Source organism: Pleurodeles waltl, chromosome 1_2 (assembly GCF_031143425.1).
Source record: "Pleurodeles waltl isolate 20211129_DDA chromosome 1_2, aPleWal1.hap1.20221129, whole genome shotgun sequence".
NCBI lineage: Eukaryota > Metazoa > Chordata > Amphibia > Caudata > Salamandridae > Pleurodeles > Pleurodeles waltl.
This window is the reverse complement of record NC_090437.1, coordinates 31,718,130-31,790,218: the sequence shown is the minus strand read 5'-3', so window position 1 is coordinate 31,790,218 and position 72,089 is coordinate 31,718,130.

The window sequence follows — 72,089 nt, the reverse complement described above, 5'->3', positions numbered from 1 at the left end:
GGGACCAAGTCCAAGAGTCACAATAGTGTCCAGGGGGGCAGGAGCCCAGAAAACCCCAGATGAAGGTGCAAGGAAGCTGCCTTCGGATGGATGAAGCTTTGAATTCTGCAACAACGAAGAGGATTAGGAACTTCTCCTTTGGATGGAAGATGTCCCAGGTCGCGCTGAAAGTTGCAGAAGTGTTCCCACACAGAAATACTGCAAACAAGGCTTGCTAGCTGCAAGGGTCGCGGGAAAGGTTTTTGGGTGCTGCTGGGGACCAGGAAGGACCAGGATGTCGCCCTTTGGAGGAGGAGACAGAGGGGGCGCTCAGCAACTCATAGAGCCCCACAGAAGCAGGCAGCACCCACAGAAGCACCCAAACAGGCACTTGGAAGATTTGTGAACCAGAGCTGGCTCAAAGTCACAAAGGAGGGTCCCACGATGCCGGAGGCCAACTCAGAGGGTTGACCACTGCAGGACGGAGTGCTGGGGGCCCAGGCTAGGCTGTGCATGAAGGAAATCCTGGAAGAGTGCACAGGAGCCGGAGCAGCTGCAAATGACACAGTACACAGGTTTGCAGTCTAGCGTGGGGAGGCAAGGACTTACCTCCACCAAACTTGGACTGAAGAATCACTGGACTGTGGGAGTCACTTGGATAGAGTTCCTGTGTTCTAGGGACCACGCTCGTCAGGATGAGAGGGGACCCGGAGGAACGGTGATGCAGTCTTTTGGTGCCTACAATGTTGCTGGTAGTCGTCTTGCTACTTTGTTGCTGTTATGCAGGCGTCCTGGAGCAGTCACTGGTCGATCCTTGGTAGAAGTCGAAGAGGGAGATGCAGAGGAACTCCGGTGAGCTCTTGCATTCGTTATCTGAAGAATACCCCAGAGGAGAGACCCTAAATAGCCAGAAAAGGAGGTTTGGCTACCAAGAAAGGAGGATTGGCTACCAAGAGAGGGAAGAGCCTATCAGAGGGGGTCTCTGACATCACCTGCTGGCACTGGCAACTCAGAGCAGTCCAGTGTGCCCCCAACACCTCTGTTTCCAAGATGGCAGAGGTCTGGGACACACTGGAGGAGCTCTGGGCACCTCCCTGGGAGGTACTGGTCAGGGGAGTGGTCACTCCCCTTTCCTTTGTCCAGTTTCACGCCAGAGCAGGGCTGGGGGGTCCCTGAACCAGTGTAGACTGGCTTATGCAGAGATGGGCACCATCTGTGCCCATCAAACCATTTCCAGAGGCTGGGGGAGGCAACTCCTCCCCAGCCCTTCACACCTATTTCCAAAGGGAGAGGGTATAACACCCTCTCTCAGAGGAAATCCTTTTTTCTGCCTTCCTGGGTCAGGGCTGCCTGGACCCCAGGAGGACAGAATCCTGTCTGAGGGGTTGGCAGCAGCAGCAGCTCCATTGAAAACCCCGGAAAGGCAGTTTGGCAGCACCCTGGTTCAGTGCTGGAGACCCGGGGGATCATGGAATTGTCACCCCCAATACCAGAATGGTAATGGGGTGACAATTCCATGATCTTACACATGTTACAAGGCCATGTTCGGAGTTACCATTGTGAGGCTATACATTGGTAGTGACCTATGTGTAGTACACTCATGTAATGGTGTCCCCACACTCACAAAGTCCGAGGAATTTGCCCTGAATGATGTGGGGGCACCTTGGCTAGTGCCAGGGTGCCCACACACTAAGTAACTTGGCACCCAACCTTCACCAGGTGAAGGTTAGACATATAGGTGACTTATAAGTTACTTATGTGCAGTGAAAATGGCTGTGAAATAACGTGGATGTTATTTCACTCAGGCTGCAGTGGCAGGCCTGTGTAAGAATTGTCTGAGCTCCCTATGGGTGGCAAAAGAAATGCTGCAGCCCATAGGGATCTCCTGAACCCCAAAACCCTGGGTAACTAAGTACCATATACAAGGGAATTATATGGGGGTACATGTAATGGTGTCCCCACACTCACAAAGTCCGAGGAATTTGCCCTGAATGATGTGGGGGCACCTTGGCTAGTGCCAGGGTGCCCACACACTAAGTAACTTGGCACCCAACCTTCACCAGGTGAAGGTTAGACATATAGGTGACTTATAAGTTACTTATGTGCAGTGAAAATGGCTGTGAAATAACGTGGATGTTATTTCACTCAGGCTGCAGTGGCAGGCCTGTGTAAGAATTGTCTGAGCTCCCTATGGGTGGCAATGCAGCCCATAGGGATCTCCTGGAACCCCAAAACCCTGGGTAACTAAGTACCATATACAAGGGAATTATATGGGTGTACCAGTGTGCCAATGAGAATTGGTAAATTTAGTCACTAGCCTGCAGTGACAAACTTAGAAAGCCGAGAGAGCATAAACACTGAGGTTCTGGTTAGCAGAGCCTCAGTGATACAGTTAGGCACCACACAGGGAGCACATACAGGGCACATACTATGAGCACTGAGGTCCTGCCTAGCAGGATCCCAGTAACACACGGGCTAAAACATACATACATAGAGTGAAAATGGGGGTAACATGCCAGGCAAGATGGTACTTTCCTACAGTGTGTGATGTGGAGTGTGTGAGGGGTGTATGGGTGTAAGTGGTGTGTGTGTCTAGTTGTCTTTGTGCTCGTCTTCTCAGTGTCCTGTGGCAATTGTTGTTTGTAAAGGGTTGTTAGTAATGTGGGTGTGTCTTTTACAGTGGTGTGGGTGTGTGGTGTGTGTATGAATAACAGGTGTGTGTACTTGGTATTGTCCAATGTAGTGTTGTTTTGTATGTGGGTGTCCATTCTGAGCGCAGCGGTGTGTACCGCCAATGGTTTACCGCTATTGAATGTCCACTGTGGTGATTCGTGGGTCATAATGTGATGGGCATTGTTTTGTTGGTGTAACAGTATGAGTTTTGGGACCGCCACTTTATCAGTAACCTTTGGTCTGGCGGATTTGTGTATGTGGCTGTATTCTGTCGGAATGGTGAGTGTGTGTCATAATATGGTGAACGGATATTCACCAGCGCGGCGGTAAGTTGGCAGCCGTCAGCATGGCAGTAAGCGGGATTTACCACCAATGTCATAATGAGGGCCATAATTTGAACAGGTATCAAGCACGCCCTGAATAAAGCTTCCTTTCCCCTTATTTGCCAATGTTTTGTTCCCCACACACTTTTTAAGTCTATCGACTTCAGCCAATACTCATAGCCTTCTATAGCCAACTGGGAAACAAAGGAATCTGAATAAATTAATTTTGTATCGGTCAATAATATATGTACATTTTCCATCAATGACAATTTGAAATAATATGACTCAGCATTTTTAACATTGTGCCCAGAAAAATATGCAAAGTTTTCAGAATATATTTTAGAACTCCCTTGTGGTGGAGTTAGACAATGTTCCCATTATGTGTAATTAAAAATAGTTTTTGGTTGCTTGTTCTGTGAATGAAATTATGTCCATAATAATTATAGCAAAACATGTCACCATAATTTTCTTTGGATTGACAAACATCCTTACTTTCGAATATAGTAAAATACTGCAACTCAGTCATCATGGAATCAACTATTTTCACATCCAGTCGTCAGAAACAACTCCGGGTATTATTACATTGTTCACAGAAAATTTAAACACATATGGTATTTGAATGACCTCCGCCGGGCTGTATACATCAAATGTGACTTTATCCCAAACAATCCCATCAGGAATTGATATAGCGGAAATGTTCACAAAAGACAAGTCTCTGCGGACTTTGAGAGAAGAAAAATTTGGTTTTAGGACCTCACCCATCAGTTCAACTGTTGATCTTTTAGGAAGGTAATGGCCATGTATTAATAGAAAGAAAGTAATAACAAAACCAATATAAAGGAGGAAAGCTAATACAGTCAAGGAAAGCCACAGATGGTTCAATGGGAAAATAAAGTAATTTATTTTAAGCCAATTAATCAGCTTACGTATTTTTGGAGAGTTCAGATGCAGAAGAGGCAAATTAGTCCGAAAAGGTGTCAGTGATGTCGGCAAAGTATTCAGAAGCAGTTTGTGCAAAAACTGAGCTGTATTTGAAGGAGGAGAACTGGTAGGAGTCTCCTGCGGTGGGTTACTGTAAATTACACCATCCGTTTGTGTAGTGGTCAAATCAAATCAATCAGCCATTTTTGTGTTGCTTGTTGCAAGTTAGTGGAACTAATGCAAGATCATTTTCCACCCTCCCTAAGCTCGGAGAGGTGTCAGCGTTGCTGCTCAAAACTTGTAGAGGGACGTCATGACCAGTAGTGAGTAGGATTCTGGTACTACTGGTTGTTCCTATTGGTCTGCTGTGCAGGATCGGCTATATGGTGTAACTTGACATTGTCGATGAAGACAAATCAGTTTTCTTTAGAACCAGGCAGCGGTGGTAAAATAACACTTCTGGTACCGTGTATTCCCAGGACTGGATCCGGTGCACGATAGGAAGGACCAAACTCCTTTTTCACAGCAACCTTTTCACGTACTAGATCCCCAACCTTTGGAATACAGCCAGTAGATGTTATTGGTACAGCCTTAATTCCTATGGAGGCAGCACTGGCAGAAACGTTGTCGCCATGGAACTGTTTTAATTCCTGCAAGACAGTGATACGTTCATTTATTTCAAAAGGTGTTTCTGCTGCCTCCACGCCAGAACCATCAAGATCTGGAACATACATTTGAGTTCCAAACAGGCACTCGTATGAAGTACGACCGCCAAGGGACCTTCTAAGCAGGTTATTAAGTGCCTTCTGCACTCCATACAAGTGATTAAGCCAACTACTACCAGTTCCTAATACTCTGGCTATTAGGGATTGCTTTAAATCTCAGTTTCGTTGCTCCACGACACTATTTCCCTTGGGATGAAATGGAGACGAGTAATGGAGTTGGACCCCTAACAAAGCCATGGCATCCCTGAATGCCCTTTAGTCGAAAGCAGGTCCCTGGTCCAAGTAGAAAGCCGCAACTGCATATGTGCCAATAAAGACTTGCAAATCTTTAATAACAGTCCAAGCGTCAGCCGAGCATTGTGGCCACACCCATAGAAATCTGGAGCAGGAGTCAACAGTGACTGAGATGTATTTGAATGCACTGTCAGGTGTCAGGGGACGACAATGGTCCAAGTACACACATTGTAATAGTTTGTTTGAAATTAGGAGGTGTGTCTGCGGTGGGTGTTTGACGGTGGGCCCCTTAATTTGTTGGCAGATTTCACAACAAAGGACATACTGCTTGGTCCGTTTCTCTATGCCTGGCCACCAATAATGTGCTTGCAATAATGATATAGTAGCTGCCACACCAGCATGGGCAGAAGCCACTCACTCATGCGCTGCTTTGATCAACTCTGGCCTTAGGTATTTATTGGGAATTACTCAAACTCCCACGCCTGCCATTTTTACTTCTGCGTCAAGGAAGCCGCCATTCCGGTAGGAATATTTAGCAGGAAATGCTTTTGGTAAGGGCGTGCCTTCAGCCATGGCTTTCACGGCTGCCCATATGTCATCGTCTGGTTTCATCCTAGAACAAGTTACTGAAGAAACAGAATCCGTAGCTACTGCTGATTTGGCTGCTTCATCAGCCAGCCTATTCCCAGCAACGTGCATTCCAAAGCGCTGGTGTCCAGGTGTGTGTACAACATGAACCTTTGGTAGCGTTTCCTTTCGATCCGCTACCTTCCCCCACAGAAGTCTGTGTTTGATGGTTGGAATCTCTGAACCCATTCTGGCGCCAGTAATGCAGATATTCATTGAAGGCTGGACACAATAATACAAATCACAGACAATCAGTGTTAGCTGGTGAGGATTCGTATGTTCCAGTGCCATCACCAGAGCCTTTTCCTCTGCTATTTGTGCAGTGCAATCCCCTAGGGTTTGCATAAAGGTAAGTTGTGGATAGAATTTATTACCTTCCATATAGCGGATTACCACTCCGCAAACAGCGGAGTATTGATGCTTTGTGCCTATTACAGGTTCTGCTGAGCCATCGGTGTACATGACTCTTTGATATTGATGAATAGGCAACGTATTTGCCGGAACTGGGTATTCTACTTCATACTGCAAAAAATTCCTGAGTTTGTAACTATGGATCAAAAATATAGTCTAACTCAGTGGCTGTCAAAGATGGTGCCCATTGGATCCAACATGTGTGTAATGCTGTAGTGTTTGGAACGCTAGCTTTGGTCTCAGCCTTAGGGGCTGGGATTGGAAATACGACAATAATGCATTTTGCCTGGGCTAGTGGTCTTTCTTTAATGACAGCCATCTGAACAGCAGTAAAAATGTTCTCAGTGGGTAGGGTACAGATGTTATTTGTATGCTATCGGGACTGTCTCACCCTCATTGAATTACATAAGTGAAACCAATGGTGCCAACAATTACTCTGATGACCAAATGCTTTTATTGTCCCTTTTGTATAAATGTTGTGCTGCAAACATGTCTTGTTGCAATGCTCTGAGAATGCGTGTATGTTTGACTTTCCAGAATTCACTGGAAAAGTCCAAATGTATCAAGTCATATAAGGGTTTTATGCGTGATGCGTAATCTGGAATGTATGTTCTGCCAAAATTTAGAAAACCCAATAGGGATTGGAGTTTTTAATGGTATTTGGAGGTTGTAACTGTGTGCATTTTTCTAAGAATTGTGATGCTAGGCTCTTTCCTTCACTCCATAATTCATATCCCTGAAATGGCCATTTTTGTATTTTTTAATTTGAATTTATAGCCGAATTCGGCAAATCCTAAAACAATGCCGGCTACCCGTCTTAGATGATGCTGTAATTCATTGTCCATGAGGTAGATATCCTCTACATAGGACACTGCCTCCGGGTCTATGTTGTGCAATATTGAAGTTACACAAGCCGCAAACAGTCCTGGACTGTTCTTATACCCTTGTGGTAAATGACAGATTTTTTTCTGGGAGCCTAGTGCACTGAAACTTGTTAAATCTCTACTCTCAGGCTCCATATTTTGGCAGAAGAAACTATTAGAAATATCCAGTGTTGTTTTGTAGTTTTTTGCACACTATGTTGTTCATAAGTGCTGTGCTATGAAAGTCTTGTATGGCATATTAGCATATGTACGTGTATGACTGTTTAAGTGTCTGTAGTCTAAGACTATTCTGTATGAATGGTCCGGTTTAGCTATAGGGAATAAGGGATTGTTCATTGGTGAGACACAGGGTTCGATTACGCCCTGGTACTCCAGTTTTGTGAGGATTTCCCTCATAGGTGCTTTAGCATCATGTTTTATTGGGTATTGGGGTTGAGGTTGGGGTTGATTTTTAAATGAAATTACATGACAGGAGGAATCTTTATCCCACCCTACGTGGTTGTGATATAACACGGGTGCCTGTGCCAATGCTCAATTAATGGCCTAGGACTCTGTGAGCTCATTGGGAACAAGAGGTGAGAAAGAAAGTTTGATGACCTCATCTTCATATTGGGGTAGTACGGACAAATTCAGGTGGCCAATCCCTTTTGGCCAGTAGAATATCATAAATGTTTACAACGCAGTCCCAAAAGATTGTGTTAATTGTGCGTTCAAAGTCTCCGTCTAACTGTATTGTTACTTTGTGCACCCTATCAGGCGTGGAGACTTGCATGTCTGCGGTTTCAACTTGTAAGAAGTCATCAGTTGCTTTCACCTCCAGATGTTCTTGAAGATTCCAGCAAACTATTGTGACCTATGCTGCGCTGTCTAGCAAAGCTAGCGCCCACGTCTTGTTCTTCAATAGAGCCCTCTTCTTGAGTGGCATGATGAATCACAACTACTGCCACTTTTTTTTCTTTAAATTGGGTTTTGTGTTCAAGAAGTTTCTCTTCTTTTTTAACAGAAACTTCTGTTGAGAGTTGTGATTCATGTCTCGGTTTCAAGTACTCAGTTCTTCGTTCTGACAGCCCACCTCTCTCACTGCGTTTTTCCAGTGAGTCCTGAAAGGAACAAGATTGGCGTGCATTAGTATATTGATATCTGTCAGGCGTTTTAATATTATCTCTATTTCTGAGATTATATCTATTCTGTGGTGTCTCCATATGCGGAGATTCCCCCCTTTCTTTTTTAGGTGTTTTTTGTTTTTAATCCCAGAGTTGTTTAGAATCTTCAGGTGCTTGCTTTGTAGATTCTTTAATAGATTTACCATGCAACTGTGGTTTCGTGGGTCAGGCCCTCAGACTATCTCGACCAGTACTAGAGTAGGTCTCACTGGTAATCAGTACACAATAATCATCAATAATCAATTACATTAATAGTCAATAGAGTCAGTAATTGTCACGCACCATGACCTTTCAGTCATGAATGACCCCACCTTTTAGTAAAATGTAAAATATTTATTTCCCTATATTAACAATGCTAAAGTCATGTGAATTAACCTCAAAATCAAATGATACGAATACAGAAACAACACTGGCAGTCCGAAGTGACGGAAAATGTAATATAATCAAAGCTTGAACTGTTACACATTCTAAGGTTACAGTGCAATTAATAACAAGAACAATTTCACAACAAGATCACATACAAGTAGATTCTGCAGAGAAATCAATCAAGCTTTTTTTCCCTGTTACCAGATTTTCATTAGTGAGGATCCTTATCTAACACCAGATTAGCATCAGCATGTTGGGCTTCATGCAAAATAATTTAGTAACACCAATTTGGAAAAACATCTAACTATGACTCTCGGAAAACAGTGCGGTTGGTATCTGCAAAGAAAAAGCAAATATGCATAACAGACACATGGGTACAATTAATACCGCTCCTTAATTGGATCGACAGGACAAGATAGCCTTCGTCATCAGGACAGCAGTCGATCAGCAAGGCATCAGGATTCAGCACCAAAGTTCAAAAAAGTCTCTAATCAATAAAGTTAAGCATGTCTCTTGTCAAGATGGAAAATGGCCAAGGGTGGGCTCTTCTCTCTCGGTGCAGTCTTGTTAAGTTAAATTCCCTAAAACTATTTCCCAAATCCCTATTGGTCAAGGGATCACATGTTCACACTTTGTTCAATAAAACTAAAACTCCAAGACTATGAATTCTACCATTACTCTGTTCACATTCGCTGATTGGTTTTTCCTTCAATGTCCTCATCATCTGGCTCTTCAGGTAACAATATTGTTGCAGCTTCTACTCCAATCAGTGTCTCCATTGTTCTCCTCCTGAGAAAGTCAGTCTTACACACATTACACTCATAATGTTACATTTAGCAAGAACAGCATCTTCTACCAGTCGGTTCTCATGAGAAAGCTTTCTCAGCTATGAGGACATTTACACAATACAATGGAAAATCACAGTTTAACTCTCTGTTTTAAGCCATTTATTAAACATTAAGAAATACAGCTTGACATGAGGCCAGGTAACTAGGCTAAGACCTTCGCAAAGTTAAGGCCTACAATTAATAAAGCTAATACATAATGCATAACCTTTAACATAGATATTACTACATTAGTCAAACATATGGTAAACATTTCATAGCATTAGACTATTGATAAGTACACTTCGTGAACATTGGTGGCCACTCATCGTTATCACATTTTCAAATGTGTGCATTATTTTTTCCATGTTATTATATTTTCTACACAAATCCATTACTCAGAATACATGAGTACTCATTAATAATTTTTATTAAAACATCTGTGCTAGCAATCCCTCCTCTGATGACTCAGGCCCTCTCTATGACCCTGGCGGTTGGCGGTAATATGGTGGAAAGTACTGCCAACAGGCTGGCTGTACTTTCCACCATATTATGACATTGGCGGTTTGCACTGACCGCCACGACGGTAACAGCCGCCGAGTTGGAGATATACACCTCCAGCCAGGCGGACGTCACTGTACCGTCTGTGGGAGTATGACCCTGCCTACCACCATGGTTTTCATCGCTTCCTTACCGCCACGAAAACCATGGCTGTAGGCACTATCAGTGTAAGGAAATTCCTTCCCTATCACTGATAGGGGACTCCCCCCCTTCCCTCTCAAGTTTCCCCCCCACACTCCCTTGTCTCTCCAAAGCCCCCACCCCCCTATATTCATGCCGCCTGACACACTCACACATACGCACACCCTTTTCACACAAACATCCACGCATGCATACATCCACTCACGCACACACTTAATTAAACATGCAAGCACTCGCACATTCACAACACACAACATTCATGCACTCACACCTCTATACATGCACACTCGCATCCAACACGCAACACATACCTGCATCCACGCACATACAAACATACACCCCCCCACGCACACACACAACACCCCCCACCACCCTCCCCTGTCGGAGACCCGACTTACCTGTGTGCAGGGGGTCCTCCGGCAGGAGACGGGATGGGGCACTGCTGCCACCAGCAGCATCCACCAGCAGAACAACGCCAGGCCGTATTATGGGACATAATACGGCTGGCAGCGGTCTACTGACATGGTGCTGCTGGTGGCAGCAGCGCCACCTTACCGCCATCTGCTGGCACGGCCACAGCTGGATTTCGGCCATCCTTCTGGCGGAAATCCCGCTGTGGCCATAACACGGTGGACAGCTGGTCGCCGCAGTGACAGTCTTTTGCCAGCCGTTCGCCGCAGCGGTAGTCGGTTTTTACCACCAGTATCAAAATGAGGGCCTAAATGTGTCATCACACAACCTACAACCCACACATTTTTGCATCAGCTAAAATTCTGTCAATCCGATCCCTTCATACTTTTGTTCACTTTTTGAATTCTTCCTGTACAACTTTTCCCTTTTCTTTTCTTACCTCCTCTGATTATTCTTTCACCTATTCAATTTAATTATTTTGCATAATTTACACAATCTCCATATTCCAATTAGCCAAACCACAATAATTAATGTCCCCTGCAATATTTTTTATAGAGTTCCATTCCGAATGTTGCTGAGCCAATTTCCCACTGAAGCTAAAATTTGCCAATCTTTTCCCAAACACCTGGTTCTTTAAATTATTTCAAATCAGCGCTCTCATTAGTCAGATTTGTAATTAAGTCTGTAATTTCTTTACTATTATTAGGCATATATGAGCAACAATGCCTAGAATAAATCATTCTATGAACTCTGCCATCTCTCGCTAAAAGTATGTCTAAAGCAAGATGATTCTGAAGAGTCATAGCTCTTTCAGCAGCTAATTCAGTATCTATCAGAGTATGGCTCCTGAAAAATTTGTCAGCATGTTATCCACAATAGTAGACAACTTTTGAATCTTTATCAAATTCAAAATGACTCCCACTGAAGGAATCATTGCTCCAAATATATCTCCCACTATACCAGAAGGAGACTCCCTCCTCTGTCTAATATGATGTAATTCAGTCACTTTCAGAAACTTCTTCAAATCATCAATTTGATAAATCTTTGGGAAAACTATCCCCAAATAACATGTCCCATTCCATCCTCTTGGAAGATGGTAATAAGCATTAAGACCACAGATGTAATAAATTCCTGGAATAGCTTGGTTCTGTCCATTTCTCCACAAACGTCTATTTACTCTGAAACAAAAACACATGTCTACATTCACTTGTTCCCACAAATAAAGTACCAGTGCATGACTTAGGCCTATATATACAAAGTTTCCCTACCTGTTGCACATCTAAAGCTAATCTCCCTTGCGTCTCAATTGCAATATAAGCATAATCATTCCTGTAAGTCCTTTTCCTTAAGCCGTTTTCTAACTTCTCCTTCAATGCCTTTCTCCTGTCATCTGTGTGATCTAAGAAGCCTTTCTCTAAAGGTGTAAGCAAGCATGTCAGATTATTCCTGTGAGCATAAGCTGTACCAAATGTAAATGTAGGTTCAAAGAAACATCTAACTAATACTATATCATTATCTTTAGCTACTCTACTCAAATACCTAATTTTAGGGACAAATGGAAACACCATGTCATAATTTGAGTAAAAGTACTGAGTGTACTCCTGGTTATAGAATCTTGTTAGTAGCAGACTACAACTTATTCCATTTGTTAAAGGCAGACAATCGTACATAACTCCTTCCTCAACTGATGAAGGAATCTGCGTACACACATAACAATTCCTCATATCCATCGTCTCAACATAGTCACTCAACAAGTGATAAAAGACATTCGAAGGAAGTTCTCCTTGCGCATTAATATCCTCATGCAAATACTTCTCATCTAACCTGAACCTTTCTATTGCCGTTAGTGCAGCAGTTGTCTCAAAAGCATAAGTATGGTTGGCTTCACTCTTATCAAGTACAGATATACCCATAATCAATACCACAAACAATATCCCACACATAATCGCCAAACCAATACTCATATGTTTACAGTGCCTAGTATTCCTACCCTGCTGGCTAATTTTACTCATGATCTGTAAGGAATCAGAAAGCAGAAAAACTGCAACGAAAATCAAAATAAACAACTCTTCTTTCAGCAGTTATTTACAGCTTTCAGTCTCTTTTCTCTTGTCAAAATCGGTAAGCAGCTTGTCAAAATCAGGTTTCAAAAGTCAAATCAGGCTATCAATGTCTCTTCCGGTTACTTTCAATAGTCTCCTTCTCAAAACGTTTTCTCTCAGATTGTTTCAACAGTCAGCTCATCAGCTTCCTTCAAGTGCCAAAATACTGGCCTGGAATGTCTCTATCAAAACAAAAAAGACAAACATTCTTGCTGCCATTCACTTGTAGTTGCATATGCTCATTCAGAACCTGCATATCTTCGAATTGCTATTCTCTTTCTTTTCAACTTTCAATCACCATTCAATTCTCCCTCACTTACATCTTCTCTCCTTGTTGCATTTACTTCTTCCTCAATTGTTTCAACAACCACTTCCTTTCCCTTTTCTTGTGACTCCAGCCACTTATCTCCTTTCAGTGGACCTTTTGTCAGTGTTCTCTTCAGGAGAAGTCAGATCACATTAACTTTGATCCACCTCAACTCCTTTCCCCTCTGGGTCTGACAATTGCTCTGTTTGTCTCTCAAGATTGTCTGCTTCTGGGAAAGCTTCCCCTTCATCTCTCACAGGAGCAACTGAACCGTCCTCAACAGGGTCAGATCCGGTCTCAGTTCCTCTTTGTTCTCTTTCCGGCCCTAAGACTTGTTTCACTGTTGTTGGCACTCTCAACAACTCTTCTTCCTCATGATCCAGTGGACATGTCACTTTCTTCGTGTTACTGGCATGGATCCAATTCGGAATTCCAGTGTACTTCACAACTGTGGTAGTTGTCAGAACTACCTGAAATGGTCCTTTCTAACCAGGCTCCAAACACGTTTTCCTCATGTGTTTCCGTCACCATAGAATACTCGTTTCATATCTGGTCAACCTGGCACCAGTCAAATATTGGGTTTTCGTCCTTGTAAGTAGAATCTCAATAGAGGGAGGGACCATTATAGTCAAGGGATGTCCAATCACAATGCCTTCACACTGTGTAAGGCTTTGACCAACCTCTGCAACTGCACGCAACCAACCTGGTAAGGCTGCTGCAACTGGGTCCAAAGTAGTTAAAAGATATGCTACTGGGCGGTTTACACCTCCATGGATCTCTGTCAAGACAGACAAAGAACATACATCACGCTCACAACAAAATAATGTGAAAGGTTTTGTGTAGTCAGGCATACGCAATGCTAGAACCTTGTACACACTCTCTCTCAATTCAGTGAATGCTTTCATTCCAGACTGGCCTAATGCTATAGAATCAGTGACTTCCTTATGAGTCAGCTTCTGCAATGGTCTCTAAATGACTGAAAAATTTGGAATCCATTGACAACAGTAGCCTACCATCCCTAAAAACATCCTGAAATCTCTCTGTGCGGTCGGGGGATTTATCTACAATATGGCTGTAATCCTTTCTCTGGATTTCTTTCTAGATCCTTTCAAAATCTGGTGACCCAGGTATTTCACTACTTTCTGACAGTATTTCAATTTAAGTGGAGACACTTTGTGACCATTCTTTCCTGAATGGTTCCGTAAGGCAATAGTATCATACTTGCACTCGTCTTTTGTTTTAGACACAATCAGCAAGTCATCAATTTACTGCACCAAGGTAGATTGGAAAGGCAATTCCAACAACTCCAAATTACATTTTAAGATCTGATTGAATATGGAAGGTGACTCTGAAAACCCTGGAGGAGTTCTGCACCAACAATAAACCTGATCCAGAAATTTGAAACAAAAGAGAAAATGACTTTCCTCATGAAGAGGCACAGAAAAGGCTTGCAAAAAATCAATGACAGTGAACCATTCAGCATCACATGGAATCTGAAACATTATCACAGCTGGATTTGGCAGCACGGGGCAACATTTGACCACAATCTAATTTATTGTTCTCAAGTCCTGGACAATTCGAACTTTCCCACAGGGCTTTTGCAAACCCATTATCGATGAATTACATGGGCTGCTCAATCCTTCCTTCAAAACCCCTTTCTTTACAAAATCTACAATTATCTGGGTGACCCTCATAAGGACATCTTGCGGCATATGGTACTGCAGAAGTTGAGGGAAGACTGCATTCCGCTTCACAGTAAATTTGACTGGCTCAACTCCATTTATCAGACCTACTTCTTTTCCTCTCAAATCCCACGCTTTCTCCTTTACTGTTCTCTGCAGATCAGTATGAAGCTCCTTCACTGTGAACATCGTGAAAAATTAAATCAGAGAGTACTCCTCATTTGTAGTTTCCCCTTCTATCTCCCGGGTTTGGTCATCTTCATCATCACTATTCATCTGAATCGCAATTCCATCATTTGAACAAGAAATCAAACATTTCGTTTTACACAGCAAGGGCCAAATGTAGGAAAATCCTGCATTGCGACTCGCAAATTGTGAGTCGCAATGCAGGATGCAGGATGGTGTCCCTGACACCATCTGCGAGTCTCAAGGGTGTTACAAAGGCCCACCTCATTAATATTAATGAGGTGGGTCGCAATTTGCGATCCCCTTGCGAGTCGCAGCACTCACAGGGATGGTGGCCTGCTGGAGACAGCAGACCACCATGTCTGTGACTGCTTTTAAATAAAGCAGTTTTTTTTTTTGTAAGGCAGCCCGTTTTCCTTAAAGGAAAACGAGATGCATTACAAAATGAAAAAATGGAACATGTCAGTTCTATGGACCACTGCCTGCTCTGAAAAAAGGTTTTCAAGGCCATTCACAAAGGGGAAGGGGTCCCATGGGGACCCCTTCCCTTTTGCGAATGGGTTACCACCAGTATGACACCTTCCTATTTGCGACTTGCAGTCCCATTTTGCAAGTTGGTAACCAGGTTACCGACTCGCAAAATGGGAATGGGCTTCGCGATGTGGGTTTTGTGCGTCGCAAACAGCAATTTTCGCTGTTTGCGACACTTAAAACCCTTTCTACATCTGGCCCTAAGTCTCTTCCCAGTAGGGATACCGGACTTGAATTGCAGACTACAAATTTGTGAAATCCCTGAAAGTTGCCAATTTTAACCTGAACTGGTTCCATAATCGGGTTAGTCAAATACTGATTCGCTACTCCTACAACCTGAACTGTTTTACCTGAAAGGGGCAAGTTTGGAACTTCTGTACTTCTCACTGTAGTGCATGTTGCTCCAGTGTCAACCAAGAATGAAACTCTGTGGCCCATAACCTTTCCCTTCACATAGGGACCTATCTGATCTGCTTCTAAGGAGGTTGCAAGCACACATGGCTCCTCATCCGAACTGTCACTCATTCAATCATCATTTATTCCATTCTCAATGTGTAACAGGAATTGGTGCACTGTATTATTACTTTGGTTAAGCCTCTGACCTGTGACCTGTTGAGAAAGCATCATCTGTTGCTGTTCCATTGGGGCTTGAGGGATTTGAAATTGCTGTCTAGGTACCATGGGAACCTGCTGTGGCATTGGCTGCGACTGTGTCATTTGTACATGTGGCATTTCCACCTGCTGCAAAGGTTGAAAATTCTGCACTTGATTCACATTATTTAGAAAAGTTGGATTAGGACCTCTCACTCTCGGCCCCCTTATGATCTGGAACAAATTGATGTAATTACTATCCTGAATGACACCTTCCTGCGCCATCATCGGACACTCCTGTTTCCAATGTCCAGTGGCTCCGCAAACGTGACATGTCAATAATTTCTTCATTCCCTGCACATTATTCTGAACCCCTACAGTACCCAAGTCTGGACCACGATTCACATTACCCCAACTAACTCTACCTCTCATCTGGGGCTGAAACATCATGTCTCCCTGCTGCTGCTGCGGTAACTGTTGTGGAAAATTCCCTTGCACTTCCGTTTGAGCAACTTTAATCTGCATCACCATTGCCTTCTCTTTCAACTTTCTCTGCTTCAACTCAATCTCATCACTACAGTACTTTTTGTACTGCAACACCTCATCAATCGGTTTTGCTTGCTAGCAAATCAAAAGACTCTTAATCATCTGTCTAATTTCAGGTCTCAACCCTTCCACAATTTTGAACACAAAATGAATCATGTCTTTTGCCTCAATGGTCTCTGTACCACTGTAATGCTTGAACGCCTGCAACAATCTCTCATAATTTGCATGTATCGATTCCTTTGCTTCCTGAGCTGTCCTGTCAATCCTCTGCCAATCAATATTCTTGGGTGAAATTCTCATTTTAAAAAATTCAATCACCTTCTTGTAATATTTCATTACCTCAGGAGATGGTGCACCTGTATTCTTGTCTTTCTCTGGTTCGCTTGTTGGCCAATCTGCACTCCTCTTACACTCTATCCACAGATCAGCTAGAACCATTATCTCTAGTAAGGTGTTCAACTCTTCCCACAGGCTCTTTGTGCAAGTTTCACAAACCTGTCTGTCTGCTGATATCACTCTACTGGCTTCTCTCTCAATTTTGGATAATCATTTGTAAATGATAGAATATCACTTCTGCTCCAAGGGACATGAATAAAATCCCCTCATGGAATCTCTCTCATTGTTAAAATTTTGACTGAATCTTTATCCTGCTGCACATTCACATTCAGCTCCACAGAATCCCTTTTCCTCTTGTCTCTTATCTTTATCCACCTGCCTTCCATTTGTCTAATGCTCCCCAAGTCTGGGCACTTTGAAGCAATTCTTTAAGGTGTGCCTTCATTCTGGCAGATCTCATGTTTTCAAAATCTTTAGTCTCAAAATCTAATCTGTAACTCCTTTTCAAATTTTTCATTTTCTCTATTTCTACGTTGTACTTCTCTGCTAGTTTCTGATGCACAGTGCTCAATTCCCTTGTATTCTTCGGGCAAAAGTATCTCAACTCTGCCTCTGTGTAGAATTCTAACCTGTTCACACCCATAGTTCCATCAAGGAGTTCACCCACTTCCATGCTTAGCCTAGCATAATTCAAACACTCCTCTCCCTTAGGAGCACTCTGCTGGGTACTCAGCTTGCCTAATCATTCAGGCAAGTGCTGAGCTGTCAAACCTTGTAACAAAATGTTACTGGCTTGGACTGGTGGTACCTTCTGTGCAACCACATTCAGGGTCTGCGGTGTCAACAATTTTAAACCCGGGCTAACATTTGATCCTACCATAGTATCTGGAAGTGCTACAAATGGACTAAGGTCCAAAAGCGATATTGATTCGTTAAAAGTCTCTCCCACAGGAGAGACTACCTGAGCATTTTCAGTATGTCCTCCCCTCATTACATTCTGTGTCATGACACCCTGTTCACTTACAGTAGGTTTCGTCTGTGCAAATAGGGGGGCAGCTGGACCAACAGTAATAGGTATTGATATAGCATCTGGGGCTGGTCTGGCACTTTCACTCTATGGGAGAGTAACTCCCATGTTCTGATTTATCATTGAAGACATATCTGACTGTGTCCCTGTTACTGGAGTGAATTTCGGCATGACTTGTGGCAGTACCAGGGGCAATAAAAGTGGAGCTGGTTCAGTCTGAACCAACATTGGTCGCGGGTAAACCTGTTCTGTAGGCACCATTAAATTTGAAGTTGTTTCCATAATGGGCACATCAGGGTTAATTCTCTGAACCTGTGGCGGTTCCACCTGGCTTTGTATTACAGGAGTAACAGGCACATTAAGACCATTCTGCATCGTATTCTGTGTCAGGCTAGCATTAACCTGCATCGGACTCATTGTCGCATTACCCTGTGTTGGGGCTGTCAGATCAGCACTGATGCTCGGACCACTCTCATGTACTTCATATGGCAGTGGGCGATTTCTCAATAACTGTAAAATAAAATCATCATCATCTGATTCCTCCTCCACTGTTGAAGACTTCCTAGCCTCCCTACTTTTGGATAGACTTCTTTTAGGCTTTCTAGTAGCTTTCCTTCCTTCCTTCTCATTGTCCTGCGTAATCGCTGGATACAACTTAATTCCGTGCAAAGTCTCCATCCTCCAAACTCTCTGATCACTGTCCCACCTAGCCTCTCTTAAAGTCTTTTCTGCCTTTCTCATCCTCCTCTCGAATTTCTGTTGCTGTCTGGCTACTATCTCCCAAATCGCTGATGCCTCAAACCGTGCTGGTCTCGGAAGAGGCTTCGATTCATATAGCTCCGTCTTTAAACGCTCTAGATCCCTCAAACTGAACGTCCCATTTGTAGGAATTGCTAAGTTCCCATCCTTCTCTGTCACTTCGCACCATTGCTTTAGCCAAAGACATGGCGCAACATCCTTCTCTTCCATTACAATATAAGGTGGTGTACCTTCTGGCGGTTTAGTCTCGCCTATACTCGTTGAAATATATGTATCTTCCCTCAAAGCACTCTTTAAAGCTTTGAAAAATGTTACCTTTTCAACCTTTTTGTTATTCAAAATCAAATCAGTAAGTGACTTTTAATCCCAGAATTCTCTTCACCTACTTTCTCAACCAATTGAGAATGGCGGCTGCCAATCCGTGCGCGACCCTTCTCACTAACCGACCTATCCCCACGAGGCTCCAATGACATCACACTCACACCTACTGTGGCTGACAAAGACTTGCGGCTTGTCCTCCCAAACTTTGATTCACACAAAACTAATGCAAAAATTGTGAGCACTAATCAAAAACCAAAAAACAAATCTGCTGGTTTACTACAGGAAAGGTAACACAATCACTTCTGAACTTTACGGATTTGTCACTGACGGCTCGTCTCGCACTTACAGCTACTCCTTCTTTCTCTGTCTCCAGATTCGTAAGCAAAATTAGACCCACAAAGTTTACTCTCAACTGATCAGTGGGTCTGTCCTGGTGCAAATAGAACTTGTCAGATCTCAGTCGAAATTTTCTTTCACTCACTTTGACTCATACTCTGACTTGCCGACCACACCAAGCCAACCTACTAAACCAGGCAAATTAAAACATAAAACCAAGGCCCACATTTATACTTTTTTAGCGCCGCATTTGCGCAGCTTTTTGATGCAAAAGTGGCGCAAACTTACAAAATGCAATTGTATTTTGTAAGTTTGCACCACTTTTGCGTAAAAGAATTACGTAAATGCGGCGCTAAAAAAGTGTAAATATGGGCCCAAGTGTCTCATACACTTTTCAATATACTCCAGAGTCTTAAACCACGCAGGGTCCATACATCAATAACCACGTGGACAATTTTTTAGCACAAACCGCCACACACATGTGAAGTTCGACAACTTGCCTACTCTCACACTGCAGAGTACGCACACTCCTTCTAAAACTTCATTTGGAGTACACAAACACCCTAACCCTCACAAACCTCACAATTCACCTGCGATTTGCATAAGCTGTGCAAGCGCAACCTACTTCATTCACACTGTCACTAAAACACCAAGAACATCCTCAAACAACCATTAGGAAGACCTGAGATTCTGGGAAAGTCATTTCTGGACTTAGGGAAACATTTTCCCTCCAATTAGCATCATTGAAAAATAAAATCCAAATCTCAGTAATAATGAACTCTCAAAAGGCCCAAATCATCAAGCTACCACCATCTCTGGGAACACCTATTACTCTGTACCGGACGTCTATGATGGGCTCTTCAGGAGACTAAACATCACCTCTGTTACTATTTCTGGATGTCTATGAAGGGCTCTTTAGAAGCCTAACCATTACCTCTGCTACCATCACTGTTGGTGCATCAGACCTTAATAAGTAAACTTACAAGGGGACGTAAATAGGTAGATGAACCTTTTGACTCGCAATTAGGATGATCCTATCATAATTCCAGTATGTGCAGATCAACAATCAATAATTGGTACACAATAACAATAACCATCAATAATCAATGACATTAATAATCAATAGTCAGTAATTGTCACGCACCATGACCTTTCAGTCATGAATAAACACACCTTTTAGTAAAAGTTAAAATATTTATTTCCCTATGCTAACAATGCTAAAGTCAAGTGAATTAACCTCAACATCAAATGATACGTATACAGAAACAACACTGACTGTCCAAAGCAACGGAAAAATGTAATCTAATCAAAGCTTGAACTGTTACACATTCTAAGGTTACAGTGAGGTACTGGGTTTTTCAGAACCGGTACTGATCCGGTAACCCAGCGGTGCCAGGGTACACCCAAAGACCTCGGGTACTTTCCTGATTCAGACTACAGAAACTCAGAGTCTTCTAGGTGAAGTCAAAGATCGAATTTATTGGCTGCAACCAATTGACAGGCGTCCTAGAAGTACAACAGCACGACTTGTATGTTCTCAGGAGACTGTGTGTCAATGCAAAATCAGGTTTCCTTATATACAGTTTTTTAAGCTTCAGGCAAACATTCTTGACATTTTGGTTGGTCATTCACATGTTTTCACTACAAAGGAAAAAACAGTGTCATGATGAAACCTCATATTTCATGTCATCCAACCCATAATAAATTACCCGGCAAGGCCTAGAATTTCACATCAGATAAGTGTGGACCCCCAATAAAAACGGGCACCTCCCCCTCGTAAAGTAAGAAGAAGAAAAGAGCAGGTGCAGGTGTGAGCAAGTTAGGCAGGGTGTGTGAGCGATAATAAGGGTTTTATGGCCTGGTGTGCCTTGATGCTATCTGATTCGGCCACTGGGAGAGGGACTGACCAAACAGGTTTGGCCTGAGGCAATGGTTTCAGCTTGCCCAGGTCAGAGAAAAGTCAATCAAGGTGTACGTGTCCTTGGAATCAAATCTGACTGTATTATAAGCCTATGTGAGGGCAACTTTTAAAATGGCTGTCGTGTATAAAATGGGAGCCACGAGTGCAGGACGAAAATGGCGATTTCGAGGTGAAAACGCTGCTGGAATTGAGCGAAAATGCTCATGCTTAGTGTACTAGTCATTATCGGTCTTTTGATACTAAAATCGTACTGCTGTGGCAAAGCAGATTACATGGGTCCAGAATTTTTAGAACCACAAACCCTCCTTTTGCCCTTACATAGGCAATAAACCTATTCTCATGCTAATCTGAGTCCAGGTCTATGTTTCTAAAGTCGTTGAGATGTTGCTGTAACATCATCCTAGTATTTAGCTCGTCTCTTGGTGCAGGTTTCCTTATGCATGATGTAACACAGAGGCCACACATCGCAGGAGCACACTGCACGCATAGACAGAACAGGAAAAGAATGGCCAAGATCATCCCAATGACCATCAGAATCTTCCATCCCCATGCTGATATCAGTTCCCTGAGCCATCCCATTAATGACCAATCTCCTTTATCTAAATGAATAGATTCGGAAATTCTATGCAGTTTGGAGATGGCCTGGTATACTGTTGGAGCGTTATCTGGGACAAAAACACAGCAACTCGACTGGATCAATGTACATACTCCACCCCGGTCTGCAAGTATGACATCTAATGCGACCCTGTTCTGAAGGGTCATAAGACGATCCGACTGGAGCTCAGCAGTCAAGTTACCAAGGGCACCAGCGGTTTCAGCCACAGTGGATTCAACCACTCTTATCAATTGCCTTATACTCCTGCTGTTACTTATTTGTCCCCAGAACGGCAGAAAACCCTTTACGAAGTCCCCAAATTCTTGTCCTGCAGTGTCTTCTTCACTGAAGACGCCTCTAACTATCCTTGTCTTGTGGTAATCTGCCGCTGCTGTGTAGGTAGGGGGCAACAGGAACGAAACGAAGCATGTGCCCGAAAAGTCAGGGGGCAACCATGTAAAGGCTCTATCATGGCAGATGAAATAGGTACCCTTAGCTGCCAAAAGCGGAGGGGAGGTCTGAGATGCGAAGACATATGTCTCAGTGCAGACGCTTTCCCCTAGCTGAGCTCTGGGATTCTTGCGAGTACCTTGCAGACACAGGTGACCCTGATGGGGTACAACCCAAATCAGGGAAGATATCTTAGCTTGCTGTTTCTCATTCATTGTGGCTTCATATCCGGTCATATTCCATCCTATATATGCCATTGTCTCATCTCTGGGGATAGTCTCGTAGGAGATATTGTCCTTCATCATGTCTATGATTCCTTTAACCAAAGCATTTTTCTTAGGGTTGTCTTCCGCAAAACATAGGGGGTAGTGTGCATAGATGAATATCGTTCTGAATGCCCACACGGAACCATTGTGGCTAAAAGGCAGGATCAGATAAGGGATACCTTTATCTGCTGTGTGAGGCATAAGGCCACACACCCAACAGTTAGTTGTATTTATCACTAGTTGGTGTTGGTGCAAAAGCTGGATGAAGGAGTTATTAATGAACTCTAGTCTCCTAGCAGATTCATGTTTAGGGAGGAGTTGAAAAGAATGTGGGGAAACAGTGGAAGGAGGAGGTGCAGACGAGGTAGTGGGTGCCAATATCACATTAAAACAGAATAAAATATATCCTATAAAAAACATAAGTATACTAAATAACATAAAAATGCACAGCAGCAAAAACCGTTTCCTGGTTATCGTTTCACATATTCTCTTCTTGAAACTCAGTCTTTCAACATGTTCTCCATTTTGGAAAGATTCCATCCTCTAACCGTTGCCGCTCGTGGCGGTTGGTTTACTTCACTTAGGAGTGTTCTGAATGTTCCAGGCCGCCCTAGAACAAACCAGACCTGTAGACCTTGTGTCCACAGGCTACCCCCCTAAGTCTTTTCAGCCACGATCCTACAGCTGAACCCGGATGGAGGTTCAAAAAATACACAAAGCAAAAAGTCATTCAAAAATAATTTTCCATATTGGAGAACTTTGTTAAAGAGAAGAAAAGTAAACTGTTTTATTTGTCCTTTATTCTTGGTCGTAGATTATAACGGTTAGTCCCAGGTATCGTGTGGTCCTGAAAAAGGAGTTCAGGTTCTGTAGTGTCCAATCGGACTGACGGTGATACTGCTGATTGTAAAATGTCATCACTTTCTTTCTCAGTGAGTGTTCCTTTTATTCGTGCATCGCTGAAAGGCAAAAAACGTGGCACGGTTTCAGTCTCTGAGTCGGCGATACCTTCCTGGACCCACCGGTCACATGTCAGAGGTAGGGGTACCCTTTTGCAATGGGTCCCATGGATCCAGTGTTTCTTCCCTTCTACTCGAACAGCTGATCTTGTGGAGAGAAAAACGAGGTGCGGTCCGGTCCACCTGGGCTGCTCGTTTTTGGTTCGCTGAAAGTTCTTTATTAAAACCCAGGATCCAGGCTCAATGGGATGACCTGGAGATTCAGAGACCGGAGGCAAGGTGTTGTGGACCTGTTGATGTAAGACACGCAATTTAGCCGTCAATTCATACAGATAGTCAAGCAAGACAGGATGCTCTATCTCGCTGAATTTCTTGGGCCTAGGCACTCCCCATATATTGGCCGGGCGGCCAAAGACTATTTCGTAAGGACTAAGTTTCACTCGTGAATGCACAGTCATTCTGGTTGATAGGAGTGCTAAGGGTAGAGCGTCAGGCCATTTGAGACCAGAGCTCGCTTGTATCTTGGCCAATTTTAGCTTTAGAGTGCCGTTATAGCACTCCACTAATCCAGCTGATTGGGGGTGATTTGCAGCGTGAAACTTTTGGTTGATGCCTAGCCCTTCGCATACTTTCTTCAGCACTTGACCCACAAATTCACTTCCATTGTCACTCCAGATCATTCTCGGCATTCCGAACCTAGGGAAGAACTCTTTCACAAGGGCTTTGGCTGTGGATAGCGCAGTATTGTCTTTTAGGGGATAGGCTTCCACCCATCTTGAAAAGGCACAAACAACAACGAGTACATATTTTAAGTTGTTGCACCTCTCCATGTGGATGAAATCTAGCTGCAAAACCTCAAACGGATACGTAGCAGGTGCAAAATGACCAGGTGGAGTTGGGGTTCCTCTACCAGGGTTGTGTTTCAGGCATACCATGCAATTTTTAACTACATTTTCTGCGCACTTGGGAATTCCTGCATTTTGCCATACTGGGGCCAACAACTTACAAATTCCTTTCACACTGATGTGAGCCATTCCATGAGCCATTGTAACTACTGCAAGCACATACGAATCGGGTAGCAACCATCTCTGATGTTCTGACAACTCGACCCAACAACCATTCGCATCCAATTTACCCGTACTTTCTCTCCACACACTCAATTCTCTCTCTGTGGCTTCAGCTTGAATCGATTTCACGCTTTCTATCGTGTCTTCACACATTCCAACATCACCAATCCATCTTGCAGGGCTCGCGACATACATTCGGCTCATCACATTCCTTGCCGTTTCTTTTGCGACCTCGTCAGCAAATGCATTCCCACGACCAACATCATCAGTCACCTTTTTATGTGCGCTACACTTCACAATCGCAACTTGCAACGGTAAAGTAAGTGAATCAAGGAGCTCATTTACCAACTGACCATTCTGTATTTTAGTTCCATGCGAGGTCAGGAACCCACGTTCCTTCCACAAACGCCCAAAACTATGGGCCACACCAAACGCATATTGGCTATCGGTATAGATAGTCACTTTCATTCCTTTTGATACTGTACATGCTCTTGTTAGGGCTATTAACTCAGCTGCTTGGGCTGAATTATGTGGGATACGTGCAGCTTCAACAATCGTACACAAAGTTGTCACAGCATATGCCGCAGTCGTGTCACCATTCGGGAGCTTAAAGCATGAACCATCCACCCACAAAGTACCATCACTCTTTGCAATGGGAGTGTCCAGAAGGTCTATTCTCCCTTTCATTTCCTCTTCTGTTCTACGGAGACAATCATGTTGTTCAGAAGTATCTAACTCCATCACAATTGGCAATAACGTAGCTGGGTTAAGTGTAGTGCATCTTTTTATATGTACATGGCTTGCTAACAATGTCAACTCGTAACCTGACAATCGAGCACTAGTTAAATGCTGTGTCTTGGTTCTGTTTAACAACGTGTCCACTGCATGTGGAACCATTACGACTAATGTGTTATTCATCACTAAACCAGCAGACTGTTGGATAGAAACAGCAGCTGCCGCTGCCGCTCTTAAGCAGCTCGGTAGTGCCTTAGCTACTGGGTCTAAGGTTGAAGAGAAATAGGCGCATGGACGCTCCCTGTCTCCAAACTGTTGTGTCGAAACTGCTAACGCACAACCTTCTTTCTCATGGACATACAATGTAAAAGGCTTGCTGTAGTTGGGGGTACCCAACACAGGAGCTGAACATAATGCATCACGTAATTCGACAAAACTTTTCTGACAATCTTCAGACCATGGGACGGGATTCGGTATATCTTTACAAGTTAATGCCACCAAGGGTTTGGCTATTAATGAAAAATTAGGTATCCATTGTCTGCAATATGATGTAATACCCAAGAAAGCACGCACTTCTCTTTGTGTTCTTGGCACAATCATTGCTGCAACAGCTCTGATTCTCCCTGGGGTCAGTTGCCTTCCCTCCTTCGAAAAGAGATGACCTAAATAGGTCACTTCTTTTTGACAATACTGTAACTTTGAAAGGGACACTTTGTGGTGTAAATCAGACAAATGACGCAATAATGACAATGTTGCTTCTTTGCAGATCTCCTTAGTATCTGCGGCAACTAGCAAATCATCGACATATTGAATGAGAGTGGCGCCATCAGGTAACATAAGAGTGTCAAGTTGTGCTTTCAAAGCCTGACTATAGATGGATGGACTTTCACAATAGCCTTGAGGAGCTCTCTTAACCTGTTAGGTGCGGGCGTCGGCCACTGGCCGACGCCCACACACCCTCCCTGGTGCGGGTCACGACCAGTGGCCGACACCAGGAAGGGTATCAATAAATCCTCGGGTGCGTTGCACCCGAGGATTTTTTATTTTTTTTAAACCCCCCCCGGGAGACACGGAAGCTTCCGTGTCTCCCCCCGCCCCCCCACCCGCCCCTTTGTGACGTCAGCGCGCCTCGCGGCGCGCTGACGTTGCAAAGGTGTTTTCCCCATCAAAGCAGGAAGCAGCCTTGCGGCCGCTTCCTGCTTTGATGGGGAAAACGGCCTTTCTCACGTTCGGGAAGGCCTCGTAAGAAAGGGGAGTGTCTCCCCTTTCTTACGAGGCCTTCCTGAAAGTGTTTCCTGGCCCCCCGGTCGCAGCTGTGCTGCGATCGGGGGCCAGGAAACACTTTCAGGTTTCCTGGCCCCCCGATCGCAGCACAGCTGCGATCGGGGGGCCAGGAAACACTTTGAAAAGGCCTCGTAAGAAAGGGGAGACTCTCCCCTTTCTTACGAGGCCTTCTCAAACTGTTTCTGGCCTCCGATCGCAGCTGTGCTGCGATCGGGGGCCAGAAACAGTTTGAGAAGGCCTCGTAAGAAAGGGGGAGAGTCTCCCCTTTCTTACGAGGCCTTCTCAAAGTGTTTCCTGGCCCCCGATCGCAGCACAGCTGCGATCGGGGGCCAGGAAACACCACTAGACGCCAGGGATTTCACTTTGGGGGGGCGGCCCCCTCGGAAAACGGGCCGCCCCCCCCCCCGGGGGCATAATTAATAATAAAAAAAAAAGGTAGGTGCCCCCTGGGGGGGGGGGGGGCGCGATCGCGCCCCCCCCCCCCCCCCAGGGGATTGTTTTTTTTTTTTTTTTTAAATAATACAAAAAAATAAAAAATGACAGGGGGTCGCCCGTGGGCAGGGTGACCCCCTGTGGGGGCAATTTTTTTTTTAGATGTTGTAGGGTTTCCCTGGGGGCCATTTTGGCCCCCAAGGAAACCATACAACAACTAAAAAAAATAGATCTATATATAGATCTATATTTATATATCTATGTAGATAGATATATCTATGTACATGGATATATCTATAGATATATCTATGTACATAGTTATATATATATATATAGAGGTAGATCTATATATACCAAAGAGATTTATAAAGTGTGCTACTCACCTGTGAGGGTCTCAAGGCGCTTGGGGGGGGCGGGGGGAGGGAAAGGGGCTGGGAGGTTCACTGTTCGAAAAGCCAGGTTTTGAGGCCCTTCCTGAAAAGAAGTAGGTTTTGGGTCTTGCGAAGGTGGGTTGTGAGGGCGTTCCAGGTTTTGGGTGCAAGGTAGGAGAAGGATCTGCCCCCGGTGGTGGTGTGTTTGATGCGGGGGACAGAGGCGAGAGAGAGGTCAGCTGAGCGGACGTTTCGTGTGGGGGTGTGGAAGGTGACTCTCGTTGAGGTAGGCAGGGCCTGTGTTGTGGAGTGATTTGTGTGCGAGGATGAGGATCTTGAAGGTGATCCTTTTGTCAATCGGGAGCCAGTGGAGGGATTTGAGGTGTGGAGAGATGTGTTCGTGTCGGCGGAGGTCGAGGATGAGTCGTGCTGCTGAGTTCTAGATGCGTGTAGTTTGCGCTTGAGTTTTAGAGTGGTGCCGGCGTAGAGGGCGTTTCCGTAATCAAGCCTGCTGCTGATGTGTGCGTGAGTGACAGTTTTTCTGGTCTCTGTGGGGATCCATTTGAATGTTTTTCAGTATACGGAGTGTGTTGAAGCATGAGGAGGTGAGAGCGTTGATTTGTTGGGTCATCGAGAGGGATGAGTCTAGGATGATGCTGAGGTTGCGTGCGTGGTTGGCGGGGGTGGGTGCAGGGCCTAGCGTGGTGGGCCACCATGAGGGGTCCCAGGTGTTTTTGTGTGGGTCAAAGAGGATTATTTCGGTTTTGCTTGAGTTGAGTTTCAGGTGATTGGCTGTCATATATATATCACTTTTGTCAATATGTGTGTGGTTTCCCTGGGGGGAAAAGGGTCTGACTTGTCTAGTGGCAGTTTTAGTGCCATAAAGAAGCGCAGAAGGTTTATATGCCTACTGCAAAGAGCAAATCTGTATTTTATGTAAATAGCTGAGTACATTAGCAAAGTCTATGGAGAGATGAAGGGCACTTTTGCTGGGTGGTAATGAGGGAATCCGAGGAGGAGGGAGTGGGAGCACCAATAATGATTGTTGGACTGGGCGCAGGAGCTGCTAAAGACTGTGACGAATGGTATGTGACAAGGTGTTTTTTGAGTGTCTTGAAAGTACGTGCTGATTGAGGGAAGAAGCGCAGGTAAGGTGGCCTCTACTGTTGCACGTATCTCACACACCATCGATTTTGTGACTGTCTACGTAGGCTAGTGTTTTAGAGCAACAGTTTAGCCAATAGCAGAGATGGCATCTTGATGGATGACTGCTGCCTACACTCGGGTTATAGAGGACCGCTCTGACATAGGATCAGAGACTGAGACATCAGATACTGAGACAGCATCTGAGGGATAGGACAATGGCGCAGACTCTGGGAGTGATTTTTCAGTCAGAGGAGTCCCATTCGATAACTCCTCTTCCAGTACATTATGAGGGAGGTGATGAGGACAGTCCTGCTGTCCCTTCGCAAGCTGTTTGTGCAACTGAGTAATAGTGGGTTAGGTCAACCCAGAGAGCAGGTGAATGCGGCGGCAAGCAGAGAGAGAGTGCTCTCTTGGGAGCTCCCCAATTTAGTTCAGCCCCAAATTCCACCACCCAAATCATATTGTGGAGACATCAAAATTATCCATGGCAAAACAAACTGGTTTTGTAAGGCAGGCACCTGTGTTTTTGGTCCTGGATTCGGCGGCCATATAGAGAAACACACTAAACCCAAACATTTCTGGAAACTAGACATTCGGGGGAGTCCACAGAGGTGTGACTTGTGTGGCTTCCCCAAAGTTTTCTTACCCAGAATACCCTGCAAAGCTGAAATGTTGAAAAAAAACTAAATTTTTCTCGCATTTCTGTCACACAAACTACAGGAATATGCTGGGATCCACAATATTCCTACCACCCAGTGACTCCTCACCTGTCCTGATAAAAACACTACCCCACTTGAGTGCCTACACCTAGTGTCTGTGTCAGGAATGGATCACCCCAGGGTCAACAGCTGCCTCACGTAAGGACCAACATTGACCGTTGTGTGATCTATTCCTGTCGCAGGCACCAGGCCTAACCACACAAGTGAGGTATCATTTTTATCGGGAGGCTTGGGGGAACGCTGGGTGGAAGGAAATTTGTGGCTCCTCTCAGATTCCAGAACTTTCTGTCACCGAAATGTGAGGAAAACTTGTTTTTTTAGCCACTTTTTGAGGTTTGCAAAGGATTCTGGGTAACAGAACCTGGTCCGAGCCCCGCAAGTCACCCCTCCTTGGATTCCCCTAGGTCTCTAGTTTTCAGAACTGCACAGGTTTGGTAGGTTTCCCTAGGTGCCGGCTGAGCTAGAGGCCAAAATCTACAGGTAGGCACTTTGCAAAAAACAGCTCTGTTTTCTGTGATGTGTCCACGTTGTGTTTTGGGGCATTTCCTGTCGCGGGCGCTAGGCCTACCCACATAAGTGAGGTATCATTTTTATCGGGAGACTTGGGGGGACGCTGGGTGGAAGGAAATTTGAGGCTCCTCTCCGATTCCAGAACTTTCTGTCACCGAAATGTGAGGAAAACTTGTTTTTTTAGCCACTTTTTGAGGTTTGCAAAGGATTCTGGGTAACAGAACCTGGTCCGAGCCCCGCGAGTCACCCCATCTTGGATTCCCCTAGGTCTCTAGTTTTCAGAAATGTACAGGTTTGGTAGGTTTCCCTAGGTGCCGGCTGAGCTAGAGGCCAAAATCTACAGGTAGGCACTTTGCAAAAAACAGCTCTGTTTTCTGTGATGTGTCCACGTTGTGTTTTGGGGCATTTCCTGTCGCGTGCGCTAGGCCTACCCACACAAGTGAGGTATCATTTTTATCGGGAGACTTGGGGGGACGCTGGGTGGAAGGAAATTTGAGGCTCCTCTCCGATTCCAGAACTTTCTGTCACCGAAATGTGAGGAAAACTTGTTTTTTTAGCCACTTTTTGAGGTTTGCAAAGGATTCTGGGTAACAGAACCTGGTCAGAGCCCCGCGAGTCACCCCATCTTGGATTCCCCTAGGTCTCTAGTTTTCAAAAATGTACAGGTTTGGTAGGTTTCCCTAGGTGCCGGCTGAGCTAGAGGCCAAAATCTACAGGTAGGCACTTTGCAAAAAACAGCTCTGTTTTCTGTGATGTGTCCACGTTGTGTTTTGGGGCATTTCCTGTTGCGGGCGCTAGGCCTACCCACACAAGTGAGGTATCATTTTTATCGGGAGACTTGGGGGGACGCTGGGTGGAAGGAAATTTGAGGCTCCTCTCCGATTCCAGAACTTTCTGTCACCGAAATGTGAGGAAAACTTGTTTTTTTAGCCACTTTTTGAGGTTTGCAAAGGATTCTGGGTAACAGAACCTGGTCAGAGCCCCGCGAGTCACCCCATCTTGGATTCCCCTAGGTCTCTAGTTTTCAAAAATGTACAGGTTTGGTAGGTTTCCCTAGGTGCCGGCTGAGCTAGAGGCCAAAATCTACAGGTAGGCACTTTGCAAAAAACAGCTCTGTTTTCTGTGATGTGTCCACGTTGTGTTTTGGGGCATTTCCTGTCGCGGGCGCTAGGCCTACCCACACAAGTGAGGTATCATTTTTATCGGGAGACTTGGGGGGACGCTGGGTGGAAGGAAATTTGAGGCTCCTCTCCGATTCCAGAACTTTCTGTCACCGAAATGTGAGGAAAACTTGTTTTTTTAGCCACTTTTTGAGGTTTGCAAAGCAAAGGATTCTGGGTAACAGAACCTGGTCAGAGCCCCGCGAGTCACCCCATCTTGGATTCCCCTAGGTCTCTAGTTTTCAAAAATGTACAGGTTTGGTAGGTTTCCCTAGGTGCCGGCTGAGCTAGAGGCCAAAATCTACAGGTAGGCACTTTGCAAAAAACAGCTCTGTTTTCTGTGATGTGTCCACGTTGTGTTTTGGGGCATTTCCTGTTGCGGGCGCTAGGCCTACCCACACAAGTGAGGTATCATTTTTATCGGGAGACTTGGGGGGACGCTGGGTGGCAGGAAATTTGAGGCTCCTCTCCGATTCCAGAACTTTCTGTCACCGAAATGTGAGGAAAACTTGTTTTTTGAGCCACTTTTTGAGGTTTGCAAAGGATTCTGGGTAACAGAACCTGGTCAGAGCCCCGCGAGTCACCCCATCTTGGATTACCCTAGGTCTCTAGTTTTCAAAAATGTACAGGTTTGGTAGGTTTCCCTAGGTGCCGGCTGAGCTAGAGGCCAAAATCTACAGGTAGGCACTTTGCAAAAAACAGCTCTGTTTTCTGTGATGTGTCCACGTTGTGTTTTGGGGCATTTCCTGTCGCGGGCGCTAGGCCTACCCACACAAGTGAGGTATCATTTTTATCGGGAGACTTGGGGGGATGCTGGGTGGAAGGAAATTTGAGGCTCCTCTCAGATTCCAGAACTTTCTGTCACCGAAATGTGAGGAAAACTTGTTTTTTTAGCCACTTTTTGAGGTTTGCAAAGGATTCTGGGTAACAGAACCTGGTCAGAGCCCCGCGAGTCACCCCATCTTGGATTCCCCTAGGTCTCTAGTTTTCAAAAATGTACAGGTTTGGTAGGTTTCCCTATGTGCCGGCTGAGCTAGAGGCCATAATCCACAGGTAGGCACTTTGCAAAAAAACAGCTCTGTATTTTGTGAAAAAATGGGATGTGTCCACGTTGTGTTTTGGGGCATTTCCTGTCGCGGGCGCTAGGCCTACCCACACAAGTGAGGTATCATTTTTTTCGGGAGACTTGGGGGAACATAGAATAGCAAAACAAGTGTTATTGCCCCTTATCTTTCTCTACATTTTTTCCTTCCAAATATAAGAGAGTGTGTAAAAAAGACGTCTATTTGAGAAATGCCCTGCAATTCACATGCTAGTATGGGCACCTCGGACTTCAAAGATGTGCAAATAACCACTGCTCCTCAAAACCTTATCTTGATCCCATTTTGGAAATGCAAAGGTTTTCTTGATACCTCTTTTTCACTCCTCATATTTCAGCAAATGAATTGCTGTATACCCAGTGTAGAATGAAAACCAACTGCAGGGTGCACCTCATTTATTGGCTCTGGGTACCTAGGGTTCTTGATGAACCTATAAGCCCTTTATATCCCCGCAACCAGAAGAGTCCAGCAGACAAAACGGTATATTGCTTTCAGAAATCTGACATCGCAGGAAAAAGTTACAGAGTAAAACATAAAGAAAAATGGCTGTTGTTTTCAGCTCAATTTCAATATTTTTTTATTTCAGCTGTTATTTTCTGTAGGAAAACCTTGTAGGATCTACACAAATGACCCCTTGCTGAATTCAGAATTTTGTCTAGTTTTCAGAAATGTTTAGCTTTCCGGGATCCAGCATTGGTTTCACACCCATTCCTGTCACTAACTGGAAGGAGGTTGAAAGCACCAAAAATAGTAAAAATGGGGTATGTCCCAGTAAAATGCCAAATTTGTGTTGGAAAATGTGGTTTTCTGATTCAAGTCTGCCCGTTCCTGAAAGGTGGGGAGATAGTGATTTCAGCACCAGAAACCCTTTGCTGATGGCATTTTCAGGGAAAAAACCACAAGCCTTCTTCGGCGGCCCTTTTTTCCCATTTTTTTGGAAAAAACTAAATTTTCACTGTATTTTGGCTATTTTCTTGGTCTCCTCCAGGGTAAACCACAAACTCTGGGTACCATTAGAATCCCTAGGATGTTGGAAAAAAAGGACGCAAATTTGGCGTGGTTAGCTTATGTGGACAAAAAGTTATGAAGCCCTAAGCGCGAACTACCCCAAATAGCCAAAAAAGGGCTCAGCACTGGGGGGGAAAAGGCCCAGCAGCTAAGGGGTTAAATCTGAAGCTTCGTCCTCCCAAATTGAAGCCAAAAATGTCCCTGCTCTCTTCTGCAATAGGGATGCTGAAGAAAGCATTCTTCAGGTCTATTACTGAGAACCAAGTGGCTGAAGCCGGAATCATTGTCAACAATGCAGTGATATCGGGGATGACTGGAAACTGTGGCACAACTATTTTGTTCACCTGTCTAAGATCAATTACAAACCTATAAACTGGTGGCTGAGTAGGGTCAGTATGCTTCAAGACAGGCAAAACAGGACTATTGCAAACGTTGCCTCTTGTCTCTTCAATTACATCCTTCTCAATCAGATCACAAATAATTGCCATCAACGCTTTTTCCCCCTCACTAGAGATCTTGTATTGGGGAATACGTGGCATTTTAACATTGGCTTTTAATGTTATCACATATGGCTGAATTTCCAAAAGACCTACATCATTAGGTCCAGTAGCCCAAAGAGTATTAGGAAGAGACGAAAATTCTGGTGGAAATCTGTCCTTTGACAAATACATTGGTGAAACCACTTTCTTACCCAATGTGAGTTGCACTCCAGAAGGAGAGCAATACAATGTCGCATACAATCTTTTTAACAAATCTAATCCTAACAAGTTCTCGCCACAACCTGTCGTCAAAATAAGGGGTGTTTCAAATTTACAAGGTCCAACAGAAAGAGATATAGGGTTAGAAATCGGATTTCTAACTGGGGCGCCGGAAAAACCTACTGATACATTTGTTTCGCCAGACAAAGGTGCGCCAGGGAGTTTTGAGTGCATAATAGAACTCTTGGTAGCACCAGTATCCAACAGAAAAGGTTCTGACACACCTGATGCAATCACCTCAACATAAGGCCCACTCTGATCTACTGGAACTGAAACAACTCCCTCTCTTTGTCTATGGCTGTCCTAGCAATCATTACTGTCCAAATGCTCACCCTCTGTATAGTAATCATCAGTATAGTACTGAGCCGTCCTACCGGATGCATTAACCTGTTGATCAAATCTGTTCATTGAGTTTTGAGGGAGGAATGGGCGCGTGTTCTGGGGAACATATCCACGTCCTCTTCCTCTAGGTGCTTGTGGAACACCTCGACCTCTTAAACCGGAAGTACCATTTGCGCGCTGCAGCAAAGCAGGGCAACTATACTTGAAATGACCCTCTTCCTTGCAATATGAACACTGATTGGGACCTACTGGGATACGTGGTTGAGCATACTCGGCTCTTTGCGAGTTTCTCTGAAACGGTTGGGGCTGATAGTTATTCTGATAGTTGTTCTGTACACCACTATTCTGACCACCATGTGGCGGGTACGCTTGTTGTAACAGAACCTTCGTTTTCAAATCTTTTGTTTTCTTCTCTATTCTATCTCTCTCATCTTTATCTCTATTTTCGTAGTACTGTGCAGTAGCCAATATCTGCGCTGAAGAGGAAACTGCCCAAGAACTTTCTGAATCTTTTAACTTTTTACACAACTCAGGAAGCAGATTATGCACAAATTTATCGACGAACAAACGTTGACCACCTTCCGTGCTCATATCTTGACCACTGTGGTCCACAAACGTTTCTTCAAACCTGGTGAAGAAATCTGATACCGTTTCTTCTTTCTTTTGCTTACATGCAGACAATTTATCCCAGTTTACACGCATCGCAGGCATTATAGTTTTCATGTAATCAATAATTCTACCAGGAAGTTCTGTCACTAAAGGCTCAGGTTTAGCACCACCAATTTGTCGGGCATCTGCAGCAGCAATATTAGCCCATGTGTCACCTAATTCTTGAGCATGGTCTGCATGGCGAATCTTTCCCCATAAAGGCTGTGGAACAACATTCCCAAACAACATGTCTATGTCCGCTAAATTCATAATGCAAGACCCCGCAGTCTGTGACAATTCCTTGTAATACCCTGTAGGGTTCTTACGGGGATCAGGCAATGTCTGCTTAAGGGCTAAAACTTCAGCTCGCTTCCATGGAACGTGTACCCATACACGCTGGAAGTGAGGCAGGACAGGTGGATTAGCATTTGGGTCCCCTTCCCTCCACTGTGGGGGAACTTCTCTCATGGGGTACTGTTTCCCTTTCTTTTTAGCAGAAGAATCATATTTAAACAATAACCTGGAAACACCTTCAGTCCTAAACGACAATAACGTCGCAACTGCTTTCTCGACATCTGAACCCGCAATCAAACCTGTCGAAACATCAAACCGTACACGACACAACTTAGGCGGATTGGGCTCCAAACCATTTTCCTCTAAATCCTCAGAAAGAAAAGTACACATTTTCTCAAAAACGTATCTCTGTTTCGGTTCTTCCCACTGATGGAAGACATCCATAACAGACTCTAGTTCATATCTCGCTGGTTCAGTAACCCATTTATGCGCCAAATAATTCAGTGTCTCTTTCTCCATACCATCAGGCAATTGGCTACGCAATTGCTTACGCTCTGTAACTGGGGTCGTAGCTAATGACCCAAAGAGAGGGGATAAAAGACTAGTCACAGTGTTTGTCATTCTCTGACGGATAGAGGGAGAGGTTGACAAATGAACAGGAGGAAAAACAGAATGAGACAAGGCAGAGACAGAAGCAGTATCAGAAACAATACCAGGAGTGGTAGTCGCTATAGTAGTCAAAGTTGTAGGAAGTAAAGGCAGAGCAGATGTCAAAGCCGGTGGCCATTGAGAAGGCTGCACCGGAGGAATAGGAACCAACTGAAGAATAGCTGGTGGGTGCTGGGGAGGAGCAGGAGGCAATGCAACCACTGGTTGTGCAACTAGAGGTTGCGGAGGTGCCGTTGCATTCTGCGCATAGGGTGGTGGCGAACTTAGCAAATGCGACATTAGGGGATCTTTTTCAGAGTCTTTTGCTGCATCTTGCTGAAGAGGCGACAAAACTGGATAGCATTTATCTACTGTCATTTTATGTCGCCTATGCAACTGCTCATTCAACTGTTCTGCTTCGTTATCTTTAAACTGTATAGCAGCTTGCATAATCGAAATACCTTTTTCTCTCTTATTTTTCTTAGCTAATTTAATTTCCTTTTGCTTGGCTTCTTTACGCCATAAGCGGAAAGAATCAAACATTGCCGGCCGGGCTTTCTTCTTAAAAAGTCTAACTTCGAGGTTATCTAAGATTTCTGTGTCAAAGCTACCATTTTGGGGCCATTTTAAAACACCATCTTTTCTGGTGTAACGGATCCATACTTCATTATATGTGATGGGGCCTACTCTGTGCTTCACATATAGTTCATAAGTTGGAGTTCCAATCGGAGGAACCGGACATGAGTCCTCCAACCGGGAGTCCCTTTTACAACCAAGACAAAACAAATTTCCAAGTCTGCTAAGACCAGGCATCTTCGCTCACTAGTCTAGCTTCAAACTTCAAAGGATTATCGTTTACGATAGTCTCGTGAATACACGAGTCCTTCGGCTTTGGTACTTGCAAGTTCCAAATCAAAGTGATCCCGAAGGGATACCAAACCAAATGTCCAACTTAAGGACCAAACCAAGTGTCCAACTAAGGACCAAACCAAGTGTCCAACTAAGGACCAAACCAAGTGTCCAACTAAGGACTGGGAGACGCTCCACTTATACTTAACTGAAAATATCAATGACGTCACCAGAAGACTCGTCTTATCGTTTCGCTCTACCAAAAATCAAGGGTCCAAATCAGGGCGATAGCCAGGGCAGCAGTCCTTCGTAGCCGTCGGGAAGCGGGGAACCTCGCAGCAAAGACTTTCCGACCACGTCGACATGCAGGGGTCGATGAAGTGGCGGCCTTCCTCCAGAATTTTCACACGAAGCTCCTCACGAACCTCAGGCTTGGACCGGTACCGCTGGTATCGCCCCACGTTGGGCGCCAACTGAGGTACTGGGTTTTTCAGAACCGGTACTGATCCGGTAACCCAGCGGTGCAAGGGTACACCCAAAGACCTCGGGTACTTTCCTGATTCAGACTACAGAAACTCAGAGTCTTCTAGGTGAAGTCAAATATCGAATTTATTGGCTGCAACCAATTGATAGGCGTCCTAGAAGTACAACAGCACGACTTGTATGTTCTCAGGAGACTGTGTGTCAATGCAAAATCAGGTTTCCTTATATACAGTTTTTTAAGCTTCAGGCAAACATTCTTGACATTTTGGTTGGTCATTCACATGTTTTCACTACAAAGGAAAAAACAGTGTCATGATGAAACCTCATATTTCATGTCATCCAACCCATAATAAATTACCCGGCAAGGCCTAGAATTTCACATCAGATAAGTGTGGACCCCCAATAAAAACGGGCACCTCCCCCTCGTAAAGTAAGAAGAAGAAAAGAGCAGGTGCAGGTGTGAGCAAGTTAGGCAGGGTGTGTGAGCGATAATAAGGGTTTTATGGCCTGGTGTGCCTTGATGCTATCTGATTCGGCCACTGGGAGAGGGACTGACCAAACAGGTTTGGCCTGAGGCAATGGTTCCAGCTTGCCCAGGTCAGAGAAAAGTCAATCAAGGTGTACGTGTCCTTGGAATCAAATCTGACTGTATTATAAGCCTATGTGAGGGCAACTTTTAAAATGGCTGTCGTGTATAAAATGGGAGCCACGAGTGCAGGACGAAAATGGCGATTTCGAGGTGAAAACGCTGCTGGAATTGAGCGAAAATGCTCATGCTTAGTGTACTAGTCATTATCGGTCTTTTGATACTAAAATCGTACTGCTGTGGCAAAGCAGATTACATGGGTCCAGAATTTTTAGAACCACAAAAGTGCAATTAATAACAAGAACGATTTTGCAACAAGATCACATACAAGAAGATTCAGCAGAGAAATTCATCAAGCATTTTTTCCCTATTAGCAGATTTTTATTAGTGAGGATCCTTATCTAACACCAGATTAACATCAGCATGTTGGGCTTCATGCAAAACAGTTTAATAACATGAATTTGGAAAAACATCTAACTATGGCTCTCGCAAAAAAGTGCGGTTTGTACCTAGAAAGAAAAAGCAAATATGCATAACAGACACATGGGTACAATTTATACCTCTCCTCAATTGGATCGGCAAGACAAGATAGTCTTCGTCATCAGGACATCAGTCGATCAGCAAGGCATCAGGATTCAACATCAAAGTTCAGAAAACGCAATGTCTTTAAGCAATAAAGTTAAGCAAATGTCTTGTCAAGACGGAAAATGGGCAAGAGTGGGCTCTCCCCTCTCGGTGCAGTCTCGTTAAGTTAAATTCCCTAATACTATTTCCCAAATCCCTATTGGTCAAGGGATCGCATGTTCACACTTTGTCCAATAAAACTAAAACTCCAGGTCTATGAATTCTACCATTACTCCATTCACATGTCGCTGATTGTTTTTTTCTTCAATGCCCTCATTATCCGGCTCTCCGGGTAACAATATTGTTGCAGCTTCTACTCCAGTCAGTGCCTCCATTGGTCTCCTCATGAGAAAGTCAGACTCACATATTACACTTATGATGTTATATTTAGCAAGAACAGCATTTTCTAGCAGTCAGTTCTCATTAGAAAACTTTCTCAGCTACAATCACATTTACACAATACAATGGAAAATCACAGTTTAACTCTCTAGGACAGCCATTTATTAAATGTTAAGAAATGCAGCTTGACATAAGGCCGGGCAACTAGGCCAAGACCTGCGCTAAGTGAAGTCCTACAATTAATAAAGCTAATACATAATGCACAACCTTTAAAATGACATATTACTACAGTAGTCAAACATATGGTCAACATTTCATAGCATCAGACTATTAATAAGTACACTTTGTGAACATTGGCGGCCACTCATCGTAATCGTGTTTTCAAATGCATGCATTATTTTTCTACATCATTATATTTTCTACACAAATCCATTACTCAGAATACATGAGCACTTATTAATAATTTTTATTAAAACACCTGCGCTAACAGAATGTCTCGGAGTCGCATGCGCACTGCTAGTGTTACTGCTTCCCCTTTAAGGTTACTTAATATAATTGAAGATACTGTGACAATATTGCCCATAAGTTGCATCCCCAAGTCCAGGGCAGCCACATATTCACCTTGAATTTGTTTTAATACTTCAGGGAGACTGGCAAGTGTCGGTGTACTGTGTGCAGTAGTATACAGTGTGGCAAATACCATGCCCCAAGTATTGCAGTTATCTACTGTGGGAACCATCCCAAATGGCAAGCACATAGTTAATATTCTGTGCTTATCTTGAGGGCTTATATGGGGAAATACTGATTCCAGTGCATTTAATTTTTGAGCTAACCAAAACGAAATCTCTTCCCGTTTGGTGGGTACCTTATCCATTATCAAATGTACAGTCGCAGTATTAATGCCTGGCGTTGCTGCATGTAGTTTCACCGGGACATGTATTTAATGTTTGCATTACAAACTGTACTAACCATCTGTATATTTCCGTAAGCACAGTATATAAGCGGCGTCAAGGTTGCTGCATCAGGGTTGGGTATATATGTGACCAATAAAGGCCAGGTAAGACCATCATTACTTAGAGGACCTAACCTAACATGTAGGATTGTATGTGGTAGGGCGCCATCAAGCCAAATAGTATGGTCTTGATAAGATAGAGGTATTTCTAGATATGTGTATGCTCTATATTGTGCAGGTATGTTTGCAGGTGTATAGTGATGAAATGTATTTGTGTTCCCATCAGCTGCTGGAAATGTGACCCAGGAATAGAAAATGTCTGTTCTATAGGCTGGATGAGCCTCAACAACAAATGTAACTGGACCCCCTCGGGCCATTAGGCTTGTGCCAATAAATGTGCGGTAAGGGGTGGTCACATATTGACTGCAATTGCTACCCATTGCGGGTTCGCCCTGGTGATTGGTAAATTTTGTTCAGAGATAAGCACACCACATGGGGATTATCCTTTTAAGGTTCAAGCTTGAACAACCTACAGCTTAAGTTAGGACCTTCCTACTTAGCTGAGGAGAAAAATCCTCAATACCACGGACGTCTCCCTAAATAGTACTGAGATGTCTTTGCATGTAGCGAGACAGAGATACTCAGGAGGACCCGAAAATGAGTGCCTGACCAAATGTTGGCAGTGCCATGTCGAGTATGTTCTCTTTATCCTAAGGAGAATACTGGATTTTGGCGGCAGAATCGCCTGTACTGCAGGGGACTGAATCTGCTCCCGCACCATGTGACACCTGTTGGTCTAATCTGGGTTTTTTTCCGGCTAACTAGCAGTGCCTCATCTCCACCCAAGAAGTAGGGATGGTTGGGCAATCAGACGCATGACATAAATGACTCCTCAGGGTAATCGTGGTCACTCAGATATCATTCATATCTCTCAGTTACATTAGTCTCACGCATGCAAGGGCAATCAGAGGTAAAGTATAGTTCAATAAGGTTTTATTGAAGTAACTGCATGTTAGATAATAAAGCATGTATTGCAATCACTAGGACGATGAAGCACAACAGGATTAAAACTGTGACAACTAGAGTAAAACACAAAAATAACCCTACCATGATGTCACTAAGATCGGAAGGATAGTTCCTACCTAGGCTACATTAGAGCATAGCAGGTTAAGCTCTAATTCTGCCCTTCAGGTTTCCCCTGGGAAGGCATCATCCATCATACCTGAGCAAGAGGCCTGTAGTCTACATCAGTAGCTGCAGCAAAGCACTCAGAATCAGCATACAGTCTTAGTCATCTGGCTGGAATCTCCCTCTAATGTACATGGGTCAAAGTAGTGTTTTTATAATAAAGCAGCTCATGTTCCAAGAAAGGAGCCCCACGTAGGAGTGCGTATGTTTCTGTGAACATGGAAGACAAAGTGTACTACTTTTGCTGGCAACTTTTCTTACTGCAGCCTTGAGAAAAGCACAGAGTGAAAGAAATGTCTTGTTTAAGAACGTAGTGCTGACCTAGGCGAAGAACAGCTAGATAGAGAAAATAAAACAAGGCCACAAATGTAGCTATTGTTAAAATAATAAAACAAAGCTCAATAAAATATATCTAAGTTAAAGTGCACAGCGGCAGGCCTAGTTTGCTAAAATAATATGTGTACAATTATAGCTAAAATGGCTACACAACACTGGCAACTGGTTCTTTCCAAGTGATAGTGGGCTTGGCAGCAGGAATGTCACAGCCAATGGTTTCAATCTTGCTGGCAAGGGTTTTGTCTGCCTTGGTCAAACACATCTGCAGCTACATTGCTTTCCCCCAGGTGGAAGATTTGGCCACTGTGAAGGCAGGATTCTGTGCAATGGGACATATATTCAACATTATTGAGGCGATTGACGGAACACATATTACATTTGTCCCCCGCCACAATGAACAAGTTTTCAGGAATCGTAACAGTTTCCACTCACCTAATGTCCAAGTGGTGTGCCTGACTGACCAGTACATCTTTACCACAATCAAGAGGGACAGGGAGATTGATGGCGGACCAGTGTGGAGCCTCCCTAAATGTTAGATATGACAAAAAAGTACACTGTTCCTAAAAAGAAGAACAAATAATAAGAAAAAATGGAAAAACTAGGCACAGGTTCAAACAAGACACTTCTAAATTTAGAAGCAAGAGTCCTCACACTTCCAATGGATGTCATGCTTCATCATAGGGCCAGCTCCTCATCAGACCGGCGCTGCAATGTCTGACGGGCCCCGCCAGGGGGCACTTTGCCGGAGTTCTTAATCAGAAGTGTGTGCCGTGAAGAGGTGAGAAGAGATTTAAACCTGACCTCAAGAAAGAGCAGGAGAAACAAGAGGGGTAAAAATTGGCTCAAGAGTCTCCAAACAATGAGTTTTATTTAGCGTGGAGGCCCCTTGGGAATATTAATATTAAAAACACATGGAAGAGGAGAAGGAATTAAGTTCCACCACTCACCAAACATAAACAAGCTAATAAGGGCAATATCCCACTTAGCTAATCTCTACGGTCAACATGTTTCGCGCCCTAGGTGTCCCTACAGATCGTGTGGTGCTTCATCAGGACCAAAAAGAAACAACTCCTAAGCTACAAAATATACCCAGTCACTTTTGAGGAAAAGATACTGCTGACATAAAACGCTATAATGCTTAGGGCGTCATTACAACCCTGGCGGACGGTGTTAAAGCGGCGGTAAGACCGCCAACAGGCTGGCGGTCTTTTTTTGAGTATTATGACCATGGCGGTTACCGCCATGGTCATCCGCCGCTTCACCGTTCCGCATGCCAGGGCGGAGACGGCCGCTGGGCTGGAGACCTGGGTCTCCAGCCCGGCGGCCGTCACAATACCGCCGCCGGTATTTCAACCCGGCTTACCGCCGTGGATTTCCAGCTGTAGGAACCACCATGAAATCCATGGCGGTAAGCCCTATCAGTGCCAGCGAATTCCTTCCCTGGCACTGATAGGGGTCTCCCCCAATCCCCACCCCCACCCGACTCCCTCCCCTACACCCCCCACCACCCCTGTCACCCCCCAAAGGTGGCAGGGCCCCCCTCCCCACCCCGACCCCCAACATCACATAACTCACACACACACGACACGCACGCAGGCACCACCAACACACATACACGCACACACACCAACATACATGTCTACATCCACACACTCAGTCAGACACGCACACCCATATACAGACATACACGCACACATCCATACAGACATACATACAGACATACACACTCATTCTCAACACACGCAACACACCCGCAAGCATACACGCACTCACACCCCCCCCTCTACATACACAGACACACACCCCCATGCACCCACACACAACACCCCCCCACCCCTCTCCCCTAACGGACGATCGACTTACCTTGTCCGTCGATCCTCCGGGAGGGGACGGGAGCCATGGGGGCTGCTCCACCGACACCACACCGCCAACAGAATACCGCCGCGCCGAATCACAGGACGTGATTCACTGGGCGGTGTTATGTTGGCGTGGCGGTGGAGGTGGAGCAACCTCCACTTCCCCGCCTCCCGCCAGTATGGCTGTTGACGGCTCTCCGTCGTAAAATAGACGGAGAGCAGCCAACAGTCATAATACGCCGAGCGGCAAACCAACACTACTGGCGGTCTTCCGCACGGTGGCCCCTCGGCGGTCTTGTTAAAAGACCGCCGAGGTTGTAATGACCCCCATATAGTCTAAATAGGTGAACCTGTGAGGGAAACAATACAAAATATATTGTTAAACAAAACATAATATAAAAATAATTTATAACCACCAAAAAGTGTAGTGACACACAGTGTATGATGTGCTGCTGTGCAACAAGCGTGAAATTATTCAAAGTGAAAAGGCTGCTTACCCTCCCATACTAGAGATCGGGTTCCTTGGGACAGGATGGGCCTTTGAGCTCACGTCGCTCTGTGTGAGTCACAAAGACAACAAAAGTTAACAAAGCTTTCCGATACATATGATTGAACAACGATTGCAACTTGAAAAAAACAAAACAGAACACTCTGTAATATTATGGGGTCCAAGGTACCAAGGCCTGACAGCTTAGCTCACATCAGGGGACTAGAACAAAAACGGTGTCAGATAGTCCACTGTCCTACTGACCATTTAAGTTATGATGATAGAGCAAGTGAAAAGAAAACACCTTAATATGTCAGGTGTCCCAAATTTTTGTTTTATTCTCCAGCATATTTAGCAGTATCAGCTATAAAGAAATCTGAAGGAACCAAAAGGAGACGCAATACGCATCGACCACCCGCGTTATTACTATAAGCATATACGTTGTGCTGAATAAGCAAAAGATTAACAACAGCGACAACGTCGGTAGAGAAACTACTCACAGTGTCAACATGGTCCCTCGCCGAAGACCTACCCGGAAGCCGTCCTCCCGGAAGTGAACACGGGAGGGAAGCGGCACCAGGTTAAAGGTCCATGCATGCGGCAGGGGCCAATTGGAATGCAGCAGTGTCACTACGGGCAACGGTCGGCGGCCAGATTGTAGGTCACGCCCCTCTCTTCTAAAGAGCAATGGGTTTGCATGTACAGTCAACACAAATGCAAGCGAGAGAAAACACCATTGTTCCGAGAGTAGAAGAAGACAGCCTTTTACAAAAAAAGTAGCTAGCAGTGAAATAACAAAATGTAAGAATACTTAAGCCCAATATTGATTCTAAAAAACCACAAGGCAGACTTAAAAACGTACTTATGAGTGAACCAAGGGCCTTTGGAAATAAAAGACAAAAAAGAGTATACTAGGTATGGCATGTACTGTGAGACGAGTAAAAAGACAATCACTCTTGACTGTTGATGAGAGAATGGAAAAAGGTAGATCTATTCATCTAAGTGGTCAAGAGCCTGTAAAAAAAGCTCATCCACAGAATATCATTGTTTAACCCATTAATGTGGGTCCCTAATTTGACCACCCAGAGTTGTTCTCCCACGTCACTGCCAAATATCCTGGGTCGGTGAATGACGCCTTCGTCCTTAGGAATAGCAGCATCCCAAATGTGATGGCACAACTAGAGAGGCACACAGTGTGGCTAATAGGTGAGCCTGAGTCCCCACGCCATGTATGTCAGTGTATGCCTTCTTGAGTTATCCCCATACCATTGTGTCAGGCTAATGTTTGTTCCTCAATACTTGCAGGTGACTCTGGCTACCCAAACCTATTGTGGCTCCTGACGCTTGTGAGGAATGCCATAACCGGGGCTAAAAATTGGTATAATGATGCACATGGGCGAACCAGGCACACCATTGAACGTACCTTTGGCCTCCTGAAGGCCAGGTTCAGATGCCTCCATCTGACGGGTAGATCCCTGTGCTACTCACCCAAGAAGGTCTGCCAGATAATTGTAGCATGCTGCATGTTGCACAACATGGGCCTCAGACAACATGTGCCTTATCTGGAGGAGGAGGAGATTTGAAATGCACCTGTGGCAGCAGTGGACCCTGAGGACAGTGAGGATGAGGAGGCAGAGGACGAGGATGTGGACAACAGAACAAGAACATCAGTTATACATCAATACTTCCAATGACACACAGGTGAGACAGTGGAACTGACCATCCCTCTGACTATTGGTGTTTTTAGTGTGGCTGTAGCAGGCTGGCATTCACTTCCTTTGCATCTCAACTTACTGTCACCTATGCCTTCTCATTTTGGAGATGTAGGTGTTATAACAACTGTGTAATGATGTGATGACTACAGACAGCCACAGGTCATTATTTGTATGCTATCACAGTGTTCAGATAATTTGCACAAGATGTGACTATTTCCATTATTGCACATTTTCATCACATAAAACACTATCACTCAAGTTGTGTTCAATGGTTTTATTTTAGTGCAAATTAGAAATGGAATAGTGCAATGGAATGGGGTGATGGAAAAGGTAAGTCCAGGGTATTGTTTCAGTCTGTTTGTAGCACAGGTCCAGTGTCCAAGGGGCCATAGGAAGGGGAGCAAAGGCAGTTCAGAGAGGACAAGGTGACAGGGTGGGACGCAAGGGGGACATTCAGGAGGTTTTCATTTCCTGGCAGTGGTCTTGGTCTTGGCAAGTGTCTCTGGCTTCTGTCTGGGCTCACAGGGAACGCTTGCGGGGTGGTTCTCCTTCTGCAGCGGGAATGGTGCTGGTGGCTTGTGGGTCCTGTGGCAGGGGCTCCTGTCAACTAGCTGCAGCAGATGTGGAGGGCTGGTCAGTAGACTGGCTAGTGGTAGTGGCCCGCTGGTGTGCTGTCCATTCCTTCTTGATCTTGGCCATATCAGCCAGCACCCCTGCTATGGTGACCAAGGTGGTGTTGAGGCCCTGCAAATCTTCCCTGATCTCCTGATGGTGAACCTCCTTCAGCTGCTTGTTCTCCTGCATGTTGGTGAGGATCTGGCCCATCTTGTCCTGATAGTGTTGGTAGGCACCCAGGACATGAGTGAGTGCCTCCTGGAGAGTCAGTACCATGGGCCTGTCCTGCCCTGACACACAGCTGACCTCCGAGTGTCCCTGTCCCCCTGTGCCTGTGTCTCCTGAACGGTGTGCCCACTGCTACTGACCCTCAGGACCCTGATTGTCTTGGGTGTGAGGTGTGGACTGGGGTCTCTGTACAGATGGGCACACTGCTGATTGATGTGTTCTGGGGACAGAGGTGTGGGGACATTGGGTGGGTGCTGTGGTGTTGGATACTGAGGGGCGAGGCTTTGTGGTGGACTGTGACTGGGCTGGGGTGGCCGACTGACCAGTGGTCCCTGATGGGCCGGGTAGTTCATCCAGATCCTGAAGTCCAGAGTTACTGTCTTCACCGGGGGCATCTTCTGTTGGGGGGCTAGATAGTCGTGGCACCTCCTTGCCGCCGGTATTGGCTGGGGCACCTGTGCGGATGTAAGTGATGTATTATGCTTCATGTCTGTGACATATTGTACATCCCTAGCTTTCCCTCTATCGGTGCTGTTGCCCTGCCACCTTTGTTTTGTATGGTGATGTATTGTGTGATTGTTAGTACTCCATGCTGTGCATGCTTTGGTGATGGGTGTACATGCAGAGCTAGGAGGGCTGTCCATGCATTGGTATGACATTGGGGTTGGTCACATGTGTAGGTGGAGTGATGGGAGTCAGGGTGAGGGGGTGAGATGGCATGCAGGTATGAGGGGGTGATAAGTAGAAAGTATTGACTGACCAGTGTCCAGTCCTCCTGCTACTGCAGTGTGTCCCTCAGGATGCAGGATTGCCAAGACTTGCTTCTCCCATGCTGTGAGCTGTGGGGAGGAGGTGGGGGTCCACCGTCAGTCCTCTGGATGGCGAGCTGGTGCCTTGCTGCCATGGAACGTACCTTCCTCCGTAGGTTGTTCCACCTCTTCCTGATGTTGTCTCTTGTTCTTGGATGCTGTCCCATGGCGTTCACCCTGTCCATGATCCTCTGTCATAGCTCCATCTTCCTGGCAATGGATATCTGCTGTACCTGTGCTCCAAACATCTGCAGCTCTACCCTGACTATTTCCTCCACCATGACCCGCAACTCCTCATCAGTAAAATGGGGTGCCTTAGTGGGGACATGGGTGTTGTGTGTTGTGTGTGTTGTGCAGAGGGTGTGAGTTTTGTGGTGGGGTGTGGGATGTGGGGTGCGTGACGGATCAATGGGTGTTTGTGGTGTGTGTGTGTAGTTGTCTGTATGATATTCATGTCTGTCATGTGGCAATTGTTGGTGTTCGTAAAGGGTTGTGGGTAATGTGGGTGTGTGTTTTATAGTGGAGTGGGTGGGTAGGTGTTGTGTGTGTATCAGTGTCAGGTGTGTGTGTTTGGTATTGGCCAATGTTGTGTGGTTTTGTATTTAGGTGGCCATTGAGACCGCACCAGCGTGTATCGTCAATGGTTTACCGCCATTCAATGTCGGCTGTGGTGATTTGTGGGTCAAAATGTGGTGGGCGTTGTTTTATTGGCATAACTGTATGGGTGGTGGTATCAACACTTTAACACTGACCTTTGGTCTGGTGGATATGTGTTTGTGGCAGTATTCTGTCAGTTTGGTGTGTGTGTGTCATAATATGGCGAACGGATGTTCGCCTCCACGACGGTATGTTGGCGGCCGTCACCGCGGCGGTAAACAGGATTTACCGCCATTCTCATAAAGAGGGCCTATGTGTTGTTAATGAATCTGAAGCAAAAAACAAGATACATGGCATAAAGCTGCCTTAATCATATGTTTTTTGAGGATATTGCAAGCCACTTAAGAAATTCGTGGCCATTTAGTGAGACGAAGCCTCAGGCCAAATGCCTTCATAAGGTGACAGAAATGCGAAGCGACATGAAATATCTTTTTAACCCATACTATATGTGAGTGTCAGCAGATTTTCATGTTATTGCCCACAAAATTTCAAAAGCTACACTCGCCGTAAAGAATGAATATATATGCACTTTTAAAGGGTTGTGCATTATCAGAGCATAAGGGAAGGAACTCTGCTATTAGGATTAGGAATATATTCGAGGGGGATAGGGCAAGATGATGTCTGTCAGTTTTGTTGCAGAATGAAATGCTTCCGATTCTGTTAATGACTGACTCAAAGCTAGCAGGGCAAACCCGTTCTCCTGTAATAGGTGGTTTTACTTCACACCATTCTTATTTGGGCCTCTGACATGCAAATGGACGCACATGATTAATGCACTTAATGTACCTTTGTGTCAGACTGTACTCGACCTTGAATCAGTTCTAATGATGCGTGCAGGAATTCCGACACTTTGTCAGCCTTTCTGGAATGCGTAATCGCTGCTATCAGGTGTACAGTGCATCAGTACTCCTCCAGGGCGGTGTGCAGATCATCGGAACATCTCCTAGCCAACCCCCTGCGTGTCTGTACCCTCCAACATTCCAACTGGCTGTGAGCTTTGCTCAAGGGTTTGCGGCTGCTTGTCGTCTTTCCGCTCAACTGCAGGCTATGTACAGTTATTGACTTTAACTACTTTAAGGCTGCTAGTCCCAGCTTTCTGGGTGTGCATGACTGCTCCTGTTAAGCGACTAATCTGGAGTATTTAGCCACTTCTCTGCTGTGCTCCACAATGCACAACAGGGGGCAGGTAACTAAGGACATTATGATGTCTTTATTCACCTGTAATTAGTTATTACTTCTACAAGTACTTTTTCCCATCAGAACGTAACCGCAATCAAAAGGTATAAAGCTGAATGGGGATATTATGGTACCCCTTATATTGTTATACCATAAGGCCTAAATAGCACCAATATATATTTGTCTCTTAAAGGTGACTTTTGTAGATTTGTGTTTTGATTTTATGCGACCATTTGCGATGTTCGTTATGCTGTAGCTTCCAACCACCATCCAGGACCGTAGTTGTATTTCTAAGAGTGGCACTTGAGACACAATGTCAGGAAAGCAGTTGCTTTGATAGGCTTTATTTGTCAATATATGTTTCTCTGTTGTTAGCTCCCACAGTGGTGCTATTGCCTTCCTTGCGATTGTTGGCATTTATCCTCGGGCAGGAGTATTTCAAGGATGTAATGGGACATGGCAAACAGCATTCGAGGTGCAGCTGCTATTCTCTTTACCACGTACTGTTTGAAATATTTTGAGAAATAGCTTTAAATACCAATTGCTAATTAGTTCCACTTTGCATCTCATGTGTATGCAATGCTGGACATAGATTCGTTTTTCAGTCGCCACTGCAAGATTTATATCGGCATAATACTTAGGTGGTTTGCTGCAAAGTGTCAAAGCTCCTTTAAAAAAGCAATTGCCGAAGGAGGCAGACCTACAGCTCACTCTATAAATATTTGTGTGCGACATGAACTCTGGCAGACATCTTAAGCTGACTGTGGCCAGACCAAACAAAGGACTATAGGGCATGCGTCCATGTTCACAAATACATACTTTGGGGCATATTTATACTCTGTTTGCGCCGGATTTGCGTCGTTTTTTTTTACGCAAATCTGACGCAAAGCTAACTCCATATTTATACTTTGGCATTAGACCCGTCTAGCGTCAAAGATCTTGGAGTTTGCGTCATTTTTTAGCGTGGACACCTACCTTGCATTAATGATATGCAAGGTAGGCGTTCCCTTCTAAAAAATGACTCTAAGGCATGTGCGCCTTATTTAAACTCCCGTGCAAAAATGACACACGGGAGTGGGCGGGCCTGAAAAAATGACATCCACCCGCTTTTGCGTCATTTTTTAACGCCTGGTCAGGGCAGGCGTTAAGGGACCTGTGGGCTCGGAAGGAGCCCAGAGGTGCCCTCCCATGCCCCCAGGGACACCCCCTGCCACCCTTGCCCACCCCAGGAGGACGCCCAAGGATGGAGGGACCCATCCCAGGGAACTTAAGGTAAGTTCAGGTACGTATTTTTTTTTTTTTTTTGTGGCATAGGGGGGCCTGATTTGTGCCCCCCTACATGCCACTATGCCCAATGACCATGCCCAGGGGACATAAGTCCCCTGGGCATGGCCATTGGGCAAGGGGGCATGACTCCTGTCTGTGCTAATGGGGGTTGGGAGTAAAAAAAAATGGCGCAAATCGGGTTGAGGCCAATATTTTGCCTCAGACCTGACTTGCCCCATTTTTTGACGCCCGCGCTGCCTGGTGTGGGTAATTTTTTTTTACGCACACCAGTCAGCTGCGCCGGCTAACGTCATTCAATAAATAAGGCGTCCGCATGGCGCTTTGGAATGGCGTTAGCCGGCGTTAACATTTTTGACGCACAACTGCGTTGGCGCAGTTGTGCGTCAAAAAGTATAAATATGGCCCTTTGTATCTCAGTCAGGCAGTCATCTGCCGAAAATACTAGTTTAAAGGAACACACTTTTGACGCCACTGAAATTGAAAAGCCTATGTCACAGTCACCAATCAGCAGGTGCCCTCTGCATGTGTGAGTTAAATCACAACTAATCAAACACGACCGCAACAAGTTCTTTCTGGTGGTCGGCAATGCTATGCTCTCAATAATTGAAAGAAAAGCCCGCAGGCCCATAGCATTTAATAGATAGATAGATAGATAGATAGATAGATAGATAGATAGATAGATAGATAGATAGATAGATAGATCCTTTATTGTTAGATTAATTAAAATCATTACAGTGTGCAAAAAACAAGTTAAAATAGTACACAAAGTGCAAGTGCAAAATAGGACAATAAAAGTAATCCTTTGCATGAGCTAGAAGCAAAGTAGTTAAAACTAGACAACAATTAAAAGGAACTTGGGGATTCATCTAAATGTTCAGTGTCTTCAGCATTGCATTATAGGAGGACTGGTGAATTGATTTATAACCGGTTAGCGGTTAAGTCGCTTTTTCCGTCTTCAGGACCCTCTAAAGTACTTGGAGGTATTTGACAGTCTGCAAAATTATTCTCTTGTCAGCTGAGTTTAGGAATGCCAAAATGGCTTGTCTACAAGAGCGCACCCCTATCTGATTCTAAAGAGGGCGCAGGCATTTTCGATGAAAGCCTTTGGTGGCGGTGCAGAGGCAGATGATGTGCACCAGGGCTTCAGTACCCTCAGCCAGGGGCTATTGTGCATGTAAGATGGCAAGATACCAAGGCAGTTGTTCAAATATCTATTCTTAGTCCTGCTGTTTAAAGCTTTCCCCAAATATTGTTGTAGTTTCAAAGCCTTATAGCTGATTAGTATATTCTGGGCATGGGGACGTTTTTCTAGAATTGCCCTGTCATCTGAGGAAGTTGTTTTAATGGTTTTGTTGACGGCTCTTGTAAAGATGTCATGGCTCACTGCTGCCGACCACACTTCCGCCAACCCAAACAGAGCAATTACTTCATCAAGGTAGTCTTGTGATGGGCATGACTTTTTGGAGATTCCCTCTTATATATGATTGTTAATTGCATTTACTTTGGCGGTTTTAAGCTAGTGCTAAAAGAAAGCAAAAGCTGCTCACTTGTCCTGGGACTATTTTACTAGCTGAAACTCCATCCTAACCTGGGCTGGTGATCTGTGACAGGGGAGCGGAAAAGTTTGTCTATATATACGTATTATCTTTATGATGGTATCCAGAGTTATTGTGTTTCTCCCCCAAATAGCCTCAAGGCTGTATGCCAGGGTTGGGACCACTTTTGTCCTGGTGGTTTCCAATGGAGGCTGAATGAGTGCCCATTTAAGTGCTTAAACATGACAAAGAGTTCTGCTTCCAAGGCGAACCTTTTCCTCTTATGCTATTTAATGGAGCCTTTGTTATTAAATAGGAGGCCGAGGTGTTTGCAATCTTTTGTTTCCTCGATCTTGTTCCCGTTGAGGGACCAGCTAGCTTTTTCTTTTAGAATGCTCCTGCTGGGGATCAGGATTTTGGTTTATTTGCTGTTTATCTTGAGCCTGTTTGTCAGGGAGTATTTGTTAGACCCACCCGGAGGAGTTGCATGCTGACCGTGGTTCAGGTAAGTAGCACCAGGTCATCGGCATAAAGAAGATTTGACAATGGTATTGACCCTAATTTCAGGGCACATGAGTTTACCCAAGACAGAGCTGGGAAGAGGTCAGCCAGAAATAGATTGATTAAAGTGGGTGCCAAGATGCACCCCTCTTTAAGGCCACTAACTCTTAAAACAGCCCTTGATAGATTGGCACCACTCCCCAACTTGATTCTGACTCGAGTGTTGGAATGTAGATTTGCTATCACTTTCAGAAGAAGTGGTGGTATACCCCAGCTCTTTAGTTTTTACCAGAGCCTTTTGCAAATGAACACAGTCAAAGGCAGCTTTACAGTCAATGTAACACAAATAAAGAAGAAAAATGTTTGTTTCGGAAGAATCAAAGATAAGTGACAAAGCCATCATATTTCTCATGGTTCCAGTTTTACTTGTATAGCCTATTTGATTCAGAGGGATAATGGAGTTTGAGTTGGCCCAGTCACAGAGATGTTCAAGTAGGATCCCAGCTGTAGGAGGCTGGCCTGGCTTATAGTGGGTACCTTATGGTACTTACACCTTGTGCCAGGTCCAGTTATCCCTTATTAGTAGATTAGAGGTGTTCTAGCAGCTTAGGCTGATAGAGGATGCTATAGCAGAGCAGCTTAGGCTGTACTAGTAGCCATGCAAAGCTCCTACTATACCACTTATATCAAATAGCACTATATCATAAGTGTAGGACGTTGGCTCTGTATGCACTATTTCAAAGTAAGGAATAGTATGCACAGAGTCCAAGGGTTCCCCTTAGAGGTAAGATAGTGGCAAAAAGAGATAATACTAATGCTCTATTTTGTGGTAGTGTGGTCGAGCAGTAGGCTTATCAAAGGAGTAGTGTTAAGCATTTGTTGTACATACACACAGGCAATAAATGAGGAACACACACTCAGAGACAATTCCAGGCCAATAGGTTTTGTTATAGAAAAATATATTTTCTTAGTTTATTTTAAGGACCACAGGTTCAAATTCTACATGTAATATCTCATTTGAAAGGTATTGCAGGTAAGTACTTTAGGAACTTTGAATAATTACAGTAGCATATTTACTTTTCACATAAAACACAAATAGCTGTTTTAAAAGTGGACACTGCAATTTTCACAGTTCCTGGGGAAGGTAAAGTATTGTTAGGTTTTGCAGGTAAGTAAACCACCTACGGGGTTAAGATTGGGGTCCAAGGTAGCCCACCGTTGGGGGTTCAGAGCAACCCCAAAGTTACCACACCAGCAGCTCAGGGCCGGTCAGGTGCAGAGTTCAAAGCGGTGCCCAAAACGCACAGGCTTCAATGGAGAGAAGGGGGTGCCCTGGTTCCAGTCTGCCAGCAGGTAAGTACCCGCGTCTTCTGAGGGCAGACCAGGGGGGTTTTGTAGGGCACCGGGGGACACACAAGTTCACACAAAAAGTACACCCTCAGCGGCACTGGGGCGGCCGGGTGCAGTGTAGAAACAAGCGTCGGGTTTCCAATGTAAATCAATGGGAGACCAAGGGGTCTCTTCAGCGATGCAGGCAGGCAAGGGGGGGCTCCTCGGGGTAGCCACCACCTGGGCAAGGGAGAGGGCCTCCTGGGGGTCACTCCTGCACTGATGTTCCGATCCTTCAGGTGCTGGGGGCTGCGGGTGCAGGGTCTTTTCCAGCCGTCGGGATTTTAGAGTCAGGCAGTCGCGGTCAGGGGGAGCCTGGGGATTCCCTCTGCAGGCGTCGCTGTGGGGGCTCAGGGGGGACAACTTTGGTTACTCACAGTCTCGGAGTCGCCGGAGGGTCCTCCCTGAGGTGTTGGTTCTCCACCAGTCGAGTCGGGGTCACTGGGTGCTGTGTTGCAAGTCTCACGCTTCTTGCGGGGATTGCAGGGGTCTTTAAATCTGCTCCTCTGAAACAAAGTTGCAGTCTTTTTGGAACAGGGCCGCTGTCCTCTGGAGTTTCTTGTTCCTCTTGAAGCAGGGCAGTCCTCTGAGGATTCAGAGGTTGCTGGTCCTGGAGAAAGCGTCGCTGGAGCAGGTTTCTTTAGAAGGCAGGAGACAGGCCAGTAGGACTGGGGCCAAAGCAGTTGGTGTCTTCTCTCTTCTTCTGCAGGGGTTTTCAGCTCAGCAGTCTTCTTCTTCGGTAAGTTGCAGGAATCTAAATTCTTAGGTTCAGGGGAGCCCTTAAATACTAAATTTAAGGGCGTGTTTAGGTCTGGGGGGTTAGTAGCCAATGGCTACTAGCCCTGAGGGTGGGTACACCCTCTTTGTGCCTCCTCCCAAGGGGAGGGGGTCATATTCCTGTCCCTATTGGGGGAATCCTCCATCTGCAAGATGGAGGATTTCTAAAAGTTAGAGTCACTTCAGCTCAGGACACCTTAGGGGCTGTCCTGACTGGCCAGTGACTCCTCCTTGTTATTCTCATTATCTCCTCCAGCCTTGCCGCCAAAAGTGGGGCCGTGGCCGGAGGGGGCGGGCAACTCCACTAGCTGGAGTGCCCTGCGGTGCTGGAACAAAGGGGGTAAGCCTTTGAGGCTCACCGCCAGGTGTTACAGCTCCTGCCTGGGGGAGGTGATAGCATCTCCACCCAGTGCAGGCTTTGTTACAGGCCACAGAGTGACAAAGGCACTCTCCCCATGTGGCCAGCAACATGTCTCGAGTGTGGCAGGCTGCTAGAACCAGTCAGCCTACACGGGTAGTTGGTTAAGGTTTCAGGGGGCACCTCTAAGGTGCCCTCTGGGGCGTATTTTACAATAAAATGTACACTGGCATCAGTGTGCATTTATTGTGCTGAGAAGTTTGATACCAAACTTCCCAGTTTTCAGTGTAGCCATTATGGTGCTGTGGAGTTTGTGTTTGACAGACTCCCAGACCATATACTCTTATGGCTACCCTGCACTTACAATGTCTAAGGTTTTGCCTCACCTATGATATAGTGCACCCTGCCTTAGGGCTGTAAGGCCTGCTAGAGGGGTGACTTATCAATACTGCATAGGCAGTGTGAGGTTGGCATGGCACCCTGAGGGGAGTGCCATGTCGACTTACTCGTTTTGTTCTCACCAGCACACACAAGCTGGCAAGCAGTGTGTCTGTGCTGAGTGAGGGGTCCCCAGGGTGGCATAAGTTATGCTGCAGCCCTTAGAGACCTTCCCTGGCATCAGGGCCCTTGGTACCAGGGGTACCAGTTACAAGGGACTTACCTGGATGCCAGGGTGTGCCAATTGTGTAAAACAAAAGTACAGGTTAGGGAAAGAACACTGGTGCTGGGGCCTGGTTAGCAGGCCTCAGCACACTTTTAGATCAAAACATAGCATCAGCAAAGGCAAAAAGTCAGGGGTTAACCATGCCAAGGGGGCATTTCCTTACAATAAGAAAACACAATACTCAGAGTTACTAAAAATAAAGGTACTTTATTTTAATGACAATATGCCAAAAGTATGTCAGAGGATATACTCCCTTAGGAGGTAAGTAATATACACAAATTATATGCACACAAACGAAAACCAGGTAAGTAACAGTTGGAAAAGTAGTGCAAACAATATAGAACACAATAGAATGCAATAGGGAGAAATAGGCCTAAGGGACAACACAAACCATATACTCCAGAAGTGGAATGTGAACCACGAATGGATCCCAGGCCTAGTGTAGTGTGTAGAAGGTCGCTGGGAGTGTAAGAAAACACTAAGGGTATCCAAGATACCCCACCCCAAGACCCTGAAAAGTAGGCGTAAAGTTACCCTACTACTCCAGAAAGACAGTAAAGTCGAGATAGGGGATTCTGCAAGGACAACAACTGACTGCAAAACACTGAAGACGGATTCCTGGACCTGAGGACCTGTAAAGGAAGGGGACCAAGTCCAAGAGTCACGCAAGTGTCCAGGAGGGGGCAGGAGCCCACTTTACCCCGGATGAAGGTGCAAAAGGGCTGCCTTCGGGGGGGGAGAAGCCGAAGATTCTGCAACAACGGAAGGTGCCAGGAACGTCTCCTTTGGTCAGAAGATGTCCCACGGCGTGCTGGAGGATGCAGAGTTGTTTCCACACAGAAAGACCGCAAACAAGCCTAGCTAGCTGCAAGAGTCACAGTTGAGGATTTTGGGTGCTGCTAGGGCCCAGGAAAGACCAGAAGGTTGCCCCTTGGAGGAGGAGACAGAGGAGGCGCTCAGCAACACGGAAGGCCCATGCAGAAGCAAGCAGCACCTGCAGAAGTACCTGAAGAGGCACTTACAAGATCTGAGGACAGCGGTCGACTCAGAGTCACAAAAGAGGGTCCCATGATGTCGAAGTCCAACTCAGCGAGTTGGGTAATGCAGGACGGAGTGCTGGGGACCTGGGCTAGGCTGTGCATGAAGGAAGTCTTGCAAAAGTGCACAGAAGCCGAGCAGCTGCAGTTCACACAGTACACAGGATTACTGTCTGGTGTGGGAAGGCAAGGACTTACCTCCACCAAATTTGGACAGAGGGGCCACTGGACTGTCGAAGACACTTGGACCCAGCTCCTGTGTTCCAGGGACCATGCTCGTCAGGATGAGAGGGGACCCAGAGGACTGGTGATGCAGAAGTTTGGTGCCTGCGTTGGCTGGGGGAAGATTTCTTCGACCCACAGGAGATTTCTTCTTGGCTTCCAGTGCAGGGTGAAGGCAGACAGCCCTCAGAGCATGCACCACCAGGAAACAGTCGAGAAAGCCGGCAGGATGAGGTGCTACAATGTTGCTGGTAGTCTTCTTGCTACTTTGTTGCGGTTATGCAGGCATCCTGGAGCAGTCTGCGGTCGATCCTTGGCAAAAGTCGAAGAGGAAAGTGAGGAGGAACTCTGGTAAGCTCTTGCATTTGTTATCTGGTGAGATACCCACAGGAGAGACGCTAAATAGCCCACAGAGAAGGATTGGCTACAGAGAAAGGTAAGTACCTATCAGGAGGGGTCTCTGACGTCACCTGCTGGCACTGGCCACTCAGAGCTGTCCATTGTGCCCTCACACCTCTGCATCCAAGATGGCAGAGGTATGAGACACACTGGAGGAGCCCTGGGCACCGCCCCTGGGAGGTGCTGGTCAGGGGAGTGGTCACTCCCCTTTCCTTTGTCCAGTTTCACGCCAGAGCAGGGCGGGGGACATCCCTGAACCGGTGTAGACTGGCTTATGCAGAGAGGGCACCATCTGTGCCCTTCAGAGCATTTCCAGAGGACAGGAGAGGTTACTCCTCCCAGGCCCTTCACACCTATTTCCAAAGGGAGAGGGTGTAACACCCTCTTAAGAGGAAATCCTTTGTTCTGCCTTCCTGGGACCAGGCTGCCCAGGCCCCAGGGGGGCAGAAACCTATCTGAGGGGTTGGCAGCAGCAGTAGCTGCAGTGGAGACCCCAAAAAGTTAGACCCAGGGATGCATGGAATTGTCCCCCCAATACCAAAATGGTATTGGGGGGACAATTCCATGATCCTAGACATGTTACATGGCCATGTTTGGAGTTACCATTGTGATGCTACATATAGGTAGTTACCTATATGTAGTGCACACGTGTAATGGTGTCCCCGCACTCACAAAGTCCGGGGAAATTGCCCTGAACAATGTGGGGGCACCTTGGCTAGTGCCAGGGTGCCCTCACACTAAGTAACTTTGCACCTAACCTTCACTAAGTGAGGGTTAGACATATAGGTGACTTATACGTTACTTGAGTGCAGTGTAAAATGACTGTGGAATAACATGGACATTATTTCACTCAGGCTGCAGTGGCAGTCCTGTGTAAGAATTGTCTGAGCTCCCTATGGGTGGCAAAAGAAATTCTGCAGCCCACAGGGATCTCCTGGAACCCCAATACCCATGGTACCTAGGTACCATATACTAGGGAATTATAAGGGTGTTCCAGTGTGCCAATTAGAATTGGTAAAATCAGTCACTAGCCTGCAGTGACAATTTTAAAAGCAGAGAGAGCATAAACACTGAGGTTCTGGTTAGCAGAGCCTCAGTGATACAGTTAGGCACCACCCAGGGAACACATATAGGCCACAAACTTATGAGCACTGGGGTCCTGGCTAGCAGGATCCCAGTGACACATATCAAACATACTGACAACATAGGGTTTTCACTATGAGCACTGGGTCCTGGCTAGAAGGATCCCAGTAAGACAGTAAAAAGACCTTGACATATACTCACAAACAGGCCAAAAGTAGGGGTAACAAGGCTAGTAAGAGGCTACCTTCCTACACAACCCCCCCCCCAAACGAACGACAATACAGTTAACCTTGGCCAGTTGAGTCTTTATTGTCTGAGTGGTGATAATTGGAGAGTAGCTCTGCAATAGATTGGTTACTCCCTTTATCATCCACTATATGGTTACTTCCCTGTGGGGATGTAAACCACCATGTTTGAAGATTTTTAGCCAGCCAACAATGTGAAGTTGTATTCTCATAGTTCCTATTAGAATGTTTACGTTTAGAGCAGTGGGAATTGTCCACTGGACCTATAGCAAGTGATGAGTATGCCAGACAGGGATGCTGTCTCAGTAAAGCCCTAGCTGGGCAAACACTTTGTCCATATGGCTGTAAGAGAGAACAGGGTTGCTGTTTCTCTTGAGTTGGAGCAGGGCAGGCATGCTGTCCTATAAGCTCCACACTAGGGCAGGGTTGCTGTCCTAAGTGTTGTTAGGCAATGCAGGGTTGCTGCACTAAAGTTTCTCTGGGAGGGTTGGAGGGATGCTCCATGTTAACTAAAATGGTGCACTTTTTCTCACCAATATTAGTTATCCCACAGAGAGGTACTTCTACCTCAAGGAGTGCAGCTGTTTTAGCTGATGATTCCCTTGGTACAGGTTCCACCACAGGAGAGGATTCTCCCACCACAGGAATGATATCCTGAATGGCAGGGTGGGTAGGGGTTACTGTGATGCCCTTTTTACCTGTTGTTGGAGAAGGATCCTGAGTTTTCAGGCCTTTTCCTCTCCTTTGCTTTTTCATTTCAGCTGAAATGAGAGGAACAAGTCCTCAGGGATACCCAGCATGGCTGTATGGGTATTAAACTCTACTTCAGCCCAACCTGAAGCTCTAGGTCATTACCTAAGAGACAATCTACAGGTAAGCTAGGTGATACTACCACCTGCTTAGGGCCTGTAACTCCACCCCACCTAAACTGAATTATAGCTAAAGGAAGGCACTTAGTGGAGTTATGGACATCAATAATCTTGTACTGTTGTCCAATGATGTGTTGTGCAGGAGACACTAGGTTTTTAGTCACCAAAGTGATATGGGCACCTGTGTCCCTGTAGGCCTGAGCCTCAACATCATTTATTGAAACTGTCTGCATGTAGTTATCCATAGTAAGGGGACAAGCAGCCAGTGTGGCAAGGCCAATGCCACCAGATGTGACAGAAACTGTCTTGGGACTGACTACCCCAGTTTCTATGATGGACCCATAAGTGAACCCAACTACACCCTTATTTTGACTGTTGCCAGCAGTCCCACCACTATTACCACTACTGCTAGGGGCACTAAAATTTGATGTATTAGTGGTGGTAGGCTCATGGGGTTTACCTGGGCAGGATTTATCCCCTAGCCTATGGCCTTTATGTTTACACACATAGCACCAAGGCTTTTTTATGTGTGTGGGTTGTGAAGAAGAGGAAGAAGATGATTTATCCCCACCCCCTGAAGAGTGTTTAGGATTTAAAGAATGATCTTTAGTTTTACCTTTATCCCCATGCTTATCCTGAGATTTCTCACCATCTTTCTTTTTGCCATCCTTGTCACCTCCTGTATGAACGTTTCTGTTCACTCTTGTTCAGACCCATTTGTCTGCCTTCCTTCCCAGTTCTTGGGGAGAGGTCAGATCTGCGTCTACCAAGTACTGGTGCAACAAATCAGACACACAATTGTTAAGAATATGCTCTCTCAGGATCAGATTATACAGGCTTTCATAGTCAGTCACCTTACTGCCATGCAACCAACCCTCCAAGGCCTTCACTGAACAGTCTACAAAGTCTGTCCAGTCTTGAGAGGACTCTTTTCTGGTGTCTCTGAACTTAATCCTGTATTTTTCAGTGGTTAAGCCAAATCCACCCAAGAGTGCATCCTTCAAAACTTTGTAATTATTAGCATCACTTTCTCTGACAGTAAGGAGCCTATCTCTACCCTTACCAGTGAAAGATAGCCACAAGATAGCAGCCCACTGCCTTTGAGGGACCAACTGTACTATACATGCCCTCTCAAGTGCAGCAAACCACTTGTTAATGTCATCCCCCTCCTTGTAAGGGGGGACTATCTTATGCAGGTTTCTGGAATCTTGCTCTCTAACAGGATTGCTATCGGAAACACTGCTGCTGCCACCATGGGGAACTAACCCCAATCTCTGTCTTTCCCTCTCTACATCCAGGGATTCCCTGTCTAAGGCCAGCTGCTGCTGTTTAAGCTTCAGCCTGGCCTCTTCCAACCTCTGCTTTCTGAGTTCCTATTCCATTAAGTTATCCTCAGGGTGGGAGGCTTGGGAATGTTTAGATACAGAGGAAATTTGGGAATTGGCAGAGAGAGACCTGTCCCTAACTGGCTGGACTCTAGTAACCTGGCCTCTAGGAGTGAAAGGTGCCCTACTAATGTGTGACCCCCTCCCACTACCAGTGTCACTAGGTGGCCTTCTAGGTGGCAGGTCTTTGGAAGAACCCTCCCCATTCTCTTCAGGGAACTCCTCTGAGTCTGACTGGGCACCTTCCCCTCCTACCTCCTGTTCCTGAGATGGGCCAGACTGGTTTTGGTCACTTTCTAGGAGAAGGTTAAAGAGGAGAAAGTATTTTGTAGGATTCTTACCAATGCTTAAACCTCTTTCTATGCAGAGACCCCTCAAACTTTTAAAGTTTAAACTCTCATAGGTTGCTTGAACAATTTTGGGAGTGAGCTCTACTGCAGACATGATAGAAAAGGTTTAAGATAGAGAGAGAAAAAGTTTTAGAACTTTTGAAAGCACAGAGAAACAACTTTTTCAAACTTTTTTAAAACGCTTAACCGTTTTCAGAACTTTTCAGAAACTTTGTAGAAAGTTTTAGAGCAGAACAGTAAACTGTTTTGGTTCAATGTGTATAAATTGAAATATTTGGTATATGTTTATCTCATGAAAAGCACCAATGACAAAGTGGTAAAGCAGTTACAAGTACTTATGCCACCGCTGCACCACCAATGTAGGAGGCTGTCCTGGCTTATAGTGGGTACCTTATGGTACTTACACCTTGGGCCAGGTCCAGTTATCCCTTATTAGTAGATTAGAGGTGTTCTAGCAGATTAGGTTGATAGAGATAGCTATAGCAGAGCAGCTTAGGCTGAACTAGGAGACATGCAAAGCTGGACGTGCTGGAGGATGCAGAGTTGTTTCCATGCAGAAAGACCACAAACAAGCCTTGCTAGCTGCAAGAGTCACAGTTGAAGATTTTGGGTGCTGCTAGGGCCCAGGAAGGACCAGGAGGTCGCCCCTTGGAGGAGGAGACAGAGGGGGCGCTCAGCAACACGGAGGGCCCATGCAGAAGCAGGCAGCACCTGCAGAAGTACCTGAAGAGGCACTTAGAATGTCTGAGGACAGCGGTCGACTCAGAGTCACAAAAGAGGGTCCCACGACATCGGAATTTAACTCAGCGAGTTGGGCAATGCAGGACGGAGTGCTGGGGACCTGGGCTAGGCTGTGCATGAAGGAAGTCTTGAAAAGTGCAAGAAGCCTGAGCAGCTGCAGTTCACGCAGTACTCAGGATTACTGTCTGACGTGGGGAGGCAAGGACTTACCTCCACCAAATTTGGGAAGAAGGGCCACTGGACTGTCGAAGACACTTGGACCCAGCTCCTGTGTTCCAGGGACCATGCTCATCAGGATGAGAGGGGACCCAGAGGACCGGTGATGCAGAAGTTTGGTGCCTGCGTTGGCAGGGGGAAGATTCCTTCGACCCACTGGAGATTTCTTCTTGGCTTCCAGTGCAGGGTGAAGGCAGACAGCCCTCAGAGCATGCACCACCAGGAAAAACAGTCGAGAAAGCCGGCAGGATGAGGCGCTACAATGTTGCTGGTAGTCTTCTTGCTACTTTGTTGCGGTTAGGCAGGCGTCCTGGAGCAGTCAGCGGTCGATCCTTGGCAAAAGTCAAAGAGGGAAGTGCATAGGAACTCTGGTGAGCTCTTGCATTTGTTATCTGGTGAGATGCCCACAGGAGAGACCCTAAATAGCCCACAGAGGAGGATTGGCTACAGAGAAAGGTAAGCACCTATCAGGAGGGGTCTCTGACGTCACCTGCTGTCACTGGCCACTCAGAGCTGTCCATTGTGCCCTCACACCTCTGCATCCAAGATGGCAGAGGTCTGGGACACCCTGGAGGAGCTCTGGGCACCTCCCCTGGGAGGTGCTGGTCAGGGGAGTGGTCACTCCCCTTTCCTTTGTCCAGTTTCGCGGCAGAGCAGGGCTGGGGGGATCCCTGAACCGGTGTAGACTGGCTTATGCAGAGAGGGCACCATCTGTGCCCTTCAAAGCATTTCCAGAGGCCAGGAGAGGCTACTCCTCCCAGGTCCTTCACACCTATTTCCAAACGGAGAGGGTGTAACACCCTCTCTCAGAGGAAATCCTTTGTTCTGCCTTCCTGGGACCAGGCTGCCCGGGACCCAGGGGGGCAGAAACCTGTCTGAGGGGTTGGCAACAGCAGTAGCTGCAGTGGAGACCCCGGAAAGTTAGTTTGGCAGTACCCGGGCTCTGTGCTGGAGACCCGGAGATACATGGAATTGTCACCCCAATACCAGAATGGTATTGGGGTGACAATTCCATGATCCTAGACATGTTACATGGCCATGTTTTCGGAGTTACCATTGTGGCACTACATATAGGTAGTGCACACGTGTAATGGTGTCCCCGCACTCACAAAGTCTGGGGAAATTGCCTTAAACAATGTGGGGGCACCTTGGCTAGTGCCAGGGTGCCTTCACACTAAGTAAATTTGCCCCTAACCTTCACTAAGTGAGGATTAGACATATAGATGACTTATAAGTTACTTAAGTGCAGTGTAAAATGTCTGTGGAATAACGGGGACGTTATTTCACTCAGGCTGCAGTCGCAGTCCTGTGTAAGAATTGTCTGAGCTCCCTATGGGTGGCAAAAGAAATTCTGCAGCCCACAGGGATCTCCTGGAACCCCAAAACCCTGGGTACCTAGGTACCATATACTAGGGAATTATAAGGGTGTTCCAGTGTGCCAATTAGAATTGGTAAAATTAGTCACTAGCCTGCAATGACACTTTTAAAAGCAGAGAGAGCATAAACACTGAGGTTCTGGTTAGCAGAGCCTCAGTGATACAGTTAGGCACCACATAGGGAAATCATATATGCCCCAAACTGGCTAGCAGGATCCCAGTGACACATATCAAACATACTGACAACATAGGGTTTTCACTATGAGCATTGGGCCCTGGCTAGCAGGATCCCAGTGAGACAGTAAAAACAACCTGACATATACTCACAAACAGGCCAAAAGTGGGGGTAACCAGGCCAGAAAGAGGCTACCTTCCTACACCAGCGTACTATTTTGCCTTGTTATCAATGAACGCTATTAATCTATAGTTCCCTAACTCGAGTTTGTTAACTCTTAAAAATAGGGGAGATTATAGAGCCTCTCCAGGAGGCTGAGCTCGTTGCCCCTGTTACAGCATGAATGAAAAGTAACACCATTGCTTCAGCCCATTTTGTCAGGTCTGTCTCATAAATGGCCTGGGGTATTCCGTTTGGGCCTGGTGCCCCAGTGATTCACCCTTTTACAATCTGCCAGAGTATCTTGTTGGCAGCGACAAAAGGCATGCTGCCTCCACCTGACAATGGCTCTGCTGCCAAATCAGTTCCCTCCGAGGGTACTACCCCCAGATTTTTCTGGGCCAGTATTCTGACAGGCCTATCCGCTATTGATTTAATTTGCCCAATTACAAGGGTGTCTCTGCTTGGAGCTTCGCATCCCTCCCATGAGGATGGAACCACCTTTGCCTTTTGCTTGTTAATTGCTTTGAGGCCCTCGATTACCTCCCCCAGAAACTCAGTAAGTGTGCTCAGCTTCTCTAGTACTGGGGAGCATATACATCTGGGAGGAAGTTCTATTGTTTCATCTTGAGCTCTTTTAATTAGCTTATTCAGTTCAGCGATTTTGCAATGATTCCGGCCACGTGAGCTGCTAAGGTATTCAATACCTCAATGTGTATGTCCATTTTGACAGATTGGTAGACCAGTGCGTCAACCTTGATTGGATGGTCTTCAATATAGAAAGTTAGACTCCACTGTTCGGCTGCTCGATTTGCTTTGCTGTGTTTACATGACATGGACCCCTAGGTGATGTGGGATCTCCTCTGTACCTTCTATGCCCTCTGTTTAGCTCTCATGGTTCTTTTCTGAGACATATGAGTCCAGCAGCTTATTCCATTCTTCTTGTGTCAGATCTGATAATTTCATTCCTTCTTCTGTGCCCGTGTGTTCCTTAATGGGGGAGGACGGCTGTGGGCCTTGTCATTCTTTGCACTGCTATTGGCTTCCTTGAGCCTCCCTCTGCCACCTGTTGCAGTAAATCTTGACTCAGTTTTAGATGGCTTTTTCTTGGGCTTATCCCGGCCACGTGACCCATTGGCTGAATCTCTTATTCCCGAGGGCTCATATTGTAGACCTCAGGGTTACTGGTTATCTGTGTGTTTGCTTGAGTCAGAGTTTGTGGCCTATTACTCCTGCTGGGCTATTTGGATTGGTTTGACTTTCCTTTAGTTTAGTATCCTCTTTCTCATTCTCTTTTTCTTTTATGGTACATTGACTCAGAGGGCTTCCCCTTGTTGCTTTGTCTGGCAGATTGGGGTTCTGTGTTGTTCACTTGGGGTCTCGTTGAGCCCATTGGCTGTATAGTCGGATAAGGAGACTGGCGTTATAGTGGAATTTCTAAAAAGGGTCTGATTTGAGAATTGACCTTTCATTTGAATGATGTTGGTTGGAGTAAGTGGGGCAGGCAGTTCTGTGATTGGTGTGATTGTTGAATAGATGATGGCCCCCGCACCTTTCAGATGTTGGAACTTGGTGGTAATTTTCGGCTGACCATCAAGGTCCCAGGTTATGCATACTTTTAGTAACAGTGTTGCACTAACAGAATATTTTTTGGTTTGCCTTTGTGCTGTGGCAGATTTCTCGATCTTCCTGACCTCAGGATGGACTTTAACTGTTATAGTTATGGTAGGCCCCTAGCACTGAGGTTCTCTAACGCTGTGTCACTTTAGCGCCATGACATGTTTGGAAGGTTGGACGCTGTTCTAACCTGTGTCCTGTGACCTGTATTCTGAAAGCTCTCGTGGTGCTGCACAGACCCTCTACCTTTTACTGTAGCAAGGTATATAGTGGGTTTTATCCGATGATTATCCCAGTTTAGTGCACTTAGGTTGCATTAGGCACTTTCATCACTTTCAGATTTTTTGCAATTCCTGGATACTCCTTGATGTTCCTTAGTATCCTTAGTTTCCTTCATATTCTCTGCAGTTGTTTCCTGGGCCCTAATGCCTGATCTCTGTCTCTTTGACTCCTTTTTGGACTCCTGGCAACCTCCCTTATAGTAATGAGCCTGTGGTTTGAGAATGCTGATCTACTTCGACCAGTGTCTATTTTTCCTGGAACACTGCCTCACCCGTGTTAGTCTTTTTGTGGTACTTTGCCTGTTTTTTGACAGGTGGCATGAGCATGCTTTTGAAGGTTCCAAATGGTGGATGAGCGGAGAAGAAAGAAAGGAAGGAAAGAAAGAGGGACTGCACAGTGCATCACCAGTGACCGTTTCCACATGCTGGGGCCCTCAGCCCCATCTTTGTTGTTACTCTATTGCCCCTCCTGCTCCTTGTATTGTGCTCTTCCAGGTCGCCCGAGAACCATAGCAGCCTTAACAGCCACAAAGACCTACTCTGCTGCTAGTTCCTGGTCTCATTCCTGTGTCAGTTGGAGAGAATAGCAATGAGTAGTGCTGCACAGCGGGCAGGGATGTTGAAGGCTGTTAAATCCATGTCCTCCGCATGCTCCACTTCATCCACTCAGGGCCAGTAGAGTAGAGTATGGTCGGGGCGGGCAGTTAGGCGGGATGGCACCGGTGGACCGTTGGGCGATCAAGAGTTCAGGGCAGTCGGGTCGGGATGGGTGGTGCCAAGCCCCAGAGCACCGAAGTGCTGAAGTCACTTGTTAGCCCGTTAGGAGTGCGGGCCTGAGGCCAGAATGAAACTCAGTGGCAAGTACTCTGGGCAGGTGATCTGGGCTGCCCCTCTCCCACTCTCTCACCTCACCAACTCTACAACAGACTGGCTCACCAACTCACTAGCTCTCCACTGCCATCACTGCTGCGGCTCTTCCTCTTTATGCTGGCATCCTCACCCTAGTCCTCACCACCAGGTGCTACCAACTCGTCCCGGCCAGTGCTTTCACCACTGTTGTCATTTCACAATTTCCGCTCCAGCCCAGCGTCCAATGATCCTGCTGCTGGCATCTCCTCTGAGCACTGTGCTTTGTACTCCGAGCTAGTGTGCTCATGTGCTCCAAACAGGCTCACAAACTTGCTTCCTGCTGGAACCCACAAACTAATTGAAGATTTACCTTTCCTTGATTGGTTAATGATTGAACTAGATTGATGGTAGTATTTGCACTCGTGGAGTAGCATATTTTAGTTTGCACCCCTCTTTGTTACAGAAGTAACACAACAATGTAATTATCATCATATACTCTGTGTACCTTAACCTTATTAATGCAAAGTAAAACATCAAATGCTAGTACATGTAGGAAGGAGTAATGCAGTCTCTATATTTGCACGTGTTAGTGTCACAACACACAAATCACATATGTAAAAGGCCTGGCCTTGTTTTGGACTATGTTTTCCTCATTAAGGTCTCAAAGCCATTCTTTCCTTCCTGGGCTCTGTATCTTTATGAAACTTATTACAAAATCACCATTAGATTCCTATTACACCCCAGAACAATATGTGTCAAGTCTATGAAATATTGCCCCGGGGCCCCCCCAGAACAATTATAGCCCGTATATTCAATTATAGAGATTGTGATGCTATCCTACAGGCGGCCCCATACACGAAGGACTCTGAATTGAAAAAGTAACGGTGCACATTTTTCCGGATTTTACAAGTGCAGAAAGAACTGCAGTGCTTCGATGACGTTAAGCGAGCTCTGCGAGAAAAAGAGTTGAAGTACATGATGTTATTCCCGGCAAAATTAAAGGTTATAGCGGTGGGGAAGCCATGATTGTTTAATGCACTGGAAGAAGCATGGGACTGTCTCGAGGGATGGAGGGTGCAACGGAAAAAACAAAGGACTGGCAGACTATCGCTAGATCCTCAGCCGGGTTGAAGCAGCCGACGGCTCTTAGGCGAGAGCTGCCCATTAAGGAATGCACGAACTTCACAGACATGAGCCTTGATACAATCCAGAGTATGTCAATTGGAAAGGTTTGGTAAAGGTCAAAGCCATACCCTATGAGTGGTGGAGAACTCCTTTTAGAAAGGAAGGTTTGGGGAGATTGAATTAAGAACTAAGGCAAATCCAGTACTCTGTACTGCACAGAGTGGTGGAAATGTCATGCCCGCACTTGTTCATATTGTTAGGGCGACAGGCTCTCTGCGAATTGGGGAGGTGGGTGGTTGACAACTCACAAAGCAGGGTAGCAGGGTGGGGGGAAGTTAGCGGGAAATTCAAATGATTTATTGTTACGTTTCACAGTATGTTGAGCTCGGTAGTTGATTGCTCAGGTAAAATATTTGTTGAGATGGTGAGGCAAGGTGTGGCAAAACATCAGTATCAGGCTCCTCTTTTACGGAGCAGAGGCGCTATGAATCCTCCCCTCCCAGTGAAAACCCACAACTTCCTCTGTGTAGCGCCACATAGTTTATGTGTATGGTTCTGGAATATAAATGGTCTGGGCAATAAGATAAAACGTACATTAATCCTCCAATATCTCAGAAAACATTCCCCAGACTTTGTCCTACTCCAGGAGATGCATCTCCGAGGCACCACATGCAAGGCCCTGGATAGATTTGGGTACAAACTACTCACCCACACAGGATACACAAGCGGCTCTAGAGGAGTGGGGATAATGGTTTATAGTTCAGCGCAGTTGGCATGACACTCTGGGGAGGTATGCAATACTATCCGGTGTATGGGAGGGGGAAGCTATGAATGTTGGATCTGTATATGTTCCTCCACACCTACATTCGCTGATATTTCCTGAACTGAGCGTGACCCTGCTGGGCCTTCCGCACGGGACCCTGATCTTGGGGGTGGAGATATGAATGCCATTATGGACTCAAAACTAGATAGACTCTATGGAGCCCCAGCGGGGGTGGCACCAGGGTGCTGAGCTCATTTGTAGATGCCATGAGGCTAGTGGACATTTGGCGGACACGCAACCCACATTGTCGAGGGTACACCTACTTCTCACTCCCTACAATAGCTACTCTTGCATAGATTACCTTCTCACGCACCACAGGGATGTTCACAGATTCCAAGATGCTAGCATCAGACCCCAAGGATTCTCAGACCACTCCCCGGTTGAGGTGAAATTATTGAGTGCAGGTCGGACTACATCCCTACCCCCCAGAATAAGCGTTTGGCATCTTAAAGACCCGGAAATCAGGGAGGCATTAAGGGCCGGGCAGAGACATATTTCCAAGAAAACCTGGGCCCTGTGACCTCTGCTAGCACTTTATGGGAGGCATTTAAAACAGTTATACGGGGACAGCCACAGGTCCTCATAGGAGGAAAAGAAAAGAATCGATCTTACAATATCAAGAACTGGAGCGACACATTGCACAGCTGGAGTAAAGGGCACAGACAGATCGAAATAACGAATAACGGATGCCCGCTGCGCCTTAAGCAGAGGGACCTAAGAGAATTTGTTGAGGAAGCTGCCCTCATCTATGTACTAGCCATGCAGCGATACCTCTATGACGTTGGTGACAATGCCAACAAACTACTAGCATGGCTAGATATGAGAGACCGAGAGAGGTCTTGGGTGCTAGAGATAGAGGTCAAAGAGGGGACACTTCAGCGAGACAGTCCGACCATTGCCAATGTATTTGCTGATTACTATGAGGGACTGTATCAATCGGACACCCACATGGGTGCGATTTAGTGTACGGCGTTCTTGAGTGATGTCCATCTAATCAAACTGCTGGCTCTAGAGGAAAACCTAATGGTGTAGGAGATAACGCAAGCAATGCAGGGGCTGCAATCCGGGAAAGCCATGGCCCGAACGGTCTGCCCATAAAGTTATACAAAGCCATGGCCACTAAGGTAGCTCCACACTTACGGTCCATGTTTCAAACAGCTCTGCAAGAAGGTATCCTTCCAGAGGACTAACGCATGGCCTCCATAGTAGTGATACATAAGCTAGGGAAACCACAAACCAGATGCAGCTCTTATAGGCCAATCTCCTTCCTAAACGTGGAAATTAAAATTTTAGCAAAGGTGTTGGCGAATAGGCTCCAGGCAGTAATAACGTCCTTGATCCACCCTGACCAATCTGGCTTTATGCCCTGAAGGAGAACAAGACTCAACTTCCCAAGGCTCTATGGAGTGTTATATATGGCAAGTGCCCTTTGCTCTGAGGAGGCAGTCCTCATGGCTCTCGATGCCAAAATGGCCTTTGATGGCATTGAATAGTCATACCTCTTCGCCACACTTCACAAAATGTATTTTGGACTGAAATTTAGCAGCTGGACACGTCTCCTCTACCGGTCACCATTGGCACGAGTACAGGTGAAAGGTACGGTTTCCCGGGTGGTCACCTTACACAGGGGAATGAGGCAGGGCTTTCCGCTCTCCCCCATGATATTCACCCTTGCACTAGAGCCCCTGGTGGCCTGAATTCGCCAAGACCCCCTGATACGGGGGGCCCAGGGTGCAGAGGCTGGGAGGAGTGCATCTCTCTCTACACCTATGACATCCTGTTCGGTTGACAGAGTTCTGCACATTTTCCAAACCTTTGGCGACTACTCCGGATATTGTATAAATTGGTCCAAATCAGTTATCTTCCCATTAACGGAGGAATCGCCGCAGTCACCGTGGCCCACTGAGATACTAGTAGCACAGGATAGCTTTAAATAATGAAAGATACATATTACAAGGGACCCTCATAAATTTCTAGACACGAATCTCATGCCACAAATAGAGTGACTTAAAACTGATGTCTCGCACTAGAGATCTTTGCCATTATCACTAATGAGCATAGCGTCCCTATTTAAAATTATGTCCCTCCCCTGCCTACTGTACGTATTACAAAATACGCCATAACAAATCCCCCAAACCATATTTCGTCAAGTAGACCACATGCTGAGACTTCTCCTATGGCATTGGGGGACCCCACGCATTGCGTTGCATAAACTACAATGGGGGAGTATTTGAGGGGGGATTGCGCTCCCAGATGTCTCCAAGTACTACTGGGCCTCGCATTTGGCAGTAATAAATGATTGGATGTTTGCTGACAGTAGGTCAGCCTATCGGGTTGACAGGTCATAAATGGGAAGGAGGGATTACTTAACAGTGCTTTATAGGCACAACGTAGAGAGGACACTTCCGTCTCACACGTGGACAGTGGTGAGGGCTTGAAGGGAGGCCACCGGTGCCCTGAGCTCATGGGGCATCTTAGTAGAACAGACCCCCCTGTGGGATAGCGACCTCCTATGAGAGTGGGTAGGCTGAAGGGTTTCATCAAGTGGGAATTACTTGGCATTGAGCGATTGGGAGATGTCTGGAGAGACCAAGGATACATCCCCTTCAAAACCCTAGAGGTAGAATATGGCATGAAATATATGGAACGCTATAAATACTTATATTTGGGCCATGCCCTGAGGTGCCACATCAGGGAGGTGGAACAATTGGTGTCTGCCACTCCACTAGATGACAGGCTCCTCACAGAACATATACCAGAAAAAAAACTCCCTAATATATAGAAAACTCCTGAACAACGTCCCAGACACAATAGGTTCCCTCAGAGAAGCGTGGACCAGAGACCTGGGTGAATTAACGGAGGATGATTGGCAGAACCCAAGGGAAATTGCTATCCAAGCCAGATTCGGGCTAATACAGTTAAATCTCTATAGGGCATTCTGCTCTGAAACCCTTCTCCACAAAATCCATAAAGTTGACATGCCTACCTGCCTCCGGGGTTGCAAGAAAATGGGTACCTTCTTTCACATCCTATGGACATGCCCTGTGGTACAGACCTTTTGGGCAGAGGTCACAACATGAGTCAAACAAACCCTGGGGTACCAGCACCAGGTAACTGAAAAGTGGATTCTATTGCACATAACATAGGATGAGCCAATACCCAGATATGCGAGGATATGGACGATTCTGGCATTTCAGGTGGCCAAGCAAAACATTGCGAGACTCTGGGGGTCACACAGCCCTGCCAACAGTACAGCAGTGGGAGTCAGACCTAGACTGGTGTCTAGGGGTGGAGAGGGTGCAGACCTGGGTTTGTCCAAAGAAATGGGAGAAAATATGGGGACCCTGGATCTCAGCCAGTGGGTATATGAGGCTTGAAACATCGCACCAGTACTGCCTGGGCAAAGTGGGGGGATAACCAATGACTATAAGATATGCAGTGAAGAAACAGTGCTTAGGCCGTAAAAGCACCAAAAGATGTGAAATTTGGATAGACGTGGCGTATGAAACTAATAGCTGCTATGCTGAGCTGAACTGTCATGGTTATTTATGTACACTGTACCTTGAGCTGAGTTAAATAAAAAGAAAAAAAAAAAAAAATTCTATGACATATTGAATGGCACAAATAATACAGGGCATTAACTATGATAGTGTATTATGAATTGAGTGCAAGAATTTAACAACCACTATTGGCTTCTCCAACAGTGGAGTAAGTCCCCAGGAATCTGGGCAATTCACATAGCTAGACTTAGTTGGCCTACTTTTCAGAGGCCAATCATTATCCATTCTGGGCTTGGTACATTGAAGACTTCAGGCCTGATTTAGAGTTAGGAGTTACTGGAAAATCCTCTGATTTCTTGAAGAATGTTGCTAATTCTGCAGGAGAATCTACCAGTGTAATTTCCTCCATCTTTCTTTCCTTATAGTAGAAGAAATTCCACCAATGGATTCTTCTCCAATTTGAAGCTTTCATACAGAAATCAATAATCATATTTTTGGGGATAATTATCTTTCTCTGAAGATAAAAATGCAAGTGTTCTAAGAGGTTGGGGTGCAAATTACTTATAAAGTAGTCCACATGAATTCTGAAGTCCACGTGTCAAGATCCATGTGGAAACAATAGGCTCCCCTGGACAACAGTAGCCAAAAAAGAGTCGGTCCTTTCACTGAAAAGTGAAGCAACAAACTGAGGCCCATATTTATGAAAAGTTTGCAGCGCCTTTGCATCATTTGTCTACACAAAAGCTGTGCAAAACCAACTGCCATATTAATATTTTCATGCTAGACCCGTCTAGCACCAAAATATCAGAGATGCGTCATTTTTTGGGAGCGCCAACCCACCTTGTG